At 39.8% G+C, this 71114-nt stretch overlaps 4 protein-coding genes across 10 annotated transcripts; 3 read left to right on the forward strand and 1 right to left on the reverse strand.

The window, feature by feature from the left end:
• The first annotated feature begins 1112 nt into the window (after positions 1 to 1112).
• TMEM52B (transmembrane protein 52B) lies at positions 1113 to 8917 on the forward strand. Of its 2 annotated transcripts, none has more exons than XM_031444110.2 (6): positions 1113 to 1311; positions 1618 to 1741; positions 3758 to 3801; positions 5679 to 5717; positions 6262 to 6428; positions 7376 to 8917. In XM_031444110.2, the coding sequence occupies exons 2-6, from the start codon at positions 1688 to 1690 to the stop codon at positions 7618 to 7620; spliced, it is 549 nt and encodes a 182-aa protein (XP_031299970.1). In that variant the 5' UTR covers positions 1113 to 1311; positions 1618 to 1687; the 3' UTR covers positions 7621 to 8917. The 2 variants fall into 2 exon arrangements, with proteins under 2 accessions (XP_031299970.1, XP_010984495.1); XM_010986193.3 differs by having other exon boundaries at positions 1113 to 1278.
• A 9256-nt stretch (positions 8918 to 18173) lies between these two features.
• Positions 18174 to 27115, forward strand: GABARAPL1 (GABA type A receptor associated protein like 1). Its single transcript, XM_031444109.2, has 5 exons — positions 18174 to 18511; positions 23471 to 23549; positions 24583 to 24701; positions 25755 to 25816; positions 26019 to 27115. Exons 1-5 carry the CDS (start codon positions 18422 to 18424, stop codon positions 26125 to 26127), a joined length of 459 nt encoding a protein of 152 aa, XP_031299969.2. The 5' UTR covers positions 18174 to 18421; the 3' UTR covers positions 26128 to 27115.
• Positions 27116 to 39453: 12338 nt separating this feature from the next.
• Positions 39454 to 55061, forward strand: LOC105094217 (killer cell lectin-like receptor subfamily E member 1). Of its 6 annotated transcripts, none has more exons than XM_064479038.1 (9): positions 39454 to 39570; positions 40579 to 40783; positions 44379 to 44492; positions 44721 to 44759; positions 44847 to 44885; positions 45694 to 45863; positions 46751 to 46814; positions 48858 to 48958; positions 54099 to 55061. In XM_064479038.1, the coding sequence occupies exons 2-8, from the start codon at positions 40600 to 40602 to the stop codon at positions 48923 to 48925; spliced, it is 678 nt and encodes a 225-aa protein (XP_064335108.1). In that variant the 5' UTR covers positions 39454 to 39570; positions 40579 to 40599; the 3' UTR covers positions 48926 to 48958; positions 54099 to 55061. The 6 variants fall into 6 exon arrangements, with proteins under 6 accessions (XP_064335108.1, XP_064335107.1, XP_031299963.1 ...); XM_064479037.1 differs by having other exon boundaries at positions 46714 to 46814; positions 54099 to 55060; XM_031444103.2 differs by lacking the exon at positions 54099 to 55061 and adding an exon at positions 50316 to 51648 and having other exon boundaries at positions 46714 to 46814.
• Positions 55062 to 60554: 5493 nt separating this feature from the next.
• Positions 60555 to 66469, reverse strand: LOC135319282 (uncharacterized). The gene is made up of 5 exons (XM_064478798.1): positions 66370 to 66469; positions 65444 to 65539; positions 64488 to 64571; positions 61911 to 61998; positions 60555 to 61671 (listed from the first exon to the last, which is right to left on the reverse strand). Exons 1-4 carry the CDS (start codon positions 66449 to 66451, stop codon positions 61922 to 61924), a joined length of 339 nt encoding a protein of 112 aa, XP_064334868.1. The 5' UTR covers positions 66452 to 66469; the 3' UTR covers positions 60555 to 61671; positions 61911 to 61921.
• Between the last annotated feature and the right edge of the window lie 4645 nt (positions 66470 to 71114).

Raw genomic sequence — 71114 nt, forward strand, 5'->3', positions numbered from 1 at the left:
CCAAGACCCCACAACTGGTAAGTGACAAGGTAAGTGTTTAGTCACCGACAGCCCAGCTGGATTCTTAGCTGTGAGGCCCTTGTGCCTCGCTGACAAGAGACAGAGAAGGGCGAGGTCATTGACTCCGTGGGAAAGACTGGCTGAATAGAGACGTTCTCATCAAAATGCCTCCACATCTCCGATTGCATTTCCTCTGTGAACAACATCTCGGGCAGGTCAAATGGGCATTCCACTCCTCCTTCAAAAATGGTAAACTGAGGGCAGGGAAGCTACATAAGCGCGTGGTGGAGGGCCGAGATGAGAGTTCTGCTCCCTGGTCCAGCAAAATACCTCCCAACTGGCCAAGCTCTCTGCTGAAATTTGGAAAGTACACTTACTTCTAAAAGAGTAACGAGGTGGCCCTTTAGCTTTGGAATTGAATGATTTTGAATCAGCAGTATCATATCAGGCTGTTCGCTCACGATTTGATTTTCTGAGCTAAAAAAAAACATTAAGTTTATGTTCTCCATTCTCATATCACATAGGCATGCCATGCCACGTGAGGGCTTTTTGAATCAACTCCACTCAACAAGTTGCCCCTCAAGAACACTCAGTAAAATGAGACTTTCAGAGTTAGAAAGGACCTCAAAGGTGGTTTTATTGAATTCTTATGAGATAGATACACCCTGTAAACAAATGTCTTATTTTCTTATGAAATACTTTGTACTTTAAAAAATGTTTTAATACTTTGTATTCAGTCAAAGAGTATTGGCTTAAGCATAGATCCTTTCTGTAGCATTCATTTGCTCCTGGAGAGATGTTCCTTTCCAAATATTCTATGTCCTTTCCATGTATGCTTACTTTGGCTCTGACTTTAGATTTTATAAGACAGAGGGAGAGGCATATAGATCTTGAAACTCAGTTTTTAAAAATGTCTGTTTAATTTAACTGTTTCAATGGAAGTTGAAGTCAGGGTGGAGGGGGATTTCATGGACAGCACCCAGAAATTCTAATCTTCAAATCTGCTCTCTCCAAAGATGGGAGAGCTTTCCAGTTCATTTGGCAACCTCTCAGTCCTACTCCAATGTCTAGGAATAAATGACCCAGAACCAGGAGAGTTGATTATCAACACGGTGAAGGGGAGGGTTTCAAAGAGCAAGAAAGGAAGGCTAATCACATGGAGAGGGGAGTAACTGGAGATTGGCAGGGTCACTTTCAAACTTCAGCAGTCGCCCTGGAGTGCTTTGGTGAAGGACCAAGAATAGTACCACTTTTCTGATGGAGAAGAGAACCTATTCGGTCTCCCTCTATGTGCCTTTGATCCTCCTTCAAGTCAAGTTTCTCACCCTTGCCTAGAAAAATACCTGGTTCCCAGGACTAACGTGTCCTCTCTGAATATCCTCCTTTTGGGGGCAGTGGAAGAGAGTTAAGGGCTCGTAGAAAGGATTAAAAGGAGGAGGGGAAAAAAAGAAGGCAAAGAGACCTGAAAACCAAAAATAGAGAGAGAGAAAGAAGCTAGGATGACAGAGGAGAGAAAAACCACAGAAAAGAAAAGCCCAAGGCAGTAAGAGGTGAGAAGGAGAGAGAAAGAAAAACTGATTTATTGCTGAGAAACGCTTCTCTCCGTCAATCCTCCAGGTCAAGAAGAGCATGGAAAGGAGGCGACGGACGCCCCGTGCGTGACCTGGAGCAGAAGGAGCCCAGCCCGATGGGAGGGCAAGCCCACAGCCTGGTGGCCTCTGCCCTGGTGTATCTCGTCCAGGTGAGTCGTGAAGACACAGGAAGAAGGCTTTTGTTTGTTTGTTCCTTTGTTTGTCACATAAATCAATTCTCGAAGAATCTGAGGGGAAACGAATGAAGGGAAAAGATATATGTAAAACCGGAGGGGTGGTGGGGCAATGAGTAGCTTGAATGTCTCCTTAGTGTTCCAGGGTTACCCACTGCATATGTGACCAGTGACATCAGTGAAGCAGGGATAGATGCACAAACAGAGCAGCGATGGCAGTTCAGAAATGTCTCGTGTACATTTCTGTCTTTTAGCATCGTTATCACCTACCCCTGCCAATCCCAAGTGTATTAGGAAAGCTGACTGCATAATTCCCCTCCATAGTGCTTTTCCCACATCAGCCCTAATACTGCTCTGGAGGTTTCAGTGCCTCTGGATCAGAGATAACTTAAGAGAGAAAACTCTTGAAAACTACGTTGGGCCTTTTATTTCTCCCCACTAAAGATCAGAAGATCCTGAGTAACTCATCAACTGAGAAGCAGTCCTGGGACTGAGGGGCTCTGGATCATTTTCAGCAGAAATGTACACAGTTCTGAAATCTGCTAAGAAGGAAAGCAAATGAAGAAATGAGCTGGTTTCAGATTCGTGCACAGCGCCTGCCAGGGAGTGTGTTGTTTGGCTTCCTGTAAACCAGTTCCATGAGTGTCTGAAAACATATCTTCTTCTTGTAATTTCCTTTTGCTTCCTCTTCTCTTCCTTGTCTTTCCCTTCCCTTCCTTTCTCATCTCTTCTCTTTTCACAACAGGCCTGAAAAGAGTCATTGTATCTGCTGAGCCCTTTAGGCCTTTTTTTATTTTATTTTATTTTTTTAAATCTTTAGTCAAGAAAGCAAAACAAAGTACCAGGGGGCGGGTTGAGGAAACACACACTTTGTCATCCTTAGTGGCCAACGATGTTAAATTAAAACCAAACCCAGTAGTTTCGCAAATGTCACCTGCAGAGATCACCCGTTAGCCCTTTTATGCGTCTTTTCACAGCCTGTATCATGCGCGTAGGTGTGTCCCCTGCCCCCCACCCCTCATTCCCAATAAATTCACATCTCTGTCTCTTTTTAGAGGAACTTTGTGGCCTTTTTTGTTGATTTCCTGAAGTAGCAAGTCATTCAAGTTATTAGGAGAGAGAAACAGTTTCTAGAACACAAGTTTACCTAGAGTGGGTTTTGAAGGAGAAAGTCAACTGAAATATAAAGTAGAGTCAGTGAGAGTTTCCTTTACTAGGAGTAGAAAGGACTTGATAGGAATGTCAAGGAGTTGTTAGAACAGATTTATTCCTGGTTCTGCTAATTCATTCACATACATATGTGTGTGTGTGTGTGTGTGTACACATATATAGGTGTGTGTGTATATATACATATAATAGTGTGATTTGAATTCTGCCCAAATCAATGGGTGTGGGCAGTTGGTCATGTTATTTAAACTTCTATGCCTTAGTCCCTTAACGTCTCAAAATAAAGTTACCTATACCTACCTACAAGGTTATTATGATGAAATGTTATGAAATCTTAAAAACTCTTAGCAGTCTGACTGGCACAGAGTTGCTATTCAATAAATAAGTTTTTCCCCACCCTTTTCCCCCTTCTTCTCTTGCACAGTGAGTTACTGACGTCCTGAGGGTAGAATTCAGTCTGTAACTGGTGGAGGGTTAGGAAGGCAACAGCGATATCCTAAGGGATAGATCAGAAAACTTCTAGGACAAACACCTTGATACAAACATTGCCTCTCACTCACAAAGGTGGGGACGCCCACCCACCACCAAAACAAAAAACAAAAACCAGGTGAGATATTTGCTCTCCCAGGTGCTCCCACTTCACACAGAACAAAGAACAGGCTTGGGGGAGATGAAAACCGTCCTAAACACGACTGACCCCATGACCGTGTCCTTGCCCTGCTGTCACCCCCAACCTAACAGCACGGTCACGCGGGACGACTCAGAGGCTGCTGAGCAGAGCAGCTGAGCCGATTTCCCTGTCTGATTCTGTTTCCCTTCCCACAGCTTCCTCGGGCAACATGTGAGGAGAACTGTGTCAATCCTGAACAGTAAGTATCTGGGAGTCCACACAGGGGGAAAGGCCAGACAGGCAAAAAAATATCAACACCCAAGACAGGGTCAAAATGTCATCAGAGGTCTGTGACTTCCCTTCTTTCTACTGAAATGGGCATCAACCCATCACCTCACAGACATGCGTCTGTGTCACCCTGAGTACTCAAAATAACACCGCTGACGGCATTTTCCCCCCAAAGCCAATCTTCCTATCAAAGCAGCAGACTTCATCCACTTATATGGTCAAGGAGGTTCGCAGATTTCCTTCCCCATGCTTCTCAGTGACTCACCGAGACAGATTGGATTCACTCACCACAGGCAGATGTATTTGGGTGGTTGCCAAGGTGGCACCACTGCTTCAAATCTGAAAAGTGCTTCCTATTTGGGGGGCCTGTTAATATTTATTGCAGACTTCATTTAGCTTTTAGTTATCACTTGGAGGTGGTTACCCCTTAATCTAACGCTATCACAACTAGGTCCTATGTAGACACAGAAGACATAAAGGTAAAAAAAGAAGAGACCCATTCCTCTTGGAGGTAAGCTATTTTTAAAAAGCAGGGACAGTTGGAAAAAAAGACTTGTTTAGGGTGGAGGAAAACACATCTGGGAGGAGTTTCCCAGCAGGCAGGTCTGCTAAACCCAGGGGAAACGGTGATGGCCCGGGTGACCTGTCACCTGCTCTCTGAGGCTTTAGACACCTACCACCACAGGAAGAGTTATTTTTAATAGAGTCAGAATCGTAACATTGGAGAACTAGAAAGGGCCTTGAACAAACGGGGAATGTGAGAAAACCTAGAGAAGACATTGTTCAGTCAAAAAGCTAACTCCACGGCCTACAACTGTCCAAACAAAGATTTCAGTAGATTTCACCAGATTATTATATCAGAAAGGATTATTCAATGCACTCATCTTCAGAGGGAAGGTGTAGCTCAGTGGTAGAATGCGTGCTTAGCATGTACGAGGTCCTGGGTTCAATCCCCAGAACTTCTGTTAAAAAATAAATATTTTTCAAAAGATGAATTGTTTAAAAAAAGTACTCATCTTCAAAGACAAATATTTCCCTTCTCCCCTTCACACTCCTGAACCCATCACACACTCCTTCTCCCATAAAATCCATACGTTTTAATCCTATAGAGAAAATTGATCATTGCCCTGGTTCATTCGGAATATTCGATTAGCTTTCCTCGTGATGAAGTTGGTTTCTCCACTTTGTCCCCCTTCTCGTTTGGCCTCAGTGGATAAGCCTGTCAGTGTCGATCCTGGATGTGAAAATTTAAAGCTCTTTTTTAAGGTGGGAGGTTTTATGGTTTTACGGTGGTCCTTTTTGCAACAACTTGCAAAACGTTAACGACAAGCTTCATTGTACTGCTTTCATGATTGTAACTGAAATTTTCTTTATATTTACATTTGGGTGACCTCGAATATATCCAGACCCTAACTTTCACATTCATTTTCACTCTGTGTAAAGTTGCATTGCAAGTTCTTTCTTGGTAATTGTCATCAAAACTGGTCGGTTTTGGTCATGGTTACACTTTCTATTGGCGTTATTTTCATGATCAGTAGTTTAATCCGTGGTATAGATCATCCCATTTTCAAACAGATTCAGCTGGTTACACTGAAGTTACTGTAATCTGCGAAGCTTTTTTTTTTTTTTTTTCAGGATTTTGTGACTTTATTTATTTATTTATGTTAGATTTTTTCTTTAAATTCACAATGTACTCGTTTCTGGTGTACAGCACAGTGATTCGGATACACTGCGTTTCTTCTATTATAACACAGTATCATTGTATCGTAGCTCATGTTTCTGATTCTGGAATTACAATAGGCATTGACTATATTTTTATTGTCAAAAAACCTTATTCTTCCTCCATAGTTGCCTGACCACAGATTGGGTGCATCTCTGGTATATATGGTAAGTTTCAGCTACATTACCCAAAAAGACATTTAGAAAGGACTTTATTTTTCTCAGGGATATTTTTTTTCTTAAGTTTTTTTAGTGTTTAGATAGATTGACAGCAGGGGGGAGAAAAAGTCTGAGCCAGCCAGCCTACTTACCTAGCATCTCATGGAGTAAAGTTTCTTTACCTCATCACCAACCTATGTGACAATATGCCAGGATTTCCTATTTCAATACCATCTCCTGGGCCAACATCAACGGATTATTGTGTACTTTCTCAGGGTCAGCTCTAGAAATAACCACAAAGAGATTACTTCAGTCAAAAGCAGCCCCCAAACCACATTCAATCTGTCAGGAATTGTTCCAGGGAGCTGACTTGGTCTTACTGACAAAATAAAGGAAATATATATGTGTAGTGAAGTCCTGGGAATTAAAATCTCACAGCCATTCTGTAGACTATCCAAACAATAATCGAGATGCAGGCATTGGAGACCGATGAGGCAGAGCTGGGAAACAGACCAGCACCCAGAGCTCTCACTGCTGCGTGGACCCCACGCAGGTTGCTGGTGGTCATCGGGGCGCTGCTCCTGCTATGTGGCCTGACTTCCGCGTGCTTCCGCTGCTGCCTGGCTCACCCGCAGACCGGGGAGGAGGCGGGCCAGCCCCCTTACGAAGTCACGGTCATCGCCTTTGATCATGACAGCACACTCCAGAGCACCATCACCTGTGAGTACACCGACCCAGAACACAGGGGGTGAACCCAAGTTTAAAAGAACCATCCGCATGGTACAACGGTGTGCAAACACCGGTCGGATAAAGGTTCTGAATCTCAGGGTCGCCTTCACTCCCAGAAGCCTGAGGGTGCGGTGACCTGGCCTCTCACGGCTGCTGTAGTCTCAGTTTTTGGTCTGATGTCAGAGTGAAGAAAGACGCAAAATGTTGGGGACAATATTGGAAATGTCGTAGAGGAAGAATTACCAAACTTATAAATATTTTCATAAACCTCTTTTAAGCTCTGAACATATCCCTTTTTCAAAAATGTCTTAGATTTTGTGGAAACCTACATTTTCTATTATCTAGACTGTTTTTTTCTTAGAGAAAAATTCGTCGTGTGCATTTTCAATCCTAATATACTAAATATTAGCCACGACACTTGATGACTTTCCTTTATTTCCCTCGGTTCTTGTTTTTGGATTATAGTCTTTCCTCAAATCAGAGGGTAAGTACCAGGCAGAAGAGCAGGTGGCAAGACACCGTGATGTGTATTTTGAAAGGACACCGCTACAGCATGTCACTGCTCACCTCTCCTGCTGTTCTTCCTCACTGTCATTTTGGAGAAAAGATCGGTAGGGGAGAAAGGACCCTTTCTAAGGAGTCTGCAGCTTCAGCAGGTGGCGTAAAGGGTTCCAAGCCCATAAAGGAGAGCGGACGGGGTTGTGAGCCAGGGGAACACGCTCTAGATGACTTGAGGGAGCCAGAGAAGCCGGGATCTGCTGGCAAAGAGTGAAGCTGGTTTAGAAACCAGCTTCACGGGATTTTCATAACATCCGTGGCCAAGGGTGACAATGAGTTTGGACATGGGTTAAGAATGAAAGGGAATGAAGTGTGTCGTAAGTCTCTGGTTTCGGAAGATGCCACTCTTACTTGGGCTCCGTTCCTCCTTCCCTCGCCAGCCCTGCAGTCAGTGTTTGGCCCTGCGGCTCGACGAATCCTGGCTGTGGCTCACTCGCACAGCTCCCTGGGCCAGCTGCCCTCCTGCCTGGACACCCTCCCGGGGTACGAAGAAGCTCTTCGCATGAGTCGCTTCACCGTTTCAAGGAGTGCGCAGAAAGCAACTGACCGACCCCCAGTACCAGAAGAAGGGCAGCTGCCTCCACTGGAGAAGGCATCTCCTCAAACACAACACTCTCCCAATTGATGGGAGCTCTGGTTTTATAAATGGGGTGGGGGTATCCCCAGAGTTGGTAGAGATTCACAGACAAATAGGACACTTTCCCCCCCTAACTTTCAGAAAGAGTAGGATAGCATCTAAACATCATTCAGTGGAAAAGATGGATTCCAGCTCCTCATTTCCAGACATGTATATTTCCTGACATGGAATGCTTTAGTCGGGGACACTCATTCTTTACCCAGTGGCAAACATTTGCAATTCACCTGCAGCAATGCTGTTAGTACCGAGCAGGAAAGCATCAAAGGTATCTCGGATTCCCCCCGTTACTGAGCTCCTTGGCCCACGGGATACTGCCTGCTGCTTGCTCCGTGAATAGATGGTGTCCACTGGCGGAGGAGGACAAGCATGTAGGCACAGCCAGAGACAGGGGTGCCCTGAATTCATGCATCCTCCCTCTCGAGAGGACATTCACTCTTACACTGAGTGGCAGTGATATTTTTGGACGTCATGTAATAATACCTCACTGACCATCCAGAATCCAGGGGTGGGGCTGCAGGCAGGGGCCAAGAGAACACGGTAGGGTCTGGATGCATCAAACAGCAAGGTCTTTCTTTCAGTCTGGTTCTCCTCACCCGCAGCACGAGAGATGGCACAGAGCGCAGTCACAGTTCTATTCCGGTTTTAGTTCCTCTTCCCTGCAAACACACAGAGGCACGCACGCATACACACACGCACAGACAGCTTTGCTTTGCCTCTTCCCTCTTTCCTGCTTTGGCCACTTAAAGCCACGTGTCTACAGGGACAGACACTCATCTCTAGTGGTAGCCTCCACTGCCACCTGGTGGAGCCGTGGTAGAAGTGCACCCTCCTGTTGGAATCCGGGTCCCTCTCCAGTTCTTCCAGCACTAACTGAAAATGGCAGGAACCATGGTGTCCACATAACATCCCACCTCCATAATGCACTGTTATTGGCAACTTTAGGAAGTGAAGCGTATCTAGGGAAAGACTACTTACCAGTGACCTTAGAAAAGTCCCTGAAATCTTTCAAGCACAGTTTTCTCACCTGTAAAATAGAGGATAACGAACACTGCCAAGGACCGTGGTGCACATCAAATACTCTATCTGTATACGACACGATTTGTAAATTATTATGCACGTGTGTTCGTTACTCTTAGCACTGACAACTAATTCTCACCTGCCTGCCGTGATTCTGCTGAGAATCACGGTCTGATTTGTCCTTTTGCCAGGCAGCCTGCTACATTGTTGCCAAGTCACACCTAACATAGCTTTATCTCATCAATAAATATGTGTTGATGGCGGTAAACAGTTGAAGGCGTGATTCCTCTTACTATGTTCTGTGTGGAGGTAAAGAATATTTGCGAAAATTCGTTGGTTAGGGAGTCAGCTCCACGACTCGGGGAGCAGTGCATCCCAGGGGACGGCTGGTGAGGGCCCCACCTCGGTACATTCCTTCTTGGATGCTCACTCAGCCCAGAGGGAACACATTCTAAGTCTAACCTGCCGGTGATCTGAATTTATCCTGCGTCATTTAAGAAACTGCCTCTGGAAATTGTTAAATACGTGGATTTTTGACAGCACCCTAGGGGGGCTTGGTTTTGCCACTACCAAGTGAATCTGTGATCACATATTCTATAAAATATTCTAGGCCCTTTCATCTTTCAAGATATTACAGTCTTGTAAGAAGTTAAAATGTCCTCAGGTATAACAAGATCTTACAAGGAATCCTGCCTGTGAGGATCTTATTCTAAAGAGCTCTCTCTGCCACACTTTCTCCCACCCTGGCCCTCTCCTCAGTCCCACCCAGCTTTCCCTTCCCGTCACCCTCCCATTTTGTCATGATTGGCAGCCACTTGGCTTGACTTCTTTACTCCAAGGCATCTGTTCATCAGCTCGATCACTCGCACCACTCTTCTCCAATTTTTAAACCCCTTTTAACTTTCCTCATATTGACCCTTCAAACTTTAAACATTGGTTCAGTGAAGCTAACTGATTGCACTCCAAAGTCTACACTCCGGAGCAGAGCTGCAGACTGAAAGAAACGTGGGGGATGGGATGGTCAGGACCCGTGGATGTACTGGGTGGGGAGCTGTAGGAAGGGAGGGGAGTGAGAAATGATTCCTAAGTAAGTGACCTGAGCCAATCTGTGGAAGGTGGAGCTGTTTCTTAGGATGGGAAAGACTTGCAGAGACCCGATTTAGGGGGAAATTAAATTCAGCGATTTCTAAAATGGAGGAAAGGCATTTGGTGGCAAAATAGAAACCAAGTTCCTCTGAGATCAAGGTCTACTACACGGAAACAGCGAGCAAAGTTCAGATGTGCCGAGGAGGAAAATCATCGTCCCTGAGACTGAAGAAGAAAAGTCTCAATGTGTGGGGGAAAAAATCCATATGGGACCTTTGTACTTGGCAGTGGTTATAAAATAAGCCACTGGAAATGGCACAGAGATTGTTGGACTTGCCGATCTGGGACTCCGGGGTCTGGACAGGAGGATAAGAGTTTGGAAGCCATCAAGTAAAAATGTATATTTATATATATATGGGTACAAACGAGATCATCAACTCTGCATCCTCCTTCCTCCTGCTTATTCCCTAATTGTTCACTTTCTACTAGTTTCTTCCCTTTAGTATACAGTAGTTTAGGATGAATTATGTATTGTAAAAAAAAAAGAAGGGATTGTGTAAGCTGAACGAGACAAGTATCACATTGTTGAGCCTTGTGCTGAGTAATTCGGACACTGAACTTGAAGACCAAAGTGATGCAAGCTTCTTAGCGGAAGAGTTCCATAACGTGATCCAAATTTTATAAAGACACCGGTGAAAAGTCTGAGGTGTGAGCTGAAATATGAAGATGGTGGGTCTTCCTGGCAGCCAGGAGCCTATTGTAAAAATCCTAGTGAAAGTGATGAGAGCTTGAAAATGAACCAGGGGCCAGGTGGAGGGTGATGGGAATGAACTTGATGACAATTATTTCTTCTTTTCGGCAGAACTCTAAGCTGGGCGCAAACTGAAAAAAAATAACCAAATGGTAAGGAAATACGACTTTTGCACCATTGTTCTAGACTTTGAAGGTCTATTTTAAGCAGTGAAGATTCTCTCCCACCTCCTTCTCAGTCCAAATGACACAAGTGTATATAAACCTCCTGCAGCCTGGAGGTCACGTACACACTATCCATTCGCTACACTTTCATTTGGTTTCCTGGGGTGATTATACTTGCCGGGGGACACATTTTTTTAAATCACTTTTTACTGGCCCAAACTGAAACCTGCCATCAGGGCTGTGTCCAGTGCGGTGTCAGCATCTGAAAGGACGTGTCCATGTCTCCAGAGCGGGAGGCCATGACTCTGACAGCACAGAGCTCCTGGTCCTGAGAGGTGGGCATCTACCAATTTACACAAGGATGATACGGGCCCTCCTTTCTGGGGGACAGTGGGTCTGAGAGAAGGTAGACTGGGCTCTGATGACTTTCTGTCTCTGATTTGGAGGCAAAGAGAACAGTATGGGATACCTTGTAGAGCCTTGTTTCTGGTCCAAGGCTAGGTCAGGAGCTGGAGCACAGAACCTTGCTGACCCGGCCTTGTAGGGGTGGCTGGTCAGAGCTTTATCAGTGGGTCTGATCAGTTAACACATGAGGAGTTTATGTGTGTATGAGAGCCTGGAAATAAAGCAAAGATGGTATCTATACAACACATTTATGAGCCAAGTTAGAAAAACTGCAAAGTCTTGGAAGCAGCAAGTTTTGTTTTCTTTTCTTTGGGTGAGCAGATTGGCTGGAAGGCAGTTCCCGCCAGGATGGGAAGTCTGCCCTTAGACAGGCTGACTGGGAAAACAATTTCAGTGATTTATGGATTGCACAAGATACATCGAGCCTTCAACTGTGGAAAATATCTTACACGCTGTGTCTGAATAATGTTGGCTGGTGTCCTGTTGGCCCCTCCACCTCGGTGAAGCCAGAATTGCAGTATTTCCCATCTCCAAATTCCCCATAATTTTAGAGTTTGGAAAGGGTGTCTTGAAAGGGGTCGAGTCTGAGTTGAAGTCTGAAGGGACATAACATTTTAAACATCGAATGCACATTGTAAGTGCGTTTTCTGTCTATGAGCAAAGAAAGGAGAGATGAGAATGTGAATCGTGGAGGATGTTAAAAATTCCAAGAGTGATAGAAAATAAGTGAATTTGAAAAGACAGGTTTGCATCTTTTTACGGAAAGCGTTACCCATGAGCTTGAGTGGTTTGGTCTTTCTCCGGCACTGTGTGAAAGCTACTGAAAGTTTTTGAAGCGGGAAGAGAGACCACATCACTTGTGAGAGGCCTTGGATGCCACTGGAGGATGAATAAGGAAGTGAGGTGTAGAAGGCAGGCTGTTAACTACTACCGCAAAGACAAAATTCCAATTTCTTTCATAACAGCATGGTGATAGGAAAGTTAGGAAATACGGCAGACTAAATGTAAGGCCTCTTCCCTGTGTGTCTGCCTCTGGAGAGCACTCATCCTTCAACTGTTCATTTGCCCTTTGGCTCTCAGTGTCCTTGTTTCACAAATGACATTGATGTTCTGAGTGTCCGGACCTTTCCTGAGCCCCAGTTTGCATATCAAACTTGCCTATGCTGAGTCTCTCTGGCACACCCTCTGGCACTGGATTTAGGACCTGCTCTCCCCTCCAATGTTAATACTGATTACCAAGGGTGGTGAAGTTGATTGCTATCTGCCCCTCCTCCCCTCAAGAGTTGTAAATCGAAACTCAGTAAGTCCCAAAGTCAATAAATGCAAATCCAGTTCAAAGGGGACAAAAGCTCATCAGACGTCAAATAATCGGTAAGCAATCATAGCCGTGTGGATGCCTGCAGCGCAACAGTGCACTGTTTAATTCTCCAAACCACGCGCTCCCTTTTGTCAGCTCCGGAGGCCGAATTGCAGAGAAGTGATGTAATTAGCAGAGAGTGGAGTGACTGAGCTTCAGACTTCAAACACCAAACTGAAAAATCTTCTGCTCTTATTTTTTTTAATTTAATCTGTATTCCTTTAAATCAAATGCATACATTCATACCTGAAAAAGTCAAATCGCTCTCCAAGGCTCCTGAAGAAAAGTGGCATCTTTTATGTATGCACACGCACACATAATCCCTACATTTTAGCAGATTTTTTAAAAATCTGTAATTCTCCAAATGCTGTGCATGTGCTGCTGTTCTTGATTTTTACTTTCAGGTCGGAGCACTATCTATGGACTTGTCATCACGGAAGATAAAAACGTAGCCCTTTTCACAACCGTCCTTACCTTTGTGACTGCGACACATCCGAACATTCCTTGTGCCCCTTATTTTCTAAATATACTTGTATCAGAATTTTGATTGGATGAGTATAATGGGAGGCAGGGAAAAGCCTATTAAATGGTTACAATCGTGAAAGCAGGCTGTATGGGTTTAAATCCTGGTCCTTTTCCTTACTCCTTGTCCAGCCCCGGTACAGTGACTTGACTGTTTTATGCTTCAATTTCTTAAGCTGTAAAATGATCATCAAATGAGGACACATGCCTTACATTATTATGTGAGGATTGTGGAGGTTAATAAAAATACTCATAGTCTATATAAAGCATGTATATTAGTACGTTAATAACTATCAATCACTTTTACTACGTTGTGGCTTACCTTCATCCCTTCGGTGTTGAATCTTGTTTTCTACACGCCATGCCTTTTCCTTTCTTGGTTTACCTCCTCATTTAGGTGCTGCTTCCTGAAAGCAGAGATAGTGCCAGATCCCACAGTTAATGTGAGAGACTGCCTCAAACTAGGGGCTTAAATGCCATTATAATTGCCTCTAATTCTTTATACATCTGTCTTCATCCCCATCTATCTATCTTGCCTCTCTGACGATTATCTTCTTTATCTGTTGTTGGGCCAGGACAGGCAGCTCCAAAATACGCCTCGATGACATATTATTTTGAGTTAAAGTTAACTTAAGAAACAGCTGATGCAAGAGAGACACCATGAGCCTCATCCTTGTCTGCCTGAGCGAGGAAAGGAATCTCCCACGTGAAAGGTGCACCCCCTGCATCAGGAGGAAGAAGGGCGCTCCTCCCCCGAGACAGGAGACTCAGGCACAAGCAGCCTGTGTGAGCAAACCTGGCCGCCTCTTTAATTCACTACCCCAAGCCCAAGCTCTGTTTAGATTCTTCATTAATTGCATACCCCAAACCTAAGTTTCTTTGACTTGTCAGTTTCTCACAAATGTACTGTTTCTTTGTCTAAAAAGTATAAAAGCTGACTGCTTTGGCCATTTTTAGATCTCTGAGACCTCTGTGCCCACAAATTAAAATTTGTTTCTTTTTCTCCCATTAATCCATCTTGTGTCAATTTTATTATTAGTCCAGCCCCAAGAACTGACGAGGGGTAGAGGGGAGGAATTTTTCCCTCCTCAGTGCTCTCTCACCTTGAACTGCTACTTTCGGGCTGCAGGAGACTAAAACAGTGGCCAGCGTAAGCCTGTGACCTTATGTCCTCCAAACTTCATCACCAAAGTAGAGGCTTCCTGCTCTTAGTTTACATGTGAGAAATTCTAGGAAAAGATGTTGACGAGTCTTATGCAAAATCATATGGCTGTATAGATGGTCAAGGCAGTGAGGGTCAATGATGGCTGGATTCCACTAGAGGGACAGTGTGGTTATCAGCGGGAGCAGGAATTCCCTCCAAAATCATGCATTACCTCTCTTCCCCCCACCCAAAAAACAATGAGCAGTAATAGGCGTAACTTTTCTGATGTACAACACATAATTATAGAATGTGCTAGAAGAACAACAGGCAGACAAAGCTTTGGAAACCCACTGAAAGGAGATGAAAGGACGCAGGCGCATGAAATCAGAAAGGCTTCCTGGAGAAGGTGATGCCTATACTAAATCCTGAATGATTTGTAGGAATTAGGGAGAAAAAAAAAAAAAAGGAGAAAATGTTTTCACAGGAAGATATTTTGAGAATATCCAATGGCCAGAAACAAGGACAATATTAGGGCAAAAAGTAGTTTAAGTAACTTAATATGCCTGGAACAGAGAACGGAAAATAGGGAATGGCTATACATGAGGCTAGAGAAATAAACAGGGATCAGATCCTAAATCCTCCATTTCTCTACCAAGGAATTTGAACTTGCCCCAAAGACTACAGAGAATCTCTGGCCACTGAATAATATTAAGAAGAGAAATACACAATGAAATATGGTTTTATTATAGTTATTCTGATATCAGTGAGCTGTTTCTCTCTACCTCCTAGAAATGATAGAGATAAAATTAAAGACTAAGTAATAATACTACTTGAGTAATAATGGTGGTTTTATTTATGTATGTTTATCAAGGTATAATTGACATATAATGTTAGTTTCAGGTGTATGATGTTATGATTTGGTATCGTACATATTGTGAAGCAATCACCATAGTAAGTCTAGTTAATAATGGTGCTTTTAAAGCCTGTCCATGAATTTCTTTAACATTCCTTCCATCTGGAGGTTGGCGAGGTGCGATGTGGTCCATTTATCTACTTCAAGACATCTTGATTGCTTCCAAGCTTTGACAGTTACGAATAAAGCTGCTATAAACATCCATGTGCAGGTTTTTAGGTGGACAGGAGTTTTCAACTTCTTTGGGTAAATGCTAGGGTTGGAGAGGAGGAGATTTTCCTCTGCCCTTCTTGTTTCTTCCAGCATGTCTAAGAACTAAATTGACACAAGACATTAACAAGAGAAAACCAAACAGAAGTTTAATAACATATACACATAGGGGAGACCCAGGGGAACTGAGTCACTCACCAAAATGTCCAAAGCTCTTACCTTAAATACCTTCCTCGGCTAAAGACAGAAGGGTGGCGCGAGACTGCAACAGAGAATGCCAGGAAAAACACAGTAAACAAGGGTAAGGTTATTATGTGGATTTAAACCTTTGACTTCTCTGTTGATAAGCATTCTTAGAGATTTGGTCATAATCCTCTTCCAGGTACAGCAAGGGAGACACCTTTATAAAAAAAAGATTTTCCTTACAGACGTAAATGTTACTTGCAAAGGGTGTTTCAGAATTTTCCCCGTGTCTGCTGTTTCTTAGAAAACAACCAGCTTAGAATAATCAATACACCAGAGATATTTTTTAGGGTGGCAAATTCTGCTCCCCTGCACTAAGGGGTTGATTGCTGTATCACATAGTAAGAGTATGTTTCGTTTCCTAATGTCGACTGAAATAAAATCGCACAGCATGAGAGTTGTGGGTGAAGTTTTTGGGGGGCAAAATGAGGACTATAGCCCACGAGACAGCATCTTCGCTCTGAGGAACTGCTCCGAAGAGGCGGGGGGAACTCAGTATTATATATGATTTCAGTGAAGGGGGTGCATGCAGTCAAGCACACACACAGGCAGAGGCTGCTGCTGGTCATGAGGAGCAGATGTCACTGTTAATGGTTTCAGTGCTTTTCTAGATATGAGGAGATGCAAGCATTTGGGCTCATAAAATCTTCTCCTGAAAATATCTCACTACCTGAAGGCCTGCTCTGCCAGTTTTCCCAGAGCACAGAGCGCCTCATTCCTGATCTCCACCCTGAACTCCTTTCAGGGAGGGCTGGAGGTCAGGACTGCTGGTGGCTCGTGATCAAATTCCAGCAGAGGTAGATGGCAAGTGCCAGAGTGATCCAATCCTTATAGAGGCAGGTGGCAAGTGCCAATTTTTGGCTGACACTAAGAAACCACCAAACTGTCTTCCAAAGTGGCCATACCATCATCCATTCCCATCAGCAATGAATGAAAGTTCCTGAAATGTGAACTTTTTAACACAGTATTTTGTCTTTGGTTAAAAATTGTTTTGAAATATTTTTTAATCTGATTGAATGTTTTAATTTAAAAAATTTTCTCCTATATAATATTTTAAGTGTCCTGGTGTGGAAAAAAATAAAGGGTAAAGAGCAAGCTTTTGGAGGTTGACAGATTGGGTGTTTTAAGATAAAGTATTAGCATTTAGAAAAGCGTTAAGGCAGAAAGATTAGCCGAAAATTAACCTCCAAATAATTTTCATATATAAATTGCCACTGTGGTTAGGTATTTTTAAAATAGAAGTTAAAATCAGCTTTAAACTAGCTGCGATTGTTTCCAGTAGATTTGATCAGAAAACAATACTCAAAATATTAATCCACATCATAATGACTTTTCTCTATTGGTTTTAAAGGACTCCTTTGAGAGATTCAGCGATACTGGGGCCAAAAGCTAAGATTTTCATTTTGAAAATAAAACCTAAAACATTATAAACATATAATGTGACAAAAGAGTTCCTGGGTTTTCGTACATAAGAGGGATTGGAAAATGCCATGGAGAAAGAGAATTGGCATCAAAAAGTGTAGGGCTATGCAATTCATTTTCCTTGTTCAACAATGAAACTTAGTTTCTTTTATTTTGTGGGTTTGATTTTTGAATCAGAGATCCTGAGACCTTGATAAAAGAAGAGAGGAGAGGAGGGCTGCCTTTGTCTAATATATTTTCCAGAACTTCCCGGACTTGTTTAGAGCAAAGCACAGATCATTGTTTATCTTTTATCTTTTCCTCACTCTTTTTATTTTTCACAATGTCTCCTGCCCTTCCCTTACAGGTCTCTGGAATCACTGTTAGTGGTTGGAAAGGCCTTAGTCCTCTGGTTCTTAGAAGGGAAAGGGGAAGGCCAGAGGGAGGCGACGCTGGCACCTGGGTCACCCTCCTGTCGCCCACCACCCTTCCGGTGGCGCGTTCTATTCGCGTTAGGAGACGAGTTGTCTCCTCAGGTGAATTTTTGCACTAGAATCAAGAATGTTTGAGGATTACTGATTTAATCGCCTGAATCGCTGGCCATTTTCTTTTTCCAGAAGGCAGATAAAACTTCTGGGTTAACAGGAGACAGTAAATCATTGCTCTATTCGAGCCTGAGTGAGGCACGTCGTAGTCGTGACTGACATCACTTCTCTGGACCTTGATTCCACCTCCTCATGCCCTTCAGCTTATACATCTCATCAAATCCCTGAGTCATGCTCTGTTTATGTTGCTGCTCTAGGAGCAAATTGCGGCAACGACCCAAACACGATGACGCCAGCGTGGTGAAGGAGGGGTCACGGTCGCGGGGAGCCAGCCTGGCACCCAGGGCGCAGCGTGACTGCAATCCAAGCAGCAGAGAGCAAAATGCAAGCAGGGGGCCACTTCTGCATTGGCCAGAGGAGCCCCAGGACCCCCATCCCGCCTTCCCCCAGACTCCAGATCCCAACGAGCTGGGGAAAAGCTGATTTTCGCCATCTGTATGTGTGTTGGGGCCCAACCAAGAAATGGCAGAGGAGAGGGAAGATCTCTTTAGAAACATCTTTTTTGTTTGTTTTAAAAATGCCTTTAATGTCACAGTCACGATCAGATAAGAAGTGACAACTGCTCGCGTTCGCAGGGAACCGGAGTCAGGGGAAAGTCTGCACAGACGGCGAAAACACTGAAACGGACGGGGTCCGCGCCCACCCGCCTTCTCGGGCCCCCGGCCGCGGGGGCGGGGCGGGGCGGGGCCTCGTGACGTCACGGGGCCCGCGCGCCGCCGGGTTGTTTTTGTGCCCGCAGCGCTCGGGGAAGCCGCCGGGGATTCTGCACCTGGCCGTCCCTGCCTCCGGACCGCGGGCCCGAGACCCCCGCTGAGAGCTCCGCGCAGCGGCGTCGCCACGCGGGCCTGGCCCTTCCGGAGTGGCTCGGAGACTCCGTGCGATCCGGCCGAGGGAGTCAAGACGGGAAGAGACGCACTCGTCCGCGAGGAGGCAGGCCCCGTGCGGGCATCGCGGAAGCCCAGCGGTCCATCATGAAGTTCCAGTATAAGGAGGACCATCCCTTTGAGTATCGGAAAAAGGAGGGAGAAAAGATCCGGAAGAAATACCCGGACCGGGTCCCTGTGAGTGTGCTGGGAGGGGGAGGGGAGGGGGATGAGCTGGGGGCGGGGGGTCGTGGTGGCTGCCCCGAGGCGCCCGGAAAGGGGGTGGTCCCTAAAAGTGCTGACCCTGAGCGCCCCCTCGGCGGCCACAGCCGGTGGCGTGGACGTTCGGGCTGCGGACCGCTCGAAAAGCCGTGTGCCCTGGGCCCGTCCGCATCTTCACAGCTGACCGCAGTTCTAGAGCGGAGCCTACGTTTGAGTGACTCAGCAGTATCCGGAGGCTGTGTGGGCTGGGATGCGCTCAGAATGTGGCCCTTTTGTGAGAGCTTGGCGCCATGTATTTGCTGCCTTTAAGACTGCGTGGACATTGTTCTGGGAATAACAGATGCGGCGGATTTGCTCCCATCCATTTCCGCCTTGGATGGTTCTCCGTTCACCAAATTGACTTTGGCCCTCGGAGCCTTGGGGTTTGGGAGGGAAGTGTTGGGAAGGCAGTGGATCTTTTCTTCTATTTTGTTTGGATTAGGGAGGGAGGGGGCGCCACAAGACAGTCCTGGCCCGGAAGACAAGGTCACGTTCTCCGCGCAGCAGCCAGGCTGCCTCATCCTTCTTGGCTCCAGTGTGTGTGGGGGCGGCCAGCCTTCCTCCGGTATTTATCCTGAGCACACTACCTGGACACAATAAGGAAGGACTGGGGCCTTTTTCTCCCGGTTTTTGGACTCTGGTTTGTGTCGTTAGAGCTAGTGCAGGCAGTGAGGTGGAACAGAGGCGAAACATTAAGGTGTCTCTCTGCATCCGGGCGTTTGGCTCGTCACCCCCTCCCCCGCCACTTGCCTGGCTTTTCTCGAATGTAGCTGCGCTGCCGGCTTGCAAGGCCAGAGACTTTAATGTGGGGTGGAGGGAGCAACAGTCGTTGAGTTTGGGAGGTGGAGGACTAGAGACTTTGAGGATTTCCCTCCTTATCTTCGGGCATAGTATGTATATTACGTATAATTTTACAGGTAAAGGAATTGCGATGATCGGATGGTGCTTTCTTTGGGATGCCTTTCCAATCTTCGTCTAACTTTCTGTGCTCACAGCTAGCAGAAGCAACCTTGGCCATGTAGACCCCTTGCAGTCCTTTTGCTATAAGGTAGAGGAGACATGGGGGCTGTTTCATTCCCCAGGAATTACATACAAAAGGTTTTTCAGCTAAAAGAGGGAGAGCTAGCCCTATTCTCCAGGAAAAGATCCTTCACAAATTAGTCTCTGGACCTTGGACGACTGCTTTCAAAGTTTCCCTCAAGTCTGGTGATAACCCATCCTACTTTCTTAAAGGAAGATTTAAAAGTGACGACTAGCTTGTATTAATGGTTTACTGTGCACCTGGGAGTATTCTCAGTGCCCTTGACTAAACCTTCACACCATTGCCAGTCATCCCATTCTGCAGAGGAACGATCTGAAACGCAGAGCAATGAAGGAACTTCTAAACGACTTCAGGTGGCTGGTGCGTGGCAGAGCTGGGATTCCCACCCTGGCTGTTGGGCCCTCCCTGCCATATTGTTTCTCAGTCTCTAATGCAGTTCTGTTAAACAGAATTATTTAAGTGGGCACTGTGTGTCTCACATTGTTTATTGGAGACGGAGAAGTAAACTGTTGCTGCCCTCAAGAGTTCATAGGTGGTAATATGATTGCCAGGAAGACATCACAGTCAGCAAAATTACTGTTTATTCAGAATTCTCTAAGTATGAGGCTCTGTTCTAGAAGTTCTTTTCAAGTCACAAAGTCAGAATTGTACCTGTTCCTAAGTCTAGGTAAAATTCCCATGTATTTCCTCAAAATAGCCCTTTCCATTTCAGTCTTTTCCATGCATTCACCCAGAATAGTTCAGCTAATCCGCCCCCCCCCATTTGTTTTTCTGCTCATTGTTTGGTGTTCAATGTTTTACCTCTTTGATACTTTGTAAACTATCATAACCATCACTTAGATCTCATGGCTCCTCCAGTTAGGTTTGAACCAGCGGTCAGCCTCCCAGCTGCTCCTGCTGTGTTCAGCCTGTGTCCTTTCCAGTGTTGACCTACCAAGGGCTCTGCTGAGTTCTGGGATTTGGTTCTAGTTCTGGGGAGACGCTGAATCTCGCTGTGCTCAAGTGTCTTGTTTACAGAAAAGAGAGTAGAGTAAATGATTGCTAAAAGCCCTTTGCAGTTGGACCTCTGGTGTGATTAAAGCAGTCACGTACCCTGACCTCTCGCATGACTTGAGTTTCGCCTCGTGTGTCTCTGTAGCTGCCTTCCAAAAGAAGAGTTGTGCCTGGGCCTTGAGAGTTTCATGGGATTTTGAAGTTATCTTTATGCTGCAGTGTATTGAAAACCTGCAACATAGCAGGAAACTGTTAAGAAGAGATTGTCTTTTTTTAAAAAAAATTCATGAACAGCCCTGTGGAGCCTCATTTCACAGATAAGGAAAATTCAGAACCAAACAGGCAGAGCATCTGGCCCAAGGCCCACAGTAGGTGGGGAGTAGAGTTGGGATTCCCGGAAACTTAAATATTTTCCTGGTAAACCAAGGCCTTAATGATTGCCTCCCCCTCCTGTCCCTCTCACCCCACCCTCCCCTCCTGATGTCATATTTGCACTTGGCTTTATCGCTTTTTTTCCGCTCTCTCCTTGGTTTCCTTCTTGGGTTGGAGCTGGAGCTGCCAGGTCTCAGGGTCCCTCCTAACCTTTGGTTCCATTTGCCTGCTGCCTCCTGTCCATCCTCGTTGCTGGGCCTTCACTAGTCTCTTCCTGATGCTCTTCCTACATTTTCTTTTAATTTCTGATTCACATATCACTACTCCAGTTCTTATTTTTATGTATTTCTTATTTACTTTTTTCTTCCAGTTTTATTGAGATAGAATTGATACATGTCACTGTATAAGTTTGTGTCCATCATAATGATTTGATTTGCATACATTATGGAATGATTATCACAATGAGTTGAATGAACATCCATCATCTTATATAGATACAAAGTGAAAAAAAAGGAAAAAAAATTGTGTAATCAGAATTCTAACTGTTGGCAACTTTCGTAGATAACACACAGCAGTGATAATTACATTCCTCATGTTGTGCATTACATCCCTAGTACTTATTTATCTTATGGTTGGAAGTTTGTACTTTTGGACCTCCTTCATCCAGTTCTCCCTGCTACCGCCCTCCCCAGTTCCCACCTCTGGTAACCACAAATCTGATCTCCTTTTCTATACCTTTGTATGTTTGTTTTTAAAGTATACTTGACCTACAACACTGTGTTAGTTCCTGTTACACAACATAGTGATTTTTTTCTGTACGTTTCAAAATTATGACTGTAATGAGTCTAGTTACGATGTGTCACCGTGTTACTTAGTTATTGATTATTTTCCTCGCACTGTACATTTTGTACCTGGGATTCATTTATTTTGCACCTAGGTTTATTTTTATTTTTAAGTGTGATTATGTCCTTCTGGTCTTCCTGGTGCAGAATTTCTTTTTCTCTGCAAAAATGAATAGGTTTTTCACTACAGTAATCTGTCCTGTTCAATTTAAAAGCTTCAGATTTCTCCAAGTCAGTCCTTATGTTTAGACCTTTATAATTCACAAAGCATTCTCACATAAAATTTCGTAACTTATTCAAGTTCATTGTATCAGGATCATGATTCTGTACAAGATAGTTTGAAAGTTGTCATCTTCCTTTTACTCATTGGAATGCTGAAGCTCAGAGATGTAAAGTGACCTATTGAAGATCACACAGCTACTAGAGATACATGTCCAGTGTTTATTTCTACTTCTTTAACTTTTCTGTACTTCCTATACCTTCTATTTAGAATGGCTATATTTTCTAAACTAAAAATCTAAAACTGATGGTTTTAGAATAGATTTTAAATATTTATAATTTTTAAATTTTTCTATTTTATTTATTTATTTTTATTGTAGTATAGTCAGTTTACAGTGTTATGTCAATTTCTGGTGCACAGCATAATGTTTCAGTCATACATATACATACATACATTCATTTTCATGTTCTTTTTCATTATGGGTTACTACAAGACATTGAATATAATTCCCTGTGCTGTGCAAGAGAAAATTTGTTTAATAAATATTTATAATTTAAATTACTTTATATGTCATATCATTTATATAACATAGAAATGCTAAATATATTTTTGTAATATTTAAATTTAAATACATTTAAATTAATATTTAAAATTTTTAAATATTTTTTATTTCATGAATCTACATGTATAAAAAGTCTTTAAATTTACATCTATTTTCCTTTCCAGTACAGAAATATATGATTTTTCTAAAACTTGAAGTATTATAGAAATATTTAATGTAGACATTGAAAATCTCTTAAAATGCTAACAGATAATCAATATTGATAAATGAAGTTATTGTACTGACATTAAAGAATATCATAAGAACTGTTTTAATATTTCAAAAATGTTTGAGAATGACTGTAAAAAATATGTTCAAGACACTTAGGTAAAAAAACTGTTTTAATATTCACTTCATAGTGTCTCGAACATATTTTTTGCACTCATTCTCAAAAATGTTGACAAAGTGTAAAATTTAAACCACCTTATCTGTACCTTTAATAAGTAGCATTTATAAGAAAGAATAAAACTAACAGGTACTCCGGACCATCTGAGAGAATCCAGATGATCTTCCTGGCGCTCTAATTAAACTCCAGAAGGTATATATCTTAACAGTATATCCGACAGGAAACTTGTAATTAAAATCATGGTTCTGTTCATCACGTGCCCTCCCCATCCTCTTGTCCTTGCCATCATAAAACTACAGCCTCACTAAGAAAGGCCATTTCCCCACACATTTGGTAAGGGGTAAGGGGGGAGTGAGAAATGCACACGTTTCATTGGGCCTAGACAGACCCACTTCAGATGGGGCAGCTGTAAGATGCGGGTGGAAAAATACGAGGTTGGGTTTTGCAGTTTTCATTCCCAGTCTCTGCCTCTCCTCACAGGTGATCGTGGAAAAGGCTCCCAAGGCCAGGGTACCTGATCTGGACAAGAGGAAGTACCTGGTGCCCTCTGACCTCACTGGTAACGTACTTTCCCGCCCCTGACACCTCTTACCACGCAGAGCACTCCCAGTCCCTCCTGCATGAGTGAGACTGTGCGGTTGAGAGGAAGGGGAACTGAAGAAAATGAGTGGGATTCTCCAGGGAGTCAGGTGGTTCAGGAATGGTGACGTCAGAGTCCTTTCCCATCACCCATCTCCTCCCTTAAGCATTTCCCATCACTGCACCTTGTTTGACTTAAATGCAGCAAAGTGCAAAAGACTGAAAGAAAAGATCAGAGGTCCCTGATTTAAACCGCTTGAAATTCAGCTTCGTTATTGTGTTATCAGTTTACTCCAAAGGGAAAACCAGGCTCGTTTCTCAGCAGGATCACATTTTAGAGATTCTCAGTTAAGTATCTTGTCTCCTAAAGCTACCATTTTTTGTCACTTAAATTTTGTAGATACTGTTTGGAATTGCAGAGGATACATGCATTCTCCACAGTGATGCTTAATGAGATAACCACTGCATCCGGGAGACACTTGGAGAGATTTTGTAGATATGTTGGCTCCAGGGTTGTTAGATCTGTTGGATATCAGCCTTATAGAACCTTTGCACTGTGCTCCATAAAAAGGGAAAGCCTTGAACCACACTCATGGCCCCAGCGTTGGGCTGAGCGATGGAGCTCAGGTTCCTGCAGTCCAGTGGACCTCTTCCCATCACAAAGTTTGTCTCGGGGTGGGAGCGGGCATGGGAGTGTGTCTCAGATGAGGCTTAGACGGTGGTGGGACTGTTTCACTTTCATCTTATTCCCTCAAAGTTGTCAGGTCAGAAATTGAGTCAAGTAGGGAAGGAATTACACTCCTCGGTGGTGCGTCAGGGAAGATGCAGGCCCCTGTGAGTCTCACTTTTTGTTTCTCAAGCTGTAGGACAGGATCCGGCTCTGCCCAGGTGGTTAGGTACACCTGGAACCTTTTACAGAAGGTGCAGTAGAATTTTTTCCTGGTCCGATCCTTCTGCTAATCTTGCGTTTTCTTCCGCCTCGCCTGCCTTTTCTCATACCTCCCTTCATCCAGTCGGCCAGTTCTACTTCTTAATCCGGAAGAGGATCCACCTGAGACCTGAGGATGCCTTATTCTTCTTTGTGAACAACACCATCCCTCCGACCAGCGCCACCATGGGCCAGCTGTATGAGGTAATGGTCCCGGGCACGGTGCCCTGCCGTCTGGCGTTCTCAAGCTTTTGTCCCAGTGCGTGTGGATAACACACCTGGGAAGTGGGGCAGGCGGTGTTATCAGGATCCTCTTTCCCACGGCAGTGGAAGGCCCTGGGAGATCAGATGCCACTTGTCCTTTGGGGAATGAGCAGCCCCACTAAATTCAGCCCCATTGAATCCTCTTCTTAGCCTTGTCTTCCTCCAGTGCTTTAACGCTGGGTCATCTGTGTTGAAACAGCAGGAAATGGTTTCTGACCAACAAAATTCCAAATAAAATGAAATTGAAAAATTAAGGCAGCCTTGAAACGGATTCATTTGCCTTAAGAGATAAACTCAGTTGGAGACAATAATTTAACGTGATTTCGTTTGGTTTAACTGGTATACAGTCAGCATCTGAGAAAACTGTAGTAAGGGACTTGTCCCTGCTGTGTCAGCAAAGATTGTAACTGCGTTATTTCCTAAAGGAGTTCACCCGCTGCTGCATTCTTAAGGTGTCCCATCTGTGGACTGCCTGAACTTCTCCAGTAACCTCTGATTTTTATTCCACAGCGTACACTCCCTATTGGTACATAGTCCAGTATAGATGTTACGTTGTATCTACGTTCCCCTTGCCAGAATGAGCTTCTTAAGGTCATGTTTGTGTTCTTGATATGTGTATGTGATGTTCTCCATGAAGGTTTTTGTGACCTTGAGAGCTCAAAGTTGAGTCCTGGCCGCTTCTACTTCTTAATCTTCAATCCTCTTTTTTTTTTTTGTTTTAATTGAAGTACAATTGGTTTATAATGTTGTGTTAGTTTCAGGAGTACAGCAAAGTGATTCAGTTACACATGTATATAGATAGATACTCTTTTCCAGATTCTTTTCCATTATAGGTTATTACAAGATATTGACTATAGTCCCCTGGGCTTCAGGCCTCTTTTTAGTGGGGACTCAGGATGCCTTCTGTACGTCCCTCCCAAGGTTGTGTGAGGCTCAGGTCCTAGAGAGAATGCGATGATGTTTTCGAACCTGTCCTCTTTCGTACTCCCCCAGGACAACCACGAGGAAGACTATTTTCTGTACGTGGCCTACAGTGACGAGAGTGTCTACGGGAAGTGAGTGCTGGAAGCCGGCCGACGGGAGCACCTGGACTCGGGGCAGGGGGAGGGGCGTGTGTGGGGCTTGGGGAGAGAGAGGGAGGGCTCCCACCGTGGAGGACACAGAAGGTGAAGACATCTGGAAACACTACACTGCACACACCATCAACATATTTTCACATGCTCAATTGATGTTTTTTGCCACTCTCTTGGCCCCCAGGGAGCAGGCAGGTCAGGACGGAGCTGTCGGACTGGCTTTGATGGAAGAGGGTGAGGACGACATAGCTTCACAACACTGCTGTGATTCCACTTTCGTGCGATTGCCGTAGAAGAGTCAGGAGGTGGGCGAGCTGGGGCCAGAGGTCGTGGGCCACAGTAACTTCCCACTCTCCTTCTCTTGGGGCAGAGATTCTATTTTTGACGTTTGCACATTTGACAGGTAGGGAAGGGGGATGGGGACGTTTTAGGACTCCTGGTAGTGGACCATTCCTGGGGACCAAGAGACCCATTGTAATGAAAGCATTGTGGCCCCTGACCTCTCCTATCTCCACACCTCCCCGCATCCCAGCTGTAATCTCACAGGTGTCGCAGCACCACCCTACAGCAGCAGACCTCCGACCCAGGCACTTGATCGGAGCTCTCCTGCTGGAAGAGCCAGGCCTGCGGGCCGTTGATGAGGATAGTTTTGGTAGCATTAACTGGAATTGACTAAGTACTGAGCATCTCTGTCTAACCTGCTTGCTCTTGGGCGCCCCTTTTCCCACACCCACCTTGGACTTGAATGAGCCTCAGCCATTCCCAGTTACAGGCTAAAACCACTGGTCTAGCATTTCCCAGACTTCGGTCCATGATGAGGGACAGAGGTGTGTTACGGACAGAAGGGCCAGGTGTAAGTAAGGTGGACTGTCTGTGCCTCCCACTCAACTCCTCCCAAATTCTCACTCTCGGGCTGCCAAACCTTCCCCACACGCACAGAAACGCCCAGTGGTGGCCAGTGCTCCCCTCCTGTGGTTTTCATTTGCTGCGGATGCCAGTTACAAAAAAATCTCAGCGGGTGACTGTTAGCTGTTCACGGGGACCCTGTTGACTCTGGTCACCTTCCCTTTAGGGCTGGTTACCTGGGTGGGGGTGGGAAGCAGGAATCACACTCAGACATGACATTTCAATTCATCTCGGACATGACACTTCATCTCTGCTAGTGAAAGGGGTCCTTCCTCGGCGGGGTGGGGTCTGTGTGGCAGTTCTGTCAGCTGCAGGTTCTTGTTTAATGACGTTTATGCTGTCAGGCTAAGGAAATAAAATAACTGCATACCTTAACGTGCCGGGAGTTCAGAGGTGTCGCCTTTATTCAGGAGATGATAGAATAGGCGGTCTGGGGACAGGAGACGTGGGGCGGGGTGGCTGTGGCGAGAGGGCTCACGTGGGGTCAGGGGTGTGGGCCCCGCACCCCGCTGCCCAGGCGTCCCCGGCCGAGGGTCAGTGCTGCTGGGCAGCGTGCCCGCGTGTTGGTGGAAGGTGTGTGATTTGCTCCTCCGCAGGTAACTGCCTCGTCACTGCTCTACAGGTTTCTCAGAGCCGAAGGTGGAAGGCTGCCTCCATCCGCATCCGGGGGGTGGAGGGGGACGAGCTCATGAAAATGCAGGAGCCCCAGCGTTGCCCGAGTCAGCTGACTCAGAGCCTCTGGGTAGGCGTCTGCACTTAAAACCAGCTCCCCGTGACTGACGTCGGAGAGGCGTTGCTCCGCTGCCTGGCTCTGCAAGACCTGCTCTCCATCACGTCTTGGTCAGTAAGAGGCCACCATCTCCCAGAGCAGCAGATGGCGCCTTGATAAGGCTCCCGGGGTCAGAAAGGCTTGGGGTCTTCCTTTGACCATGGGAGAGTCTTCAGTCAGCAGCCAGCATGTGGGTGGGCGGTGAGGATGTCAGGTAAAACAGTGACAAATGAGTGGAAATTCCTTTCTTGAAGAACCTGAGTAACTGTCACTAACCGTCTAATCTCTTTCCGATCTGTGTCCTCAAGGGGTGGCTTCCCCTGTAGAGTTTCATGGGATATACAGAAATGGCAGAAAAGGAGTAGGGGGGCCTAAGCGATCCCTGGCAGGGTTTCACCCCCCACCACACCTGCCCAGATGGAGAGGATTGAGAGGGGTGAGAGGGAGGTGAGGCCCAGGTGCAGCGAGAGCCACACGCAGGAAGGACAGGAAGCTCTAAGGAATTCTGATGTTGACACCAGGGCATTGAAAATGGACCCCTGTCCCTACTGACAAAAATACTGGGGCATTGATTCTGATAAAGCCAAACGGAAGCTGTATTTGAATTAAGATATGAACTATGTTTAGAAGCTGAAGACTTGCCCCCACTGCCTACCAGTGCGATTGGATGAATGTCTAAAAGAAAAGAGACGTGGCAGGTCCCAGCCCTCTGTACACCTGGGAAACAGCAGTGTGGGGACCACAGAAATGCCTTGAATTGAGAGGCTCTGTCTTTGCCAGGAGGCCTTTGCTTGTTTCAGCCCTACTAGATTTTCCTGGTGGAGAAAACTTACCCTTGGATGGGACCTTACATACCATTTTAGGCCAGCCCTCTGACTTGATAGGTCTGTAAAGTTGAAACCACTTAGTTCAGAGGAAGAGGCAGGCTGGATGTGTCAGTGCTGAGTTAGGCAGCATGCCCTTCCCTGGATGTCAGCGTCAGCACCATTCCCCTGTTTCCTGCCAGTCAAGCTAAAGCTCAGTACCCTCGGCCCTTTGTGAGTCAAACCTGAACTAAAAGCAGTTTAGGAAATGTCCTTTCATGAACTGGGTCCCATGCCCCATGGAAGAGTGACTGACATCCTAATGCTTCTTTCTGGGGACCAGTCTTGAATAATGCATCAAGTAAGCCCATTCTCTTGGAGGCCAGTATGACTAAAGAGATGAGTGAGTCCTTAGTTTTTACTGTATATTCTGCTAGAAAGATTTGCTAGAAAGATCTCAGATACAGCTGTCCAGTTAGCACACATCTAGCTTTGCCAGGTCGTCTTGACTTAGGCTCATTGTCCTGATTGATTTATTAATGGTTCCTTATCTCGCTATCACACGTTCCCCAAAGGACAAAATAGTACATGGTCACTCTTACACTTAGTATGAAAAAGGAAGCTTATTGCCACCGCTGAGAGAGAGTCTGTGCCGTCCTGGTACCCAGCCCGAGCCCCGGCATGGCTCGCACCCGGCATGGGTGGAGACCAGAAGAAGACCAGCAGACGCTAATGCTTTATTCCATTTTCCTCCCCAATGCAGAACCGTTTTCTTCCTTTAAAGCATTGTGCACTTAAAAAACAAAGTTTGTAGACTGTATTGTGAAATCAGAAATAAGATGGCAAAAGAACTAAACAAACCGTGGCTGAATGGTGAATAGTGGTAAGCAGGCAGACAGGTGCAGTGCCTCGCACAACTCCAGGGGGCTCCCTGCCGTGGTTGTGTGACTGGCTCTCCCCAGAGCTGGCTGGTGCCCGAGGCCTCTGCCTTGTTGTGTTTGCCCATTGGACCTAATATTATCAGTTACTGCCAGTTGCCATGGAACTTGAGAAATAAACTTGCATTTATGAAGCACACAATTCTACATTGTATTTGTGTCCTGAACCACCCAATGTAATAGATGCAGTATGATTGTGAGGTTTTGTGTGTCAGTTGGGGGGTGGGGCCGTGTACACTGGCCTGTGGATACAGCGCCAAGTTAGCTGTCATCACAAATCAGGCACTTCTGGAAAATAAGTTAGTTGATGAACTGACTCCATCCTCTTTTTTACTGTATACAAAGCTGGTTACTCTTTCTAGCTGTATTTCCTTTGGGAGATATTTTGACTCTTGACAGATTTGAATAAGCTCCAAGCATTCCTCTTCGTTTCATTGTGTTTTTGCTGCATGAAACCACCAGTTATTTTCAGAGACTGGTCCACTTCGTCCTCGAGTGGCTCTGAGTCCGGCTGGTCCCTTGCAGGGCAGCGCCGAGTCACTGCTTCCTTCCTCATCCCACCCGTGTTTACCTGGCTGTTACGGCGCAGGGCCGCTCCAGATGACTCAAGGCTCCAGACCTTGTTTTTCTCGTGCTTCCAACGCCCCAGCCCCCAAACAAAAAACATTTAGAGTCCTTGTCCCCAGAGCTGCAAGACCTGGTCAGTCTGTTTGCCCTGTTGTGTCCTAGACCTGTATTTGTTTTACTTTCATTCTTCCAGTTAAAGGGCACTTTGTATTTTGTAAACACAGACGACCAGACGGTTTTCAAAGGTTGAAGTAACAGGAAGTGATGCCCCCTGGAAGGAGTCCAGTGTCCTTTCCACCTGCCGCCGTGCAGGGGTGCACGCACTTCAGCAGTGACAAACACAGCACCCTAGTCGCTCTCTGGGAGTCTAGTCAACAGTCTGGACCTCTGTTTGGACAGTTCTATTTTCAACGCTGCAGTGTATTTATTTCAGGTCCTCGGGGCTTCCGTTTAGAGGTGTTTAGCAGCAAAAACTTGCCTAACGGGGTGCTGAGCCCTTGGATGGGGGGTGGAGACCCATCCTCTGTCACACGTCTCTCCGGCTCACAGTGTCCTGATCTCATCCCATCAAAGTGTAGTGACTGTTTCCTTTGGATTCAGAGAGTTAAGTAGAATTAAGCCACGTTTTAGGTGCTAACGTTGGCTAACTCCCCACGTCCTTTCGGGCCTCGGCTCAGCTGCCCTCTCGGGCTACGCCGGGCACCAGCTCATCAGTATTTCAACCCCCTCCGCCCCCTCACCGCTCCCACCCATTCCCACCTGGCTCGGCTTTTGTGCTGTTTGCTGAGCGCTGGTCACCCTCCGCCGTTTTCTCAGATTGAGTGTCTGCTCTCCACCAACACAGAAACTGTTATTTTGTTCACTGGTTTACACCAACTGGTCACAACAGGGCCTGGCCTAGAGATGATGCTTGAAAATATCGGGAAAGAATTACAGCTTCTGATAGGACTGAAGGTTTCAGTTCCAGGACTAAGGAACTAAGAACTAAATTATCCATAAAAGCACAAGTTACAGAAGGGCCACTCCAGGAACTCTGGGAAACCTCAGACCTTACTAGAGAGACGGTCTGCAGACAGGACCTAAGACTGGACTCCTAGCTCTGTCACTGAACTAGCTCTGCGACATGGGCCAGTTTACTTTCTGTGTAAAGGAAATTCTGAGCTTCCAGTCAGATATGATAATGACATCATAGGCTGTGCATATTGAATAAATCCTTTGCAAACTATTAAACAGCATGATTGCCTGTTGGGCATAAGTTTTGTTTAAAACTAAAAATGGCAGTGATCTGGGGTGGCTGGCAGGAATAATCTAGGGTTTCATCTTTTTATTCGTCAGTAATATTGGGCAGTATTTCATTTTTTTCACTCATCTGTAATACTGGCAGGGCAAATGAATATTGGCAAATGCAGGGTACACCATGAGTCAGGGGAAATGAGTCAGGCGTACGTTGAGCTGCGTGTCTCTAAAGCCAGCTCTCAGACTCGATGGGAAATACAGCCAAGACGGGGAGGGCTCTCTCCCTTCTGGATAAACTGTCCTCGAGGACTGTCTTTTCTGGATGGCGGTGGCTGCTGTTTATCTTCCAAGATGATCCTTTTCCATCAGCAGCAGGTAAAACCCAGACGCAGGACCGAGTAGCTGGAACATTTTTCAGTCTTACCAGGCTAGAATCAACATGAATCTTTTTAAAAATCCTTTTTTTTTTTTTTTTTGCTAAACAATTATAAAATGTCCAGACATAGATTCATCGTGCTGCACACACATGAACAAATCTAACTCCCACCCATTAGTGCTTATACCACCCAAGCAGAATGAACTGGCTAAAGCACTGTGTTCAGGGGAGGATGCCCACGGCCCCGGTGTCCCGCATCCCAGGAGTGCCTTCCCCTCCTGCATGCACGATTTGGGTGCATCACTTCCACTCAACCCATCAAACCACAGAGACAAAACAGACAACATACGTTCGCCTTTTACAGACCCTTCCCAACTCCATTGCTTTATTTAATCCTTACGACAAAATCATGGAGCCATTATCCAACATTTGCAGATGAGGAAACACTGCCAAAGGGTTTGTGTCCAATGGATCTGCATTAAGCAAGCTTGGTCACCCTTCTCTGTTTCTTATCTATAAATTAGAAGTCTTGCCAACTCCAGCTGTGGGTGTTGAGCAACTGAGATAAAGCTTCAAGCATAGCTGTGACTCTGTATCCTGGATAAGTGTTCCCTTTCTAATTTTTAATGAGGAAATATGCTCAGATGGTGAGAGCATCGATGCATGGTTTTATTCCTAGTAATCAACAGAGCTGGGACCCAGCTCCTGTCACTTCCATTTCCATGCACTTTCCCTTTTATTGATTTACAGGCATGGGGCATGGTTCCTTCCTAAAGATGTGTGTTAGGAGAATGAGGAAAATTTTCTAAGAACAAGAAGAAGTGAATCAAAATGCCATCAAGCTCCTTAAAAAATTAAAAATAGACTTACCGTATGATCCAGCAATCCCACTCCTGGGCATATATCCAGAGGGAACTCTAATTTGAAAAGACACATGCACCCCAATGTTCATAGCAGCAAAATTTACAACAGCCAAGATATGGAAGCAACGTCCATCGACAAATGACTGGATTAAAAAAGCTGTGGTGTATTTATACAATGGAATATTACTCAGCCATAAAAAAGAATAAAATAATCCCATTTGCAGCAACATGGATGGACCTGAAGATCATCATACTAAGTGAAGTTAAGGCAGGAAGAAAAAGAAAAATACCATATGATATCACTAATATATGGAATCTTAAAAAAAATGACACAAATGAACTTATTTACAAGGCAGAAACAGACTCACAGACCTAGAACATAAACTTATGGTTACCACGGGGGAAAGGAGGGCGGTGGAGGGATAAATTGGGAGTTCAGGATTTGCAGATACTAACTACTGTATATAAAATAAACAACACAATCCCACTGTATAGCACAGGGAACAATATTCAATACTTTATAATAGCCTATAATAAAAAAGATTATGAAAATGAATATATATGTATAACTAAATCATTATGCTGTACACCAGAAATTAACACAGCATTGGGCACTGACTAGACTTCAATAAAAAAAAAAAAGCCACCAAGGAGGATGGGGTTGTGTGAGGAAACCAATGATTCTCAAATTTAAGAGTGCATCCAAATTTGGAGGGCTGGTTAAAAGACTTTCAGGGGCCCCACCCCTAAGAGTTTCTAATTCTGTAGGTGTAGAGTGGGGCTAGAATTTGCATTTCTAAGAAATTCTCAGCTTATGCAGAAGCTACTGGTTCAAGGATCACACTTTGAGGAACCCTGTAGTAGAAAATAAATATCTGAACACTCCTTATCTGAATAAAACACGCCCCACACCCTCAGTGAATTAGCAGGTTGTGTGATATGACTGAGCAATATTTCTGTGAGATGCATGAAGTCACCAGCATCCAATTCGTCTGGATGGGTGGTTAAATACGGGAGATTTCTACTCATCACTTCAAATTTAGTAATGTGAATTTCTGAGCGGTTTAAACAAGATTTTATGCATACAGATCGAATCTTGGGAACCAGTAGGTAAAGTGTTATACTTGCTAAACAATTTAGTCATGTCCACAGTAAGATGTATCTAGGCTTGAAAAGGAATGAAAACCTGGAGACCATCATTTGGGATTTTATTTTTAATTTTGGTAGAACAGATTTATTGGGGCCTACTCAAGAAAAACTTTGGGTTTCTTTTATTTAATCTATCATTAAAAACTTGGATAATACTGGTTTGTTGTCATCTGCATATGACTGCTATATTGGGGGGTTATTCTTAAACAAAAAGAACCTGGGTTTTTAGAACCACGTGCAATTAAGATCACCATACCACCCACTGAATGGGTTTAAATCACGTGGTGTTTCCGATCCCGGCTACTTTGGCATCCGTGGTGAGCTTTTATAAACCACTGATACCAGGGCCCCACTTCAGCATCACTCCTGGAGAGGACATAGGGGAGGGTCTGGGCATTTTTGCTTTTTACAAACTCCTCAAGCCATGCCTGTAGCCAGGGTCCTGAATGACTCAGCAGGATGCTCTATGTCTAACAAACTCATTGGTACCGGTAGCTCTGGAAACAGGAGCTTCTCTCTCTCTTTTTTTTAAATTGAAGTATAGTCAGTTACAATGTGTCCATGTCTGGTGTAAGCATAGTGTTTCAGTCATGCATGTACATACGTACATTCGCTTTCATACTCTTTTTCATTACAGATCAGTACAAGATAGTGAATAGGAGCTTCTCTTCTGAATGTGCTTCATTTTCCTAGTAAGTAACAGATGTAGAATAATTCTTGGCAGGTTGATATTTCCTTCTGCAACAGTTCTTGCAGTGCTGCAGAATCTAAGACACTCCCAATCCATGAATGCGATTTCCGCTGCAGACAGCGGAGACGCTAGCATGAGAGGCTCTGGTAGAGGCTCTTGCACATCTTCAAGGAAATAAGCCACCCGTCTTCTGTCCGCAGTGACTCTGATGCTATTTTGATCTGACTGAACGACTTTGACGAGCTAACTTGCAAGACAGCCCCTAAGCTAGGTTTCTGAAACAATTATGTTCATTGCACTTACGGCCACAAGGTGGCGGGCTAGACCCATTTAATAACTGTAGCTTGACTTGCCGCTGGATCATTTTCCCGTTTGTCACCAATACAAGAATGGATCACCTTTCCATAAACAAAGACCACAGACTCTTAGGACCAGATGGAACTACGTGATCATCTTGTTCATGGTCAACTTTTAAAAAATCCTCTCCCAAAGCAGGGAGATGCATTACCCATCTTAAATTGTTATTCTGACTTTCTAGTGTCTCTTTCAGAATCTAGATAAAATACTAACACTCATCTCAGACACATGGAAATGCCTCTGTTCAAAGAATTAACAGTGATGCATATCTAAGAATGCAGTTACAGACACACCTTGGAAATACTGCAGGTTCGGTTCCAGACCACAGCAATAAAGGAAATATTGCAATAAACAAATCACATGAATTTTTTGGTTTCCCGGTGCAGATAAAAGTTATGTTTACAGTACGCTGTAGTCTATTAAGTATGGAGTAGCATTTTATCTAAAACAATGTATATACTTTAATTAAAAATAATTTATTGGTAAAACATGCTAACCATCATCTGAGCCTTCAGCGAGTCGTAATCTTTACAGTAATAACATCAAAGATGTACTAATCACAGATCACATCATAAATATAATAATACTAACTTCATCTATTAACTCATGACATGTGGCAAATTGTGATATTTTAATTCAATCATTCCCTTTTCATTTATAGGCTGAAACTTTTCCATAAATAGTAAATTTACCACATCCATAATTAAGTTAATCTGTGTTACAGTTTATATAGAAAATCCTTTACTGAAGAAATATTCTTTTTTTAATTAGTTTTTTAACTAACAAGTAAGCTCAATAAGGGAGAGATTTTTACTTTTATAAAAAAAAATAATAATTTCAGACTTCCAGAAAAAGCTGTGAAAAGTTGTATAAGGGATTAGTGGCTAACCTTAACCCAGAACCCTCAAATGTTAACTGGACAAGTTACACAGGTCAGGGAGACTTTATTCAAAACTATTGCAGAAGGGGAGTGATAGTGAATTCAGCTCCAGGGGAAACAGAAGAGGGGAGAGTTTTTACGAGCTGGGGTGAGCTGGGGAAAATACTGGAGGATGTTAGGAGAGGGTTGGTCAATGTGTTAGCCCATCCGTGTTTGCTGATCGGCACTTACTGAATTAGGCTCCCACCCTCCTAACAGAGACACTGGAAAATAAAGACACTATCTTTCTTGATGATTACACGTCAAAGAAATGGCTCCCAGGTCCTTGAGAAAGACATTCTTGGGCTGTCAAACTGGCAAGAGGCTGGGAGAAGAATTACATCTCAGGGGGCAGAACAAGAAATTTACAGTTGCAAGTTTTCTAAGGTAAATGTTTTAAGAAAAGGGAGATCAGGGGCCAATAGTGTGGAAGAAACCTGTATAAGGTCTAGTTGAGCTGAAGGGAGCTTTAAGTCTGCCTTTGTCACTGTGTGTATGTTATATATGCACACACGAAAACTTTTATATATATATATATAATATATATGGTGTATATATATAATATATACGGTATTATACATATTACACATATAATACATATATATAATTGTTTTCCCTGTACTATTTAAAGTAAGCTGCAGGCATGATGTGCCCCTTATTCCTAAATATTTGTGTGCATTTTTCTAAAAACCTACTTATATCTGGAAGTTCTTGTTGCATGTTTGAAAGCCTGACGTCATAATGTGAGTGGCTGACTGTTGCTGGTCATTCCACCCCTCTTGTTGAACTGGAGACACTGCTCTGGGAACAGGCTACAATGCTGCCTTATTGTTCTTGCTCAGTTTTTCACTAAGGAGAAGGATGTCCCTCCTCCAGCTTCTAGTCCAATGAGAGCAATGAGAGAAAATGGGAGAAAAGTGCTGATTTTAATTTCTCGTTCAACTCTCCATTTTGATTTGTCTTCTGAAATCTTGGCATTTGGATTGTCAGTGCTGCACTCATTTTCTTGTACTGGTGGGGAATAAATGAGCAATTTTATATTTTACAATGATTAACACAATTATCCACGAATGTTAACTGAAATGCATTACAGGAAGCCATTTTCACTTGCCCAACCTCAAGTTTAGTTTTGAGCAAGGACATGTGTTCAATACTGTCTCTCCCCCAAAATCTAAAGCAATTATCCATTACACTGTCTAGTTGTTAATGAATAATTTACTCAAATGAAAATGAGTAAATAAGAAACAATGTGAAAGATCTGGATACTTTTATTTTCCTTGAGTTTCAAAGAAAGGAGAGAAAAGGAAACAAACATGTGAACATACCATCAGGGAGCAACTTGAGGACTGGGAACTGGAAATCAGTCCTCCGATTAGGAACTGCTCATCGGGCTCAAGGACCTACAAGCCACCACTTATAACCAAGACACCCACTCACATACAATCTGTCGGTTTATGAGGCTTCAAGCCCTTGAAGTCAGAAATAAATTAAGTCACTACTTGGCAGATACATGTGGTTTGACCATAACAACATATACACTAGAGATCTCGGATGGGAGAATTTGGCCCTAGAAAATTTTCTACCAGTTTCCATCAAAGCCATAAGGCTCTGTCAATAATGTTCTATTGATTAGACAATTTTGCTCAGCATGATAACTTAGTGAATAAATTTAATTGTATCCACTAAGTTACATATATTATAATATGACTCTGTGAGAATATTCTTACAAAAAAGGTAGTGGCTTTTTAAATATTTATATATATTTTAGATAAAATAACTCATTTCTTAATGATAATTTCAGTTAAAGAGGAATGGCTCATGCTAAGTGTAGTCCAGCCATGATCTACTTACGTCGCTGAATTCCGAGTGGCAGGACGTGGAAGCTGATTGTCCAGTTAGTGGCTCCTCTCAGAACGGTCACAGCATCTCTCCTGCGTTGCGTGATTAGTAAAGGTGGTCACAGGCCCTCCCGTATTCAGTGAAGTAGAGAAACAGACTCCACCCAGCAACGGGGATTTGCAAGGTTACGTTGCAGCGGAGCGACGACGAGAGATGCTGCCGCAGCTGTCTTTGGGAGGCACGACTGGCCCCTTGCTCCGCTGCTCCGGTTTTGGTCTTCACCGTTTCATAACCACAAACTTCCAATGAGTCTTTTCATCTTTTTTGCACTTCCCAGTTAGATATCAACCCTTTCCAAAATGGTTTTGTCCTTCAAAATCCACTGCAATAACTTTAATTAAGACAATCGGTGACATACATCACTAGATTCAGAGAGAAGTTTGAAAAATTTCAATAGGATAGTCGCCTTATGTACGCAGTATCCCAGATGGTCCCAATTTTCTCAAGACAATCCAGGCATATGCCTGTTAAAACGACCTACTACAATACCCTTTTGTTTTAGAAAGTGTCCCAGTTTGGACAATACATCGTATGTACTTTTGTTGGCATTCAGTGCAGTTGAAAATTCTCTTTGAAACGCCCAGATCCCTTAGCTTCCTCACACACTCTCTCCTAATTGCTCTCTGGCGTGTTGAGGGCTTTTTGCCTTAGTAGACCTCGGCCATTTAGTGTCTTCTTGGCTTTTCAACGCGCGGGGTTCCTCGAGATTCTGTCCTGGGCTCCCCTAGGACATCTTACTCACTCTTGTGGCAGGAATCATTCCCCAAAGGTTTATTTGCACTTCGGATTTGCACACTGAATTGCCTACTTGACATCGCCACTTGGACGTTTAAATGTAACAGCAATGAAACCATGTCTCTTATTGTAAAAAGTGTTTCCCCTCTACTATCACTGTTTTAATCAAAAGAACCACAGACCTAATTGTCCTGTCCTGGTACCTTGGTTCTCCATTTCAGCCTCCCACCATTTCTAATTAATTGTCAAATCACATCTAATTAAAATTTGAAATATCTCTAGAATCCATCCACTTCTCTTCACCTCCACAGCAACCCGCTTGCTGATTACCATACCCTTCTAACTAGTCTTCACACATCCACGATGGAACCTGCTAAAATATTCTCTACCCTGAAACCAGAGTACATCTTTGGAAACGCCAGTATGAACATGCATTGATTTGTTAAAAGAAAGTTTATGATTTCCTATACATTTAAGATAAAGTCTAAAGCATTAAATATGATTTTGCATAATCTTTCTTTTTCCTCTCCTGTTTTATTCATGCTATTCTTCCTCTGCTGTCCCTCCAAAGGTTATATATACACATTATTCCACCTGGATCACAACTACCCCTTTATTCTCCCTTAACTAATTAATGCAACTTTTTATCTTTAACTCAACTTAAGCATCCCTTTCTTAGGAAAGCTTTTCCCCACTCCCTAAAAGTTCAATTTTCCTTCTGAAATATTCCATAGCATTCTATCATTTCCTAAGCACTGCTTGTGCAGTTGGTAAACATGTATTTGTGCAGCTGTTTCATTTATTCTTTTGATGAATCAACAGACATTTATTCAGCACGTACAACACACCAGGCATTTTCTTGTCCTTGGATTTCACAGGTGACTCTGTCTCTCTGTCTCTCTATCACATGCATGACAATCGTGTGCTACTTTTCTATTATAAGCGTATTGGTGAATTAACACATTTAAGGAGGTAATATTTTAGCTAATATTTTTAAAGGAAATTAATGAATAAAGGACTGAAACTTATCAGATGTACATCCCAAAGAGAACTTTGATAAACAAAATAAATACGATTTCTCTGTCTCCACATACCAAATTTAAGTATAAACATGAGTTTTTATCTTGCCATGATGACTTAATCTAACTTGACTCATGGCTCCAGAGAGACAAATATGGTAAAACCTTAGTGAAACGCCACTTATTGGAAAGGAAGTTTTGATCTCAGCAATGCTTTCTTTTCAGTTCACAAAGCCTATTATTTAGAATGGCTTAAAATAAAAAGTGTGTAATAGTTTTCCTAAGTAACCTAGGTCACAGGAAGTGAGATTATCTCACCGGTATGTGGGTGCTAAGGACAAATGCAAAAAAAAAAAAAGTAAAGTTTCCTGTTGGTTAATGAAACTTTGCACAGCTGTAGTTTTTCTGTTGAGGCACACAGTTTCCAATTCTATGCCAAGTTACCAGGTCCTGTTTCCTGAGACTCACACATACTAATTCTCTCACAAGGAGTTCCCTCCTCACTCCAGGTATGTTTTACCATTTCTGGTTCCCTTGTAATCCTCCCTCCTCCAGTTCCTGGAAGGCATAACCAGTAGACAATTCTTTGCGCTGTTTCTATTTTTGGACATTTTAAAATAAAAAATTAAACATTAACTATAATATTTTTTCAGACTTCAACATATCAAAGTTTTGCTTTATTGGAGTATGTTAGTCCCAAATCTTTAATGTATGTCTAGTAATCTTTTAAAATAAATACAGTTTCTCTGAGAAGTTTAAATTGAAAGTATTTGAACACTGACAAATACGTGACTTGTTCTGATCAGTGTTTTGCCAGCACTGAAGCTGACAGCCAATATTAAACAATAATTTACAACCAAATTCTTCAAACTTTTAAATTTTAGCTACTTTAGTATTTAATCGATTTTGTTTATTTACTTTTTAATAAGAAGGAGAGTTTATATAAAACATAGAAAGAAGCTAGTAAGTTAGCAGGCTCTGCAAACATATGGGGTGTGGTCTTACTTCAACTGTAAAATAATACAAAAGATGTTTATCAGTCATGTTGTTAATGAAGGAGTCACTTAGGAAAAGTGAAATTGTTAACTTTGTTTTTTAATCAGGAATCGTGCAGTGGGGATCAGAGCTAATAAACATAACATCTCAATTTCTAATAGTAGTGGAACATCAACTCTGTCTTTTATTATTCAGTTTCAAGAGGCAAACTGCAATGACGTTAGACAGAAATAGCCTTGGAATTTTTGGAGATGACTTCATTGCAGACCTCGAATTAATTTTTAAATTCTGTATTAAAGTAAATAATTACTTTCCATTTAAGACTTGGTTAAGTAGCTCTTCACTCCTCTGGATTCTCTTATTCCTTTACTTCTATATTCTTGGTGGCATGTTTTCCTGTGCTTGGGATTTCAAACTGTTGAGAACATGCTTCCAGAAAATGTAATAGGTATATCTACTTATCAACTGAGATTTTATATTATTGTTTCATCTCTCTTTATTATAATATGCCTTCTTTACAGTTTTTTTAAATATATATAGAGATGAATGAGGAGCCCATAATTTATACCACACTAAACCAGGATTCTCAGCAGAGGCACACACCAAAAAATAATATCAAGCCTAAATTTGGTCCAAATGAGTTGCCATTAACCAAGAAGAAGCTGAAACACCAGAAATCTTGTAAGAGACAGCACAAAAAGTTAGCAGAAGATGTCAACGACAAAGGTAAGCTACATTATAACTGAGTATTCAATAAACAGGTAGAGAATGTCTAAAATTATACCCTGACCATGCTATGCACTAGAGAGATACAAAAACTTGTTTCTAAATCTAGTTAGAGAGTGAATAATACAAGCAAAAATTTTAAAGTCAATTTAATGCAGATAATGGCAAAGGCCAAATGGAAAATACTATAAATAATTTAAAAGATAAATTGGATTCTTTAGAAACCTCACTGCTAAAGTGAGAATTGATTTAGACTTTAAAGGAAGAATGAAGTTGGGAAGAGTTGGAAAGCACAGGCTTTTTTTTTTTTTTTCGGTAAATTTGTTTTAAATTGATAGTAAAATTCCAAGTGAATATTTCTCTTCTAAAAAAAGAGATTACAATAGTTATATTGTTTTTGACTAAGTGAATACATGTGCATTAGAGAAAAAGTTAAAAATACAGACAAGAAGACATTTTGGAAGTCACCCATAAAGCTGTTGTTTGTCATTTGTAGATGTAATTCTGGACTTATTCTTTTATGTTCTTCATTTATAGCTTCCATTTAGTATTATATAATGAACTCATAGACTGTATCATTTTATAATATGAAGTTTAAATTCAGCAAAATTATTTAGTGGCAATAGAAAAAGGGATAAAAGTTACCTTTGGATCCTGAGAAGGGCCCTGTGGGAAACTTCTATGTCACTGGAAATATTCTACCAATGAAATGAAACCTAAGCCTTTAAATCGCCTCAACAAAAATTTTAGCTTATTAGTCTTGATCTTCGCTCCTTTTCCATAGAAGAGATGACTAATAGGCAGCGGTGGATTTAAAAACAACAACAACAGAAAAAGCAAAAACAAAACTGGTGCTAAACATGAGAGGAATTGACCAAGAAGAAATCATTGTCAAATGCCACTGGGAATCAAGGTGAAGTTTGAGACCTTGATGTGAATTAGTACCGGGCTGTTTGACTTCCTTCATCAGATATCTGTAACCCAGACCCAGCAGGAGAGAAGGCAGAATTTGATTCGGAATTCAGAATTTGGAACAGTTAAGGAGGCATATGAAACGGAAAGTCAGCAGTTAGCATCAGAGCCATCGCCCAGGTGACCCACCGGTATGTCTACATTGGGTGTTTAAAAGCACCGCAGTGATGGTGACTGAGAACATAGGTCAAGGGATGAGTGTCTTAATAATACAGAGGAGGAAGTTCAGTGGAAGGAAGGAAGGTAGTATGAAATATATAGGTGACCCTTGAATTTTTTTTTTAAAGATATTTAATGTTCTAAAGTTGGAATGACAAAATTAAGCTGGCATTTTATTGATTCTGATCTTCCAATTGTCTCCAGCTGGTGGACTTACCACTCCATCGAGGGTGGAGGCAGCGTCTCATTCTTTCCATGTCACTCCATTGCTGGTTCTCACACTCGCATGACACGTTGTGCACCTTAATGTGTGCTCATTGAGTTAAGGAAGAGAGGGAATAAGTGTGGGAGCAAGAAGGATAAACAAATGATATCTGATGAAGGAAATTAAAGACGACTTTAAAAATGGAAAGATATCCCATGCTCTTGGATTGGAAGAATCAATATTGTTAAAATGGTCACACTGCCCAAGGCAATCTACAGATTTAATGCAATCCCTATCCAATTACCCAGGACATATTTCACAGAGCTAGAACAAATCATAATAAAATTCATATGGAACCATCAAAGACCTAGAATTGCCAAAGCATTACTGAAGAGAAAGAAAGAGGAATAACTCTCCCAGACTTCAGACAATACTATAGAGCTACAGTCGTCAAGACAGCATGGTATTGGTACCAAAACAGACATATAGACCAATGGAACAGAATAGAGAGCCCAGAAATGAACCCACAAACTTTTGGTCAACTCATCTTTGACAAAGGAGGCAAGAATATACATTGGAATAAAGACAGTCTCTTCAGCAAATGGTGTTGGGAAAACTGGACAGCAGCATGTAAAACAATGAAGCTAGAACACTCCCTTACACCATATACAAAAATCAACTCAAAATGGATTAAAGACTTAAACATAAGACAAGATACAATAAACCTCCTAGAGGAAAACATAGGCAAAACATTATCTGACATAATTTCAAAAATTTTCTCCTAGAAGAAATAAAAGCAAGAATAAACAAATGAGACCTAATGAAACTTACAAGCTTCTGCACAGCAAAGGAAACCAGAAATAAAACAAGAAGAAAACCTACAGAATGGGAGAAAATTTTTGCAAGTGAAACCGACAAAGGCTTGATCTCCAGAATATATAAGCAGCTCATACGACTCAATAAGAAAAAAATAAACAACCCAATCCAAAAATGGGCAGAAGACCTAAACAAGCAATTCTCCAAGGAAGACATACAAATGATCAAAAAGCACATGAAAAAATGCTCAATATCACTAATTATCAGAGAAATGCAAATCAAAACTACAATGAGGTATCACCTCACACCAGAATGGCCGTCATTCAAAAATCCACAAATGACAAATGCTGGAGAGGCTGTGGAGAAAGGGGAACCCTCCTACACTGCTGGTGGGAATGCAGTTTGGTGCAGCCACTATGGAAAACAGTGTGGAGATTCCTCAAAAGACTAGGAATAGACTTACCCTATGACCCAGGAATCCCACTCCTGGGCTTGTATCCAGAAGGAAATCTACTTCAGGATGACACCTGCACCCCAGTGTTCATAGCAGCACTATTTACAATAGCCAAAACATGGAAACAGCCTAAATGTCCATCAACAGGTGACTGGATAAAGAAGAAGTGGTATATTTATACAATGGAATACTACTCAGCCATAAAAACCGACAACATAATGCCATTTGCAGCAACATGGATGCTCCTGGAGAATGTCATTCTAAGTGAAGTAAGCCAGAAAGAGAAAGAAAAATACCATATGAGATTGCTCATATGTGGAATCTAAAAAACAAAAACAAAAACAAACAAACAAACAAAAACAAAGCGTAAATAAAGGACAGAAATAGACTCACAGACAGAGAATACAGACTTGTGGTTACCAGGGGGGTGGAGGGTGGGAAGGGATAGACTGGGATTTCAAAATTGTAGAATAGACTACACTGTATAGCACAGGGAAATATACAAAAAAAAAAAAATGATATCTGTTGACTTCCTAAGCTAAAATGTAGCCACTTTTACTTTTCAAGTAGGGAAGGACTCAGTGCCTAAATGAAACAGTGGCTGTTCTGATTTTGTAGTTTTCTTGTTCAATTTACTTATTTTTTTCCTTCCTTCCTTCCTTCCTTCTTTCCTTCCTTCCTTTTGGTTGAGAAGGATGAAATAGGAGAGTAAGATTTGGAGGCAGAATTAGTGAATTAGGGACTCTCTTCTGCTATGAATTAATTGTTATCTTAGGCAAAAAGCCTATGTAAAAAATGAGATTTTTACTTCAGTTATTTCATTATTATCTAAAATTGGGTAAAAATATTCTACAGGCTTGTGAGAATCAAGAATTAACACGTATTTGATGAGTTCTTAACTGTAAAGTACTCTCTAAGCCTTATGTTTATTTGTCCTGTCATCTTGCTCCAACGATTCCTTCTGGTTTTCATTCTGCTTGTGTTTCCAGTTCTCTCCGAAAGCGTCTCCCCTCTTCCGTGGAGGTGGATTTCTGGTGTGCTGGGTGTCACGTGCCTGCTCCTAATGGCCGTCACCATCGCAGTGGCTGTTTTTACTGCCAACTGTAAGTGACTATAGAGTCTTCCAACTTGCCTTCCCTTTGAGAGAGTTATTTATTTCTTAGAATATGTTAAGCAGATCCTGGCTCAGAGCAATTTTACCTCATTGACATTCTTCCCTTTTCGTTTTCTTGAAAATTGCTGATTTACTCTTATGGAATGTAGTCTTTGATTATTTCATTTTGATGTTTCAATTTAAAAAATCTACCTGTGATATTTGGTTATTTTTGCAGCATCTTCTGAACAACCACCTCTCACAGTCCAGCAGGAAGGTATGTAGTGGTTTTAGCCTAATTTCTTTCATTTTGATGTTTCAATTTAAAGGAAGATCCACCTATGATATTTGGTTATTTTTTCAGCATCTTCAGAACAACCACCTCTCACAGTCCAGCAGGAAGGTAGGCAGTGGTTTTAGCCTAATTTCTTTCTTTTGTCTTTTTTTTGTTTGTTTTAATGGAGATACTGGAGACTGAACCCAGGACCTCGTGCATGCTAAGCTCATGATCTACCACTGGGCTATACTTACCTCCTGTAGCCTGATTTCTTACACTGATTTTAAAGTATTATTGTGTTGGGTCCACAAACATAGAGATTTCTCTGGGCAAGTTACTCTGTATGTGTAATAGAAAATATGACAGAGTCCCAGCCATTAAATAACTTACAGTCTTGCAAATCAAAGATTTATGTATAACCAACTGAAATACAAGAGGACAGAGATAAGGTTTTGTGGTTTCTTGTTTGTTGGGGTTTTTTTAGAAATTCTTGTAAGATTTCATAGGTTTGTAGGGGGATAGAATTACCTGATGTGAGAACAAATTTTTGGAGAGGTTTAGTTTGTAGCAGAAGGACAAAATTTCAAAAACAATTTAATCTAATAAAGATGTAAGGTGAAGACAGTCCAGTCCCCAAATGTGATAACAGTAAGGAAGTATGAAAACCAATCGTCCAGCTACTCTTAGATGAACAGATCTGAGTTCACCTGCGTTACATGGCATATAAAGGGTCCAACACCCAATACATGGCAACAATTTGAAAGAAAAATAAAAAAGAATTTTTTTCATTTCGAATTTACAATTTTATTATGAGTAATTTTTGTTGTCTTTATAGAACGTTATTCTAATGACAAAAAGTATACTTCTGTTTGCAAGGTGTGTCTTTAACAAAACAATCAACAAAATCAGACTTTGTGCATTTGTTTCAATGCAGCGATGGAGAGTCTTTGCCTGGAACCGTGCTGTCATTCTTGTCCAAAGAACTGGGTTTGGTTCAGATGTAGTTGTTACTACTTCTCCAAGGAAGAGTTCACTTGGACAGAGAGCCAACGTGCCTGTTCGTCTCTAAATTCCAGTCTCATAAATATGAACAGGGAGGAGATGGTAAGTTGTTGCTTTGAGCATTGTAACAGTCTGTGAAATATGTGACGTTGATCCACTGAATTAAGCTGAGGAGTCATTTATATTTACCTGACTTCAGTCCTAGACACATGGCTGAAAGGTATCACTAGTTTACCTTGTTTCAATTTTCATACACAAAACGTAGCATCAGATCTATGTATTATGTAAAGAGGCAAGATACGTTTTGAAATAATAGTTAGAATGCCCTTGGTGAAAAAATATGTGTAAAGAATACATTTAGAAACAGACAGTTATTACAAGGACTATCTCAGAGGGGGGAAAAGCCTGGTGTAGCCCAGCACCAAGATGGTATAGCCTTTGTGGTCCAAAAAACTGTGATCGCTGCATCAGAATCTAGAACCCTACATGAGAAGATGGAGGAGAAGGCCCTAACTCTGACAATGTACATCAGTACTGGGTTAAAAATATCCACTGAGTTCTCCTAATAGAGGAGAGATTCTCTCCATAATGGGTCTGAAGAGACAGAGAATACACATCGGGGATAAAATTAATCTTCGAGATATCTGTAAGAGTACTTCTATTCTTTTAAAAACCTTGCTCCCTTGTGCCCCAAACCCACACATTCTTCTTACTCATATTTATTTATTTTCTGTACCTCGCATGGGAGAAGGCAGTTTGTGTTGTTCATTGCTGTATTATCAGCCTCTAAAAATGGTCTTGGAATAAATATAGCATGCTTTAGTGAGTTTGTGGACTGGATGAGTTGAATAACTATAAATGTAATGTTGAATATTTTAAAAGGTACTCCCACGCACTTCGCGAAAAGATAGTAATGGGGACTTTGTATTTGCATGTGTTTGTTTGTTACTAGAATTTCTTCTCTCTAAAATCTTTTTTTTGGATTGGAGTCTACTATGATGGAGCTGTCAAGCACTGGCTGTGGGAAAATAATTCGATTCTGTCCTCTGACATGTAAGTATCTGCCTGACATAATGCCGCCTTCTCTGCTCCTGGCTTCATTGCTGCACTGGCCCTAAGCGATAGAAATCAAGTGTGCCTGAGGCACAATCTGAAGGACATTTAGGGAGTTGGGAAAAGAGACAGTACCTTAAGTAGAAGCTCATGTCCAGCGTTGTCTTCAGAAGAAGATCACATAACTCAGGTCCTCCCTTAGCCTTCTCCTGAGACTTTCTCACGCCTTTTCTCAGTCTGCTAGGGCTGCCATACAAAGGTAGCAAAGACCGACTGGCTTGAACAACAGAAACTCACTGAGAACAAGTGCCGAGGCTAGAAGATCAAGGTGTTGCCAGGTCGGTTCCGTCTGAGGCCTCCCTCCTTGGCCGTCTTCTCCCTGTGTCTTCACCTGATCTTCCCTCCGTACCTATTTCTACATAATCCACCATCTGTATTAGATTAGTGCCCATCCCAACGATCTCACTTTAACTTACCCCCCTTTAAAATATATTTTTATTGAAGTATAGTCAGTTTACAATGTTGTGTCAATTTCTGGTGTGCAGCACAATGCTTCAGTCACATAGGAGCACACATATACATGTTTTCATATTCTTTTTCACCATAAGTTACTACAAGATACTGAATCTAGTTCCTTGTGCTATTAATTACCTCTTCAAAGAAACTTATCTCCAAATAGATTCAGAAGTGCTGGGGTTAGGGCTTCAACATAGAAAATCTAGAGGGGACACAGTCTGAGCCCATAACACTCTGGCCTCCGGCCTCCCAAAATGCATGTCCTTTTCATGTGAAAAATACATTCTCCCCATCCCAAAAGGCCCCAATGTCTTCATACCTCCCAGCGTTAACTCCAAGTTCAAAATCCCATCTAACATCTAAATCAGACGGGGAAAGATTCGAGGTATGATTCATCCTGAGGCAAAATTCTTCCCAGGTGTGAATCTGTGAAATTCAACAAATTATCTGCTTTCAAAGTGCAATGGCAGGGCAGACTCAGGACAGGAATCCCCAGTCTAAAAGGGGAAAACTAAAGAGGAAAGAAGTGATGGTTCCCAGGCAAGTCTGAAACCTGGCAGGGAAAATGCCATCAGATTTTCAGGACCAAGGATAACACTTTCTATAGCCACGTGTAGTCCTCCAGGCCTACCAGGACTGTGGCCCTGACCCCTTGTCCCTGGGCAGGGGTCCCAACCCCTTGGCTCTGGGTAGTGGTGTCTCAGCCCGCTGAAACTAAGGAGACGGCCGCACTGTCTGACCTTCTGAGTGAGGGGACAGCCCCACCCCCAAGCCTGTGCTCCTGGGCCTCCAGCCGGCTTGCAGGTGGACATACCCTCCTTGTGTCTACCTGTGGCCGTCCCCCTGTACCTGTCTAAGTCCAAACTTCCTCTTATAAGGGCCCCGGCCATATTGAATAGATCCCACCCTAATGACCTCATTTTAACTTGATCACCTCTTGAAAGGCCCCGTCTCTGAATACAGTCACATTTTGAGGTCCTGGAGCGTAGGACATCAACCCATGCGTTTTCAGGGGACCCGATTCAACCCATAGCACAGACCATGGTTTAAAGTCTTCTCATTTTGTCACTTAAGCACACTGTCCTATAAAACCCAACTTCCAGGTCATTGATATATCTTTCAAATCTTTCTGCTTTTTAACATTCTATTTACTATGCAGCCTAAAAATGTTTATTTTCCCCACTAAAAAAAATTTACTGAGACCTGTAATTTGTAGGCTTTTTATTATTTTGTTTTTAATTTGTCTGACTACTTTATAAGTAGTGATAATCAGCAGGCTCTCTTTCCCCTTAGATTCTTATATCTTTGGTTGAATTTTTATTAAATATTTAAGGTTCTGTAATCAATAACTTTTAAATTTATAAAGATCTTATTTATCTGTGATACTGACAGAAATTCAACTCAACTATATTACATATACATTATGTTTTAAGTATTTATATATAAAATGAAAGTTTTATATTTCTTCTCTCTGGTATTTGCTTGCTATAGGATTTCATAAAGACCATGCCATTTCTTCTGTTTTAGGTTTTATCTTTCTACACTTCCACTACAACATGCCTGCCTATCCTACAAATCAAGAGAAGTTTATTTAGCTGAAAGCTGTGAAACTAAACAGACCTACATTTGTAAGAATCCCCTTATTTATCCTATAAATTCACAGGAAAGATGAACATAACTCTTCTCTCACCCTATGTCTTGATAGAGTTGCCAGTGGTCACTTTCTTGTTCTGGTGAGAAAGTATGTAAACTTAACACCTTTGCCTTAAAAAAAATTCAGTTCTCTAAAAATGTACTGCAATGCCATTTTTAAAATGGACTTTAATTTTGTTGAGTGGATATATTTTGATTTAGATGACTTTTCAGGAAATAGCACTGTGATAATGTCTAGGAGAATACATTTATGCCGATGCACTTTAGAAGACGTTGCCTTAAATATTTTCTGAATTAGACAATGAGATAAAATCAATGAGATAAGGTTAGACTGTGTTGCATATTAAACAGGCTGTCCCATGTAAAATTACACTATTGTCACTGATATATATGTTGTATTTCGTCTACAAAATTGTCAAAGTAAATTGTTAAGCAAAGAAACATAGAACTGGTAGTAGAGCTTAGTATAATCACACAAGAAATGGAATTGTTTACAATTTTTTGAAATTAATTTTCAGCTTGGTTTCTATCCAAAAGTCCAACTTATTTTATAGCATGGTGACTCTGAGACAGTTAATTAGACTCACAGCTGAAAATGTGATACAAAAGGATTTGCTTTAAAATCTCAATTGTTAAGTTTCCATTTCTTTAAGTTGTTCTGTTACATGGTTATCTGTTAAAAATCAAAATAAACAATTAGTAATTATTTCATTTTAACCATATCAAAGGCTTTAGAATTACTAAAACAGTGCTGATGACAAGCTGGGCTGCCTCTTTTTAGTCTTATGTCTATAGCTTCCACACGTACTGACACAACAAGCTCCCTTATTTGTTTATTTCATAAGAGTTGGTCCAAAATTATACACAGAGAGTAAAAATTATACTTTGCCAATGTCCCTGTTTCACTAGAACAGAAACATGATAATAACATAAGAATTAGATATAGTCATCCCATGGTGTCCACTTAAGATTGGCTCCAGGACCCCTGGTGGATACCAAAATCCACAGATGCTCAAGTTCTTCATATAAAACATTTGAATATGTTTTATAGTATTTGCATAAACCTACGGTTTATTAGCAATAAGTAACCTGGTTGTAACATTTGCATATAACCTATGTACATTTCCCCATATACCTTAAGCCATCCCTAGATTACTTACAATACCTAATGCAACGTAAATATTATGTAAATACTTATAAATACAATGTAAATGCTATATAAATACTTACAAATACAATGTCAATTCTATGTAAATAGTTGTCTGGGTGCAGCAAATTCAAGGCTTGCTTATTGGAACTTTCCAGATTTTAAAAAATATTTTCTATTCACAGTTGGTTGAATCTGAGGATACAGAACCCACGGATACAGAGGTCCAACTGTACTCAATTTAGTGTTAGTCCAAGCAGTTCTGTTGATGAAAATAATCAATAAACAATCTATAAGAGGAACAGAAAAGAGTTTTGAGCCAAAGTGAGGACTATAGCCCAGAAGACAACCTCTCAGACGACTGTTGTGGAGAAGTAAGGTTTTCAGCACAGTTTTATATCTTGTCAGAACAAAGAACATCAGTCAAGTCAGGGATACATTCCTTCATGAATTTAAAAAAAAAATCAGTACTTACACAGGGAGTCACTACAGCCTTAAACCTGGGAAGGGAGTCATCACTGAAGAAGGACCAGCATTGACGTCTCAGGAAGGGAAGCATTTAGTCTTTATTTTTAACATGGACATTCTTTACTTCTGGCCAGTGCGCCCTTTTATTCAGTAATTAAAGCAGATGTACAATGTCTGTGTGATGGGCCATGGGCTGTTTCAGCCGGCATCAAATTCAAGTAAACATATGTAAGCTGGAATGACTTCCCCACACTTCAACGTGGGAAAATTAATTTTATCAGTTCCTTTCACTCCTCCACACCTAGTTTACTCTACTTTTCTTATTTAAATATTTCCCTTCTTAGATGGTCATTCTGAACAAAAATACAGATCAGTGAGCGACTTTTCAGAGTTTAGATTTTTACTCTGATACGTAGTTTCATGAGGATGTTTTTGAAAGTTTACTGACAATATTAATATATTCCCGCCTATTTGTCAATAAGGCATTCATGCTGACAGAGTTACTCTTGCGGACAGAGAAAAGACTTTCCTGAATATGACAACTGCTGTGAAATTCAGGAACACTGTTGTCAACAGACTCTGAAGAGAAATAGACACTTTATTTTGTAATAGGTAATTGTTTTTATTCCTGAGATGACGATATCCTTCCTTATTTCAGGGACTATCCAGTTAGCATATAAGGTCTTTTCTGAACCCACATGAAGGAAGAATGGCCAACTACCCTTTATAGGCGACGAGTCACTAGAAATGTAAATTATTGTCAAATAGTTGCAACACTATGACAAAAAAAAAGATAAAGATAAAAAAATAAAAAGCAAGCCCCACAAAAATTTACTGATTCTTACAGTTATAAAATATGATGATTGCCCTTATATAGAGGTTATGAACTCTTCCAAAGCTTGACAAAAAAGCAAACAAAAAAAAGAGAGGTATTTAGACACAGAAAGATAGCAAAAACAAAGTAAGAATATTCAAGAATTCTCTGTGTACCCTACGAAAGAAAAAGAGAAGTTTTATTTTTGAGAAAACTAAGTAAAACTGGAATTATTATATATGAGTTTGTATTTATTTAATATATAATGTTATTAATTATATATTATCTTTTACATATAGTGATAGAAAATTTTTCAACTTGATTCTTTTCAAGTTAAATAATGATTTAGAAAGCAATGCAGCGCACATGCTATTACAATACATCTTTTTATGGTCATACCTGAAGCCTTAACATGCCTTGTGACAGCTCACCCTGGTTAGACGTCAGTGAATAATATAACTGAATAATTCGTAACTATAAACATGCAAATATCACACATAATTTACATGCATTTTGTCCAAATATCCCTGAAGTGTGTTCCAATAGTATCCTTGGAAGAAGAAACTGAAAAGCTGTTGAACCTAAAATAAAGTTAAACATTGACATTCAGATCATCATTATATTGTGAAAGTTTCAAAACAGAAATGGTGGAAGAATTTGATAGCAAGCATAGATATACTCCCCACCAAAATTATGCCATTAACATTTACCTGTGATTTCTCTACACATTTCTGCCTCTCCTGCCTTTATCCATTCATCAACACATCTTATTCATTTCAAACTAATTTCCAGGTATCAGTGCACGTGGGGGAACCCTGTGCCCTACAGCATGTATATTACTGACTGGATTTCAACATTTGTTTGCAATTCTCTTTTTCTTTAGAAGTAAAATTTACATACAATGAAATCCATAGATTTTAGTGCACCATTCAATGAGTTTGTCCTACAGTCCAAGCCCTGATCAAGATGAAGGAAATACTATTTCCCCCCAAATTCCCTCAAGTCCATTCCATTAGGTCCCTCCCCACTGTTCTGATGCTTCTCTACTGTAGATTAATTTTACATATTCTTTTTCAGGAATTTGGAATAATACAGCATGTTTTGTATAAAATATTTATTCTCTCAGTGTAATGCTTTGTGATCCATCCATGTAATTATATGTGATGTTCAGATTTTAGGCAAAAAAAAGTGATATTAATTTTCACTGATTTTGTTTCCCTAAATGGACAAGATTTTATTTTTGGGGTCTTAGAGTTCCTTTGGCTGCCTTACTTCCAGAGTAGTATTTCCAGAAGTGATTATATCATTTCCACCATCTTCACGGATTTCACTTTGGTTTTTGTGCTGTTCCATCATAAACTGGGGCACAAAATATAGAGCTCGGTTTCTGATTACACGGGTCTTGCTTGCCAGACCCGTGACTCCCAGTGTCCACCCCATTGTTTTCTGGTGGAAGAGACAACAAAGCAGGCATTGGCCCCCCACCCACTCCTGGTAGATTAATTACATGGGACACTTGGCCCTTTCTTGGAGTTATCAGTGCTGTCTTACTGCTGTCAGCACCTTTCTAAGCAACAGTGTTATTATTTCAGTCTGATCAACCAATTCCAGCAACTCTGCTTTAATCTGGGTCAAGTTTCCAGTATTTGAGATTATTTACATTCTGATCATTGAGATCATTTTAATATAAAGCCATTCAGAATGGCTAACAGTTAAGGTATTTGGTGGACCACCATGCTCCCTGCCATACTGGGGCATCTGGTTGTTTTTGAATTTTGGTATGGCCGCCTCAAAAATTTATAAAAGAAATGTGTGATTCTACTTTCCTTCTTCTTGGTAAGGCAATTTGGTCTCTGAATGAGACTGTCCCCAGAAAAGTGTGTGTGTGTGTGTGTGTGTGTGTGTGTGTGTGTGTGTGTATTTTCAACCCCCCCAAAAATATAGCAGGAATTTGGCATTCATTTCTACTTAAAAAAATACTGTGACTACATCTTATATTTAACACAATCCCTGAGCTGGCACTGTTGTGAATCCTCTTTATTGTCTGTTGGTTCTCTTGTTTACCTCATAAGGTTTTTTCTCCTGACAACCATGGATTTTAAAAACTATTGTTTTAAAATAAATTCTTAGCTTTCCTGAAACTGCCATTTAAATACAAAGGTTTTATAACTGGTTGCTAAGAATGGATTGCTTCCTGTTGAACGTTCTGCAAATCATGCATGTTTCATTCACTGACTATTTCAGGAATTATTTTTATCTTGATCTCATGATCTAGCTTTCTGTTTGTCTAATATGAATGTGTGCATATCTATTTTGATAAGTTTCCTGTTCAATCACAATTTAGTTCTCTTAGGGGGAATAATTCAAGTTTTCAAAAGATTGTTTTATATAAGTAGGAAGTATGACAGGTATTCAGGAATTTTTCCTGATAATGCGTTTACTTCCCCATTATTTCCTTCTCAAAAACATACTACCCAAAGGACTCACTTGAGAAGAAATCTCTAGAAAGTGAATATATCATTTAGGATGTGACTATAACATTTACATGGTCCCATGTATGACTTGCGTCAATGATTTCCTCATCACTATGCTAATTCTCATTTTTGTTAGATTAAAAATTTTATAGCCTCATATCATTTCACATTGTTTTCTGTCTCTTCTTTCTTGTATCCTTCCTCTTCCAAAGAAAAATCCAGTCATGATTCTGATACTAATGCTGTTACCTGTGACGATGTAGGCTCGACTGATAACAGCACTGATGTGACGAAGTGGTAATGATCTCTCACATCCAAGCTTGTAAATTAAGGATCTTAAAATGGGAAGATTATCTCAGATTATTCAGGTGTGTCCTAAATGTAATCACAAACATCCTTATGAGAGACGTGTGCTTTGACAAGGAATCAAAGGAGAGGAGGGAGAAATAGATGTGGCTTTGGAAATGGAGATTGGAGTGATGTGGCCACAGTTCAAGGAATGCCAGCAGCCGCAAGAGACTGAAAAAGACCAGGAAAGGAGTCTCCCTTGGAGCTTGCAGATGAAGACTGTCCTGATGAAACCTTGACATCGGCCCTACAAGACATTTCCAATTTCTAGCCTCTAAAACTATAATTTTATAACAGAATAAATTTCTGTTGTTTTCCTCTGCTAAGATTGCGGTGATTTATTATAGTAGCAAGAGCAAACAAATGCAGATGCTAAGCAGGAATCCTGCCTGGTCACATATAGAGCTTGAACAGAAGGTATGGAGCACAGGATGTCTTTGGTTTGAGGGAATGATCCTAACCAGACAATAAACGAGGGGAAGCTCGTTGCCCATGTGGGGAGAGCTGCAGGTACAGGACTCCATGGGGGTTTTCCAAGAGTAAGACCTGAATGAAACGAAGGAGCAAGCCTCTACAATATCTGCAGATGGAGCTGTGCGAACAGTGCAAAGGCTCTGAGATGCAAGCCTGCCTGGTTTGTTTGAGGAACAGCAAGAAGGCATCGTGACTGGAGCAGAGTCAGTGAGACGAAGAGGGACAGGAAATGAAACCGGAGGACTGGTCAGGGAAGTGAGGGTGTAGTTCATAGTTTGGATTTTATTTGAAGGAGGCTGGGGAAATGGTGAGTCCAGGCAGGCAGACAAAGCCCATGCCAGGTCATTAAATGGAGGGTATTGAATAGAGGAAAGTATTTACAAAACAGTCAGACAGCCTCAAAAGACAAACAGGAGAAAGAAGACAATCCAGAGATGAGCAAAACAGAGAGCTGTATCATTCCTAGGGCTGGAGGAGCTGAGGGAGTGGGGGGCTCCCCAGAGCCACTTGTGGGAATGGGGACCACAGTGGGTGGTGCCTGGTGGGAGGTGGGAAGAGGATGCAGTTGCTGTTTGGCAGGAGTTAAATCCACGCAGCATGTGTAGCCATGGTAGCAGGAGATGTAGCCTGAAGCAGAGAGAGAAAAGCAAAAACACCAGGCATTTCGCCATTTCTCACTTTCCAAATGTCAAGCCAGTTGCTCCCATTGACTGAACTGAACTGGAAGCTGGTTGGCTGTGGAAATGGTGAAACGGTGAAACTGTGAAACTGTGGTGTTGTGTGTGGCCCATGCTGGCTGTGTCTCATGTGATCCTGGATTAGAAAAACCCTTTTTTATGTAGAAATTTGACTTCTATTTGTAAAATAAGTTTTAAATTTAAATTTTGTTCTTGTTAAAATTGACATTTAACTACAGAGTCTTGCAACTGATTGCTAAGAATGAGTTGATTCTTTTAATACATTCAGCAAAATCACGGCTGTTTGATTCACCTTTTATTTCAGGCATAATTTTGCCATACGATGGCTCTCTTGTCTTCTTGGGTGAGCTGCCTGTTCTGAAAACTTTCTGTTGAATACAATCACTTTTCTGTGGTGACAAGGTTTCAACAGGAAGTTAGGACAGGCAATAAATCTTTTCACCAAGAGTTCGATGTTTTTTAAAAAAATCATTTTACTTAATAGAAACCAGGATAATTTTTGTTTGGTATTACTGAAGCCCTTCCCCAAAGCAACTTAGGTGTTGTTTCCAATGTGTCTTTACTTTCCATTGTTTCCATCTACAAAATATGTTATCTTCTACACATTTTATTATATTAATAGAAATTTCCAGGTTAAAAGAAAAGATCTCATGTAATATGACTAGAGTATCTACAAGCCAATCAATGTTTTATGATTCTCATGGCTTTTTTAATTTGTGTTTGACTCTCAATTCGTCCATCCTCCTCTGTTAGTGAGAAAAGCTGTCATGATTCTGAATTTAGTGTGGTTTCCTGTGGTCACACTTGCTTGATTGAGAACAACACATACAATGATGTTAAAGTGACAATGATCACCCAAATCCAGGCTTGTACAATTCACTTTTGATTTCTTTCTATTTTCCTTAAGCTTTCTCTTCTGTTCCTTGGCCAGGTACACTGCTTTGACTCCCAATTTACTTTGTAGTTGCTGCTTGTTCTTTTAATCAGAAATGCTGTTTCCTCTACTCCATAACCATCCACCTCATCTCCAAGACTCTATGGTTACATCAAGACTAGTGTAAGTGTTAACTGTTATTTCAAGCAGTAGCAAGTCTGTGGTTGGAAATATTCTGTGTCATACGTTGTGAGGTATCAACCACACACGTTATACAAACTATTGAACTGATTGAGTGTATTCAACTGATGCATAATGTTTGAACAAAGAATGATAGGTTGATCAATCCTAAATGACCATCTTAGTAGCATTTCTGAAAATTTCAGCAGTGTGTCGTATCAAAATCCAGATAATTTAGTTAAGATTTAATCTCCAAATTTACTATCCTATTGCCTTCTGTCATGTGAGCCCCAACATTATTGTAGCAAGGATCCTTTGTACATAACAAGATTGTTGTTTTCAAGATTCTCTCTTTGGCTTTGACTTTTGACAGTTTGATTGTCTGCCTCATTGTGGATCTCACTGAACTTGAACCTACTTGAACTTTTTGGATTTGTAGATTCATGTGTTTCATCAAATTTGGGAAGCTTTTTGGCCTTATTTCTTCAAATAATCTCTGCCCCCCTCTCTCTTTGCTGTGTGTGGCGACTGTAATGCTTCTGTTGGTCTTCTTGATGGTATCCTAGAAGTTTCTTCAGTTCTCTTCACTTTTCTTCGTTCTTCTTTCCTTTCTGGTCCTCAGATGCAACAATTTCAAATATCCCATCTTCAAGCTAGCTGACTCATTCTTTTGTCTCTCTGATCTAATCTTCTTTTGAATTCATGTACTAAAATTTCCTGTTCAGTTATTGTACTGTTAAGCTCTATTATTTCTGTTTGGTTCGTTTATGATATTTTCTACCTATATTTTTTAAATTCTCATTTTGTTCATATATAGTTTTTCTGTTTTCCTTTAGTTTTTGTCTTTATTTTTTTTTTAGCTTCTTGAGCATATTTAGTACCGTAGCTTTAAAGGTTTGTCTAAATACCATGAAACTTTCTGTTATGAATGTGTTTTGTTTTGTTTTGTTTTTTTCTTGATTGGGCATTCCCTTGATTGCTTAGATCTTTGACTGTTTAACAGAACATCTATAAAGTTATTTTAGCTAGTATTTAATTTTTTTCAATGTTTCTTTTTTGGGAAGAAAAGCCTAGAAATTCCTAGTCTATTTTTTGATGACATCAATTCAACTCTGTCCAATTTTTAAAATAATTCTTATTTTTTATTGAAGTGTAGTCAGTTTCCAATGGTAGCTTCATGTGTCCAGTAAAGCAATTCAGTTATACATATACATACATATATATTTTTTCACATTCTTTTCCATTAGAGCTCATTACCAGAAGTTGCATAAAGTGCCCTTGCTATACAGTAGGTCCTCATTGTCTATTTTATATTCAGTAATGTGTATCTATTAATCCCAAACTCCTAATCTATCCCTGCCTTCCCAAACCCAACTTCCCTCCTGGTAACCACAGTTTCTTTTCTATGTCCTAGAACTCTCTCCAGTTTTTATAATTTGTTTTTTTTTTAATATATATCTGTGACCAAAATACTTTTTAAACCTTAACTGTCTTTACATTGTATGTATTTTGAAATTGTGGAGAAACAAACTTGTTAGCCTGTTGGACGATTTGGTGAATCTAGCTCAGGTCAGATGATGCCTGCAACTCCCATCACTTCTATAAACATATAAATCTAAAGGAAATCATATTCATTCTCTGTTGTGCAATATATTGTATGTTCAGTGGTACTCAGCTTTCTTTGATCTAACCAAAGTCTGTGGCAGCATGTGCTATCCCTGGGTTCTTTTGTTTTGTTTCTTGTGTCACTTGTGGTGTTTGTCATATTTATTACTATTACCAACATGGAACATAAACTACTCTTTCCCAAGGTAAGGGCCTTTTGGAAGTGGAGCATATTCTGTTCAGGAAATTTGGGGTTAGATATCTCTTCTTTTGTAGGAACAATATGGGGCCTTCAGCCTAAACAGGGTAGTCAATGATAAGATGATTATAGGAATTATATCTGGAGACTGCAAAGTCCTGCTGCAGAAGATCTACTGAAAATAGCAATTAAGATAATAAATATGCTTGTAACCTCAGATATAGACATGGTTTGAAGAATCAAAAACCTTCAGTTCCACATGAGGATAAACTAGTCCTTACAGAAACGTATGTGTCTTTAGGGGAGGAAACAGAGCAAAAAGACCTTGAAAATTTATTTTAGGTCTTCACTTGAGACTGTGAGAAATGGAGAGCAAGAATGACATGAAGGTAAGGCTCCTTAATGTGGCTTCCTTATACAAAACCACATGGCTACTTTTCTAGAAAAAGAGGTTGAGGAAAATACATTATGGGTTACTCAACTATATATATATATATATGTGTGTATATATATATGTGTGTGTATATATATATATATATACACACACACACACATATATATATTTATATAAACACACACACACACACCTGAGATAAATGAATCAGTAAGAATTATGAAGAAGTCAAGGGATCCCAAATAGTTTTTAAGAAAAGGACCAACTGACAGGTGTAAATAAAACTAGTCTGCAAATGAGAGTTGTTGATAGGAAAAGGAAAACACAAGAAAACTGTCACTTGGAGGCATTTGAGAGTGCTTCCATTTTTGAGATTAGAATTATGCATTCTCATACTTCAATATCCATCCTCAACACTTTATGGGCCCCTGAGTACGCAGAAAGGATCCAAGACATAAGGCAGGAATTCTTGCTTGAACTCCTGCAGCCCTCAGCATCTTTGTCTATGAATGATTCTGATATGAAATCTTCTACTTTATTGATTTCATTGAGTATTATTCTGTTAATTAAGAATTATCCCATTAAACTATCATTCCACTAATTGAGATATAGTCCTTTATTATCTTCCTAATTATATAATATTTTTAGTGGTTACCCTGGAAATTTCTTTTAACTTTTTTTATTGAGTTATAGTCATTTTACAATGTTGTGTCAAATTCCAGTGTAGAGCACAATTTTTCAGATATACATGAACATACATATATTCATTGTCATTTTTTTCGCTGTGAGCTACCACCAGATCTTGTATATATTTCCCTGTGCTGTACAGTATAATCTTATCTATTCAGCATATGCCTGTCAGTATCTACAAATTTTGAACTCCCAGTCTGTCCCTTCCCACCCTCCTCCCCCTTGGCAACCACAAAATGCATGGTTGACTTACTCATGTCCAAGATAAACAGTTGCTTTACTTCTTCATAGCTATTTCAATAACCCAGGGTTCTTTTAATTAATTTCATTTATCCCCCTTTTAATTTAATTGCAATAGTTACAGTGTACTTCAAGCTTATATAATTTAAAACTATAGATACTAATATTACGGTTTTATATAGTCACTATTCATTTAGGTTTATACCATCCATGTTTACCTGTTTCATTGCCCTTTATCCTGAATCTTGTAGGTTCGATTTGGGATTATCTTCTTACACTCAAAGAATATTATAATATATCCTTGTGCAGACTTAAGGTAATGAATTTTTTCCTCTACCAATCTTAAATGATTTTTACTTCACCTATGGAATACGATTATATCCTCATATGACTCTCATATAATGAGAATCTTTTCTCCGGGGATAGAGTTTTAGTAATAGCAATTGTCTGTCAGTAATTATATGACTCTCATGTTTTCTTTTTACAGGTTAGCTGCCAACTGCTTCTTTAAATGTAAAGCCTGTATTTCTCTGTCTGCCTTTCAGCTTTTTCTTTGTCTTTGTTTTTAGCCTTTATATATGACACACATAACTTTGTTTTTATTTTGTTCACCCTGCTAGGGTTCATAGTGCTTTGTCAAAACGTAGTCTGATGTCTTCCATCAGTTTTAGAACATTCACAGATATTATTTCTTCCACTATAGGTTATGGGTAAAGCGTGATTTACGAAAGCACATTTTGAGGTAATAGATCACTGTGAGACATCACCTCGGCAAACTCATTATTCATTTTTATATACAGTGCTTATCTGCTTTTCCTGAAAGAGTTCACTGATGATCTGTATTTACAAGTTTGGTTTGAAGCATAGTGTGTAGATGAGATGGGAGCAACGAAGCTCGGGAAGGCTTTTAGGTGTGCTTGTTGAAAATTGTTCAGAGTGGAGTCCAGCCTTAGTAGGGAAGGATGCTGTAATTATGAAGAGTGTCTTCCAAGATCGTCATATAGAAATTACCAACATATGTGCCATCAATTTACCATTACTGATATGGACTGAAGTCTTTATTAAAGGAAATAACAGACCTTGTATGCAATGGGGAAAAAAGAAACAACATAGAGGCAACAGTCACATAATGGATGAGAACTAAGATATAAAGGAGACCTATATTCTTTAAACTTGCTGGAGTCTACTAAAGGGAAAAAAAATCACTTCTATTAATGTCTTTATTTTTTCATCATTCAGAGGATAGTATAGAAATAGTCATTCTTTATGAAAAGCTATTATAATATTTTATTCTTGAAAGTTCTTTTTCTCATTTGTTCCTCTCTGAAAGATATATCCAGATGCAAATCTGCAGTCCTGACTATTTCTAAAGAAGCAATATTCTTGTAACGTGATTGGATGTGATTTTTTAATCCAGCATAGTGGTTACATGCATGCCCTCTAGCGTGAAACTATCTTGGCTTAAATCATGTTTCTATTTCTTACTAGTTACACAACTTTGGAAAATGTTCGCATCCTCTCTGGGCCTCAGTTTCTTTATTAATATGACAACAATCATACTAGTGCTGTCTCATAGGAGTACTGGGGCAGTATATGCCTTATGATACACTAAAGCAGTATCGTGAATATTAGAATCAATCAATAAATGTTAGGTATTTTTAAAGTGCCAGTTGAGACTGAGTACCCTTTAGTTTGTATGTTCTTTATGGTCCCCCCCCCCCATTTTTTTACCAAGGTCTGAAATTTTAATATATTAGCATTTACTTCTATATGCAAATATATTTACAATTTAAAAATCACATAATCATTTAAGCTCATATTTTGGGTTTGATTAAAAGATCTCCAATTATTATAATATGTTGAGTTTAGCACACTTGAGTAAGCACAAAATGTTAAATCGTCTCTGTAATTATTTTCTGTATAGGAAAACATAGGAAGGAATTTATTGCCACATGTTTCCAATTCTTCCTTGCTATTTGTCTTGATAAGACTGGAACTCATTGCTTCAGAACAGTTTCCTTGCTGCCAAGATTTTATTTCCAGCAGAAATAGAATATCTGTTTTCTTCAGAGAAGGACGTTACCTTGACAAACAAAAAGTGCATACATGAAGATAACTTCATCACCCATAGTAGCTCTGTGTATTATAATTTTTGTATTTTTTTCAATTATCCTCCCTAACCTCAAGTCCATGATATATGAGAATTTTGCTAAGTGCACTATAATTACTAACTTTGATCTTATATGTATTAATTGTATATATACATCTATATTTAAACAGTTTACATTGATGTCAAGATTTTCATTGCAATCCAGTACATACCTTCTGCTTTGCTATATTATTTTGCAATGTGCAGTGATATTTTGGTGCTTGGATTCCTCTGTATTCAGAATCTCTTCTAGACAGAAAACTGAAATTTATAAAATTTGCAAAAGAAAATTTATTTTAAGACATCACTTGTGAACATTTGAGAATGCAAATCAAACAGAAATTTAAAAAATTGAAAGTAATTTGTCCATTTTTAAATTATTAACTACAGAATATATTGGAAATGATCATTTGCAAATAACTGAAATTAAAGTATGAACTTGTTACTTATGACAGATATTTATGAGGTAATGACTGGTGTTTTAATAATTGCAAGTCTCCACATCTGACTTATGCAGTTAGTAAATCTGGACAGTCAGGACATAATGAACAAAGCTATCTTCGAAGCAAAGAGATTTGACATAGCACACATCCAAATTGTCACGAAGTACTATTTATTCTATCACTACAATGCTTCATATACCCGTTCCCTTCTTCACAGTACCATAACTTTTCCTTGTTAAGAGTTTCGTTATTTTTATGTGGAACTTTTATAAGATTCTACTAACTCTTTGCCACTAGTTCTCGCTTTCCACTGTTTTCCTCAATGTTCCAGTAGAGTTAACGCCTTACAAACCATGTTAAGGATTTTTAAAAATTATATTGAATTTAGAGTATTAAGAAACTAAGTGAAGGCATGGTGAGTTTATAAAATTTACATTTTGAAGAGATTACTGTGGAAATTGATTAGAGGCGTAGACTAAGATATATAGATATATAGAGAGTTGGGTTGGGTTGGAAGAGCAGCAGTGCAAGGGTAGAGAAGTGCACTAACTCACTAAACTGGCATAAGCAGAGACAGATAACACAGACAATTCCTGGGTTCATCTCCTTAGACATCAGCTGCCAAGAAAGACAAAAGTATTAAAGAATCTGATGTTTTTCTTGATGCTGGTAAGGATCAGGGCTGGGAAGACAGTCTGTTTAGAAACATTGTGGCTAGGTGTTTTTCAAGATATTGAAGAAGTGTCAGGTGAGAGGCTTAAAATGTGGACCTGGATATTGGACATTAGCCCTTGGTGGTATATAACGAAACTCTGTTTATTTTGTATCCACCTTCGTTACTGAAGTGTTTTCATTACCATTGCTTTATTTTTCAGTAGGTTTTCTTGGAATATCTGGGTCAGAAAGTATATCATCTACATATAATTTCAGTATTTAATTTTAAATATTTGTACCTAAAAAAGTTTTCCTGAATTATTGATTTTTTCTTGCCCAAGACATCCAAAGAAATGTTGAATTGAAGTAATTATATCAGTCATCCTCGTCCTCATGAATCTGTTGAAAATGATTTCAATTTTTTATTCTGAAAGATGATATTTGGTGAAAGTTCTTACAAATACCCTTAATCAAATTCAGTATGTTTCCTTCTGCTCGTAGTTATTTCTTTTCTCCTATATATTGACAAATCTCCTGGTAAATAAATGCACAAACCCATGCCTGATTTTAACCAAAATTTGGTAGTATTATTTCAGTACAATACTGTATTCTGCTAACTCTTTTATGTAGGATTTTTACCTCTATGTTTGTAAGGGACATCGTCCTAAAATATTTTCCTATGTATGAAAATAATTTGGAATAATTCTATGCTTACCTCATGAATTTGGGTAGGAATCTTCCATATTGTGCTAGCTACTAAACAGCTTGTCTAGGAGTCATTTTTTGTTTAAGGTATTTTCAAGTTCACTCTTAAAAATTGTCATCTTTGTGTATCCAAATAGATACCTACTTTATTTATTTACCTGTAGAATATAGTTATATTTATTCAATTTTTCTACATCGTCTTGAGTCTCTTTAGCATCGTATATATCTTTGTAGGAAATCATACATTTAAACAAGATTTTTATTATTAAAAATTATATATTATGCTATATTCTAGTTGATTTAGATCTACTTATGCCTTTTGAATAAATTTATCCTTCATGTGTTTTGGGCAGTTGTTTTCTCTGCTTTGTAAATACAAATGATCTTACTTTCTATATTTGAAGAAATTTTCACACTTCTGGTTTTCTAATAGTACTATTTTATGACTTTATTCTTTTAAAAGCTATATCTATTTTATAATATTAAGACATTGAGTTCATAGGCTCAGTCCAATATCATGATAACTTTTTTATTTTATGATGAGTCCCTGTTCACCATCATTTATTTCTTCTTTAGATTCTTTCTTTCAAATTACCTGACTTGTTATCCTTACAATTAATTTTTAATTGCCCAACCAATAAATTCTATAAATATTTTCAAATTTTATTGCATCTCATGTCAATAACAATATAGTAAGATACAGAACGCTGCTGTCATTTTTCATTTTCATCAGAACACAGCTATCCACTGGCATCTTTGATAAGATCACCTGGGTCTATGCTACTGTTGATAATTCAAAAACTGAACTGATGAAATTACCTTATGTAATTAAAATAACAAACGAGAAAAACAACTTGAGGAAAGCCTTAGGATGAATTTTAAATGCTTAAAAAAATCATAGTCTAGTAACTTTAAGCAAATTAATGAAAAACTCTGAAAAATTCTTACCTTTGGCTGTCATCATTGCAGCGACTACCAGAGCGATTAAATAAAGCAAGGCAAAGGCCACTGCAGCGAGGCACCACAGAGACTCTGCCCAAAGAGAGACGCAAGCTATTATGATGATCAATGGAAACAGGTAAAGAGTTAGGATTAGAAGGAATTTTGGTTAGGAATATTCATAATTAAACTTGGACTGACATCTCAGCTCATGGGAGTACCACATGTCATATACCTCAGCCTGCGAGGAAGACTCTAAAAATTATTTTGAAGATTTGGGAATAGCCAGGGGACATATGAATAGTTTTATGTAGGAATGTTGTTGAACTAACAAGTTGTTCTGTTAAAGGAATTTTGTGATTACAAAAGAGCACTTCAAAAATCTTACTTAGGAATTTAATTCATCACCCTGCTGCAATTAAAAAACAAAATTCTCCCATCTTTGCAGCAGAAGTAGAATAAGAATAAAACACCTACTTTAGCTGTTGGCCCTGACAGATATTCTGTCACAATTTTGGTATGTCATTTATTCTGACATACTTCACAAGCTCCGTTTTGTTTTTAGAAATACTGTAGCCTTAAAAGAGCGGTTACTTTTTGCAAAGCTAAAATATCAGATCAGAAAAGTGTAGATGAAACATCCTTTATTCTGTGGCTGTGGTACCTCACTTTAAGCCATTGTTCATTATTCAAATGAAATGGTCAGTGATGCACTGTTCATTCTCATTTGCTCTATTTTTTTTTAACATTTTTTTATTGAGTAATAGTCATTTTACAATGTTGTGTCAAATTTGCTCTTAACACAGCACGTTAGGTCGCTATGACCAGTTTAAAAGTGTTGGTACGAAAGATGAAATCCAGTTCAGAGGTTAGTCCATGAATATTTGTTTTCCTGACTAGTTCATTAAAATATTAAAGCAAAAAAGGGAATGTGGAGTTTTAAATGTTGTTTTTTTTTTTTTTACCGTTTTTCTTTTTCTTTTTCTTTTTCTTTTTCTCCTGAATATTTGAAGAACCATGAACTCTGACTTCTGAGTATGTTATGCTTTCGTCACAAAACTCTAGAAAATATATTAGAAAATTTCATGCAATAATTATAATTTTATATATAGCCATATAAGCATCTATACATAGATTTATGGTAAATAAACATACAATTAAAAGCATGTTAGAAATCATAAACAAAAATTGTCCCCATTTTAGGCTTGTAATAAAGTCGTTTAATTGGCTCAATTAGGTAGTAGCTCTGTAAAATGTGGCAATTTTTTTCTGCTTTTTTAATCCTTAGTGTTTTCATCTATCAAATAGGAATAATAACAATATTTATTCATAGATATATTGTGGGGATTAAGTTAATGTGTATAAAGTCAATAGCATAGTGCTTGAAGCAATAAACATAAAATAAGTGTTATTATTGTAGAAGTAATAGTAGCCTGTAGAGTAGTAATTGTAGAAATATAATGGCTAATAACACCAGGAGTAACACTGGCTGCAGAAATAAGAGTAGACATTTAAAAATTAATTTAAATGCCTATAAATGTCCTTCCTATAGTTGAATTTAATCTTAATAAAAGAAACGTCTAATTCTTGCTAGGTAGATAAATTTTCTTAGCAACATATTGCATGGACTCCTTCAGTACAAGTGAAGCAGAACTCAGCCACAAAGTCAACATTTTTTCAAATAATGTTAAATCTAACTCTGCTGTAAATATTTACCTATCAAACAATGATTGTCTGAAACTTAAATCCCCTTCAGTTGGAAAATTTTAAATTCATTCACAAAGACAAAAGATTTTTAACTCTTCCTCTAAACGTATCTAGCTATGAAGTTTGTTATTTATAATATTATTTTCTCTTAAATAAGGAGATTACTCAGCATTAGCAACAGTACCTGTATTTATTTCATGCAATTCCTCTGGCAAAGAATGACCATCAGTACAGAGGCTGGATGCTGCTGCTTTATCTGGTTCCATGGTTGAGTATAGATTGCATGATCAGATGAGTAGCAGAGGGTCAGAATGAAACAGGATCAAGGAAACAGATCTCTTCACATTGCAACATCAGACAGGATGTTTACTCTAAATTTAATATGTAAAGTACATTTTACACTGAAGAAAATAAAAGGCAATGTAATCCAACCCCTATAGATTAAATTTGTTATTCTTTTATGTATAATGGAACCCTTCTTTATTTCCAAAGATAACATTTTAAATTATATTAAGCGCAATGATTTCTTCTCTGCCTTATTTTTCAAAAACAATGAATAAACATTTTAATGTAAATAAATGCTATACTGTCTTTGAATAAAATGTAATACTGATTTTTAGAAATATCTTTTTTGTGGTTATAAATATTTGTATTTGTTATAAATGGTTCAAACAATATTAAAACGTATCCTAGAGAAAATGAAAATGACATACAACTCTGTCCCTCAATATAACCTCTGTTAAAATAATTATTCATAATTCTTAGTTTTCAAGTGGCCAACGGATGTTTCATTTAGAAAAGTAAAAAAAAACAATTTAACTATTGATAAATTAAGTAATGAGATAAATTGTAATGTATTCCTACAATAAAACTTACAGTCATTAAGTACTGATGACATTGTACTGAAGTATTGATATGAATATTTTTCCATGATATATGAAGTGGGGAAAGGGTATAAATTATTGCATAATGTGATTTTGTATTATATTTGGTAGAAAAAAATCTGTTGTTATACGTGTACTTACAGGATAATAATATGTGTCTAATCTGGCAATTTGAGATTGTAATGTAATAATATTTAACTAACTAACTTGGTATATTTTTATATTATGTATGTGGTTTTCCATTTTTGTGTTGCTGTTTTTAATGAATATGATTGATTTTTATCATTGAAAAGATTAAAGTGTACATATGTGAAATTTCATTCTCAGCCTAATGTGCGCTCTGAGATATACATACCACAGTGACCACAGAAGCCGCTGCCCTCACCTTTGATCAATAGAAATAAACTTCATAGCAAAAGAATTTAATTTGACTGGGAGACCATAAGTGTTCTTGGGTCTGATATTGTTTTGGAAGAGGGTAAACACAATGACTACTTATAGGCATTAATGATTTAAGTACACACGCTTTTTTTAATTGAAGTATAGTCAGTTACAACGTGTCAATTTCTGGTGTACAGTATAATGTCCCAGTCATGTGTGTGTGTGTATATATATATATATATATATATACACACATATATTTATTTTCATGTTCTTTTTATTAAAGATTATTACAAGATATTGAGTATGCTTCCCTGTGCTATATAGAAGAAATTTGTTTGTTATCTATTTTTATGTATAGTGATTAATATTTGCAAAGGGGAAGGGATAAATTCGGGAGTTTAAGTACACATGATTTAAATTCAAGTAAATGCAAAAATGATGGAAATAAAGTATAACATCAAACACTATAGAGGAAAACATAAATTGAGGAAAATAAATAAATCCAAAAGAAACTAAAAGGAAAGGGAAAAACCCAAGAATAGACAGGACAAATAGCACAAAATTATGATACTGACAAAAAAAAAAAATCAACAGTAAGTGTAGATGCTCTCAGTGATCTGGTGAAAAGATAAAAATTATCACATGGGTTTTTAAAAACATTTTAAATATTATATGTTACTTACAAAAGCCATATCTAATAGATAAGGATGCACAATTGTTACAAATAAAAGATGAAAACATATATAATGCAAATACTAACCAAATTAAAGCAGTTATAGCTCTTGATATCTGACAAAGTACACTCTAGTGCAAAATGTAGTATTTAAGGTGGGTTTCTTAATAATAATAAAATTTTCAATTCAACAGTGATCTTAATTTTCATATAACTTTTTAATATAACTTCAAACGTAGCAAGGATGAATGATATGCATATACAGAAGGGGCAGTAAACAAAACACATTCAAAGTCTTTTCTCTAGTGCTGCTTTTGGCGATATATCATTGTTCTTGGTCTTCTTCAGTTTTTGCTATAATGTGTTTTTTTGTGAACTTTTTTCTCTCTCTTTCATCCCAGTTAATTTTTTTTTGCTCTTTCTTTTCTTTAATTGAAGTATAGTCATTTACCCAATTAATGATAATTAGGCTTAATAAATCTGTGGGTTGTTGTCTCTTTATCAGTGGGTTGAAAATTCTTTGCTGTTAATTTTACAGAGAAAGCATATCTACCATTTTTCCTCTTCAGTCTTTCTGGAATGCTACCTTTAGGCATTTATCTAAGTTGCTTTATGTTTAATTTCTTTTTCATAATTTCTACTTTTTGTCTCTATATGCTATATTTTAAACAGTAGCTTCAGAAATGTCCTCCAATTCATTAATTTTCTCTTTGTGTCAAACTAGTTGATAAACCTATCCAATATTTTATCTGGTTTTATTAGAAATTCTATTTAATAGTTTTTCAAATCTACTTGGTCAATTTAAGAATTTCTTATCCTTTAAACACATTGTCCAATTTGTCCTTTCAACATGGTAAATATAGTTAATTTATATAATGTGTCTGATTATTGCAGTAATAGTTTTGTGAATATCTTCTCTTGTCATTTTTATTCCTTCTGGTTCTTTCTAAGGTGACTTGTTTACTTTTATGCTTAGCATTTTAATTTGTTTGTTTATGACTCTCAGCTTTTCAGCTTTGTCACTAATTTATTTGTGAGAACTTATTTAACCTGGAATGAAATAGTTGCTCTAGAGAATATTTACATTTTCTTTTGCTAAGTGACAAAGAAACACTAATTTTGGTCACATTTAACATAAAATCTTGTGGGAGTCATGTCATCAAGATGGCAACATATATCATTTCTGACTCTGGTCACCATCAAAGAAGACAGCTAGCAACTATCCATAGACAAGACACCACTGTGAAAATCCTAGAACACAAGAGTGAGGGAGAAGCACAAGATACAAGAGGCACCAGACTTGGAAAGCAAGAAGTAAAATTGTGTCTATTTGCAGAAGACATGAGTTTATATATAGAAAACCCTAAACTTCACCACAAACCTGTTAGAACTAATTAATGAATTTAGTAAAGTTGTAGGATACAAAACTGACATACAGGAATCAGTAGCATTCGTATACACTAACAACAAAAAAACTGACAAATAAATAAAAACAACAATCCTAGTTACAATAGCATCAAAAACAATAAAATAATTAGAAATAATTTTAATCAAAGAGGTGAAAACTCTTTACTCTGAAAACTATAAGGCATTGATGAAATAAATTGAAAAAGATACAAATAAATGAAAAGATAGCTCATGTTCATGGATGGGAAAAATTAATATTGTTAAATTGTCCTTACTACCCAAAGCCATACTTGCTGACTTGAAACTATATCCAAAAATTATAGTAATCACAACAGCATGATACTTGCATAAGAGCAGACATATAGACAAATGGAATAGAATTGAGAGACAAGAAGTACACCTTTGCATATATGACCATTTAATATTTGATAAGAGAGACAAGAATTCTCAATGGAGAAATGACAGACTTTTCAATAAACTGTGCTTGGAAAACTGGATATGCACATGCAAAAGAATGAAAGTAACCCCTTATCTTAACTATTCACAGATATTAAATGGGTTAAAAACTTAAATGTAAGACCTGAAATCATAAAACTCCTTCTTTAGATGAATCTTGAAAAAGATTTTTTTGACATAACTCCAAAAGCACAAGCAATAAGAGCAAAAATAAGTAAATGGAGTTACATCAAACCAAAAGCTTCTGCACAGCAAAAGAAATGATTAACAAAGTGAAAAACTAACTTACTGAATGGGAAAAAATATTTACAAAACACATTAATATGAGGTTGATATCCAAAATCTATAAGGAACTCATACAACTTAATAGCAAAAAAAAAAAAAAGAAAGGAACCACACACACAAATAATTCAATTTTCAATTAAATAATGGGCAAAGGTTCTGAATAGATATTTTCTCAAAGAAGATACTCAGATGGTCAACAGATACATGAAAATGTGCTCAACATCACTAATTATTAGGGAAATGCAAATCAAAACCACAGTGAGATATCACCTCACACCTGTCAGAATGGCTATAATCAAAAAGATGAAAGACAACAAATGGCAAGAATGTGGAGAAAAGGGACCCTGAGCATTGTTGTTGGAAATTTAAATTGGTACAGCCACTATGGGAAACATTATAGAGGTTCCTCAGAAAATTAAAAATAAAACTCCCACATGATTCAGAAATTCCACTTCTGGGTATATATCTGAAGTAAATAAAATCACTATCCAAATAAAATCACTAAAGAGATATCTACACTGCACCCCCATGTCCATTGCAGCATTATTTATAAATGCTAAGACATGAAACAACCTAAGTTTCCACTGATGAATGAATGGATAAAGAAAATGTGATACACACACACACACACACACACACACACACACACACACACACACACAGTGGAATACTATTCAGCCATAAAAAGGAAATAATGTCAATTGTGGTAACATGGATGCAACTTGAGGGCATTATGCTAAGTAATATAAATCAGAGTAAGGCAAATACTGTATGATCTCACTGATATGTAGAATCTAAAAAAACCCTAACTCATAGAAATAGAGATCAGATTTGTGGTTG

This window comes from Camelus dromedarius, chromosome 25 (genome assembly GCF_036321535.1).
Source record: "Camelus dromedarius isolate mCamDro1 chromosome 25, mCamDro1.pat, whole genome shotgun sequence".
In the NCBI taxonomy this organism is placed as follows: Eukaryota; Metazoa; Chordata; class Mammalia; order Artiodactyla; family Camelidae; genus Camelus; species Camelus dromedarius.

Coding starts and splice junctions, on each gene's coding strand:
- TMEM52B (XM_031444110.2), top strand. CDS start 1,688: ATGGGAGGGCAAGCCCACAGCCTGGTGGCCTCTGCCCTGGTGTATCTC. Junction 3,802..5,678: donor AACTGTGTCAATCCTGAACA/GTAAGTATCTGG, acceptor CTTCCTCCATAG/TTGCCTGACCACAGATTGGG. Junction 6,429..7,375: donor ACTCCAGAGCACCATCACCT/GTGAGTACACCG, acceptor TTCCCTCGCCAG/CCCTGCAGTCAGTGTTTGGC.
- GABARAPL1 (XM_031444109.2), top strand. CDS start 18,422: ATGAAGTTCCAGTATAAGGAGGACCATCCCTTTGAGTATCGGAAAAAG. Junction 23,550..24,582: donor GGTGCCCTCTGACCTCACTG/GTAACGTACTTT, acceptor CCCTTCATCCAG/TCGGCCAGTTCTACTTCTTA. Junction 25,817..26,018: donor GACGAGAGTGTCTACGGGAA/GTGAGTGCTGGA, acceptor CTTGGCCCCCAG/GGAGCAGGCAGGTCAGGACG.
- LOC105094217 (XM_031444102.2), top strand. CDS start 40,600: ATGAATGAGGAGCCCATAATTTATACCACACTAAACCAGGATTCTCAG. Junction 44,493..44,720: donor GGCTGTTTTTACTGCCAACT/GTAAGTGACTAT, acceptor TTATTTTTGCAG/CATCTTCTGAACAACCACCT. Junction 46,815..48,857: donor TCGATTCTGTCCTCTGACAT/GTAAGTATCTGC, acceptor CTTCTGTTTTAG/GTTTTATCTTTCTACACTTC.
- LOC135319282 (XM_064478798.1), bottom strand. CDS start 66,451: ATGGAACCAGATAAAGCAGCAGCATCCAGCCTCTGTACTGATGGTCAT. Junction 65,540..66,369: donor ATTGCATGAAATAAATACAG/GTACTGTTGCTA, acceptor TATATTTTCTAG/AGTTTTGTGACGAAAGCATA. Junction 64,572..65,443: donor GAAAAAGAAAAAGAAAAACG/GTAAAAAAAAAA, acceptor CTCTTTGGGCAG/AGTCTCTGTGGTGCCTCGCT.